Source organism: Empidonax traillii, unplaced genomic scaffold, assembly GCF_003031625.1.
Source record: "Empidonax traillii isolate 1590-97213 ecotype Southwest subspecies unplaced genomic scaffold, ASM303162v1 scaffold7:size3022706, whole genome shotgun sequence".
NCBI classification, from domain to species: Eukaryota; Metazoa; Chordata; class Aves; order Passeriformes; family Tyrannidae; genus Empidonax; species Empidonax traillii.
In genome coordinates this window covers 1,896,746-1,968,834 of record NW_020955200.1, presented here as the reverse complement: position 1 = coordinate 1,968,834, position 72,089 = coordinate 1,896,746, and the positions used below count along the sequence as shown (strand labels likewise).

Here is a 72,089-nt window from a genome sequence, read left to right as displayed (position 1 = left end):
CACTGCATCTTCCTTTCAAAAAATGAGACATGTTCCATTCATAGCCTGATCATTATGATTTCTTATTATGCTAAAAAGTCTACTATGTTAGTAAGTCTACTAAAGAAGAGATAGTGGTAATTATTCACCATAGCAGTAGGCATTGCAAATACTTGCAGGTTTTGGTCATTATATGTACATGATCTGTAGAAATACAGATAAAATCTCAGTGTCCCAAAGTAAGAAGTGAGTTAAAAGGGAACCATGTTTAAAGGTATAATGCCATGCAAAGATGCTGACAAGTCTGAGCTCAGCTGAAAAGATTGTGGCCAACTTAGTACTTGGCATGGATGTCGCAGTAATAAAGTAAAATGGTTATTAAAAGCTACAGTGCATATGCACAGTGAGTGTGTTTCTGCTGACACAATCTGTCTTATTTTGAAGAAGCCAGAAATTTGATGGAAAGGACAAGTGAAAATCCATGCCAGAAAGGTACGCCATGATCAGCAAAGTCTTCCTACTTGGAATCCCCTGATTTGGTCCTGCCAGGAGGTTTTCATAATTGCTGCAGACAGCTTCACACAAAACATGAGTGTGAAAGCAGAAGCTATTCCTTTCTGCAGACATGTAGGGAAACATGGTACCCATCAGAAAGTAATAACATTTCTGTATGAAAGACGTTACTCAGGAAACACTGCAGAGTTCTTCTTTGAAATTATTTGTGCTTAAGAACTACCTGTGCTGGTTTTCTTTAAAAAGAGAAATTCCCAAATACCACAGAAGCAGAGAATTCTGTAAGCAGAAGTAGTGAAAGCACCTGTTTTTAAAGATAGCCATATAGTAAATTAGTTTTCAAGTGTTTGTATAAATGTAAATCACATATAGATCCTAATTCTGATCTCCACTTTATTCACGAAAACCAGGAGAAAGCCTTCCCAAGCAGTGGAGCTACATTTCATGAGGAGGTCCAATTTAAGATGAAAATACAAGTTTGATGTTGTCAAACAGCTGGTGACCATCATGCCTGTTGAAATCAGACCACAAACTCATTAAGGCAGGAACAGCTTCTTTGTTTGTGGCTGGTGTTTTACTTCTTAATTGCAAGTGTTATTACAAAATGAGAGCAGAAAGGAAAGCTCTTATTTTTGCTAATTCAAAACAGAACTACATCAGTTTTTTAGGGTTGGAAGCTGAATTTTGTCTTGCGTAAATAACGGAAACTCTATTACACCATGTCAAGCACTAGAAAGTCAAATCACGTTTGACTTTGCTGTAGTCACAAGCTCTGTTCAATACTAATATTTTACACAACCTCCTGCTTTTAGAAACAGAATTAGTAATTCATATTTCTCTACATAGAGTTCAATGAAGATTCAAAATGTCTTGATGAAAATAGAAAAGAAAAACACCAGCACTGGAAAAAAAAGTACTTCTGAAAATGTTGGCACAAGCAAAATTAACTATTCAGCTTACTGCAGCCTGCCTCATAACAACGTGTTTCCCTGGTTTTCTTTGTCATATTCTCCAAATATTATCAACCAAGTCTTCCCACTGATACTTCCTGTGTGCCAAAACAACACACTGAATTTTGCAGAGTGTAATAAAAGGCTAGAGAATAATACAACACTAATGCTTAATTAATTTCTTTAATAAATATATGGAGGAAAAGGAGAAAAAAACCAGGATCAGACACTGCTTTCAAGAAACGGCATTTAATGACTGAGCTGTAAAGACCCTTCTCATTGAAGGAAGAAAAAGACCTTCTCTTTTATATTCATGGCAATAGGCAAGAGTATTCAGTCACCTACAGATGCTGCAAGCTGAAAAGATGTATATCCTTGAAGACTATCTTGGAGAAAATGAGAAAATTTATTTTATTTTGTCCCCTCTTATTTGGTGCTAGAAATAGAAAGGTAGTCTCAATGGCAGCAAAGAGCTTTAGTCAGCCACTAGAACATCCAAACATGGTAATAAAGATAACAATTTTTTTTCTCTAGCATCCAGCGGAGGTAATACTAAGAACTTGGGTCATGACCCCATGCAGCGCTACACAATGGGGAAAGAGTGGCTGTAAAGCTGCCCAGCAGGAAAAGACTCAGGGATGCCAACTGAGAGCCAGATGGATATCAGCCATCAATGTGCCCAGGTGGTGAAGAAGGCCAAGGGTATCCATCTCATACCAGCAACAGTGTGGCCAACAGAACCAGGGCTATGACCATCCTCCTGTACTTGGCACTGGTGAGGTCACATCTTGAGTCTTGTGTCCAGTTCTGGGCCCCTAACAACAAGAAAGACATTGAGGCACTGCAGTGTGTCCAGAGAAGGGCAACAGAGCTGCTCAAGGGTCTGGAGGACAAATCTGATGAGGAGAGACTGAGAGAGCTAGGCTTGTTTAGCCTGGAGAAAAGGAGGCTTGGGGAAACCTCATCGCTCTCTACAACTACCTTGAAATTGCTGGAAGCGAGGTGCGTGTTAGTCTCTTCTCTGAGGTAATAAGCAGTAGGAAGAGAGGACATGGCCTCAAGTTGCACCAGGGAAAGTTTGGATCAGATATTACAAAAAAATTCTTCAGCAATAGGGTCACCAAGCAGTGGAACAGGCTGCCCAGGGAAGTGGCGGAATCACCGTCCTTGGAGGTATTTAAAAGATGTGCAGACATAGCGGCTGGGGACACAGTTTAGTGGCAGAGCTGGCAGTGGTAGGTTTACAGTTGGACTTAGGCCCAACCTAAAAGATGTTTTCCAACCTAAAAGATTTTATGATCGATCATATGATTCTAAAGAACAATAGAGGTCCTAACATAAGAACATGTCATTTTAAGCATCCTCTGAGGAATATGGCTAGGAATTGTCTTCAAGAAAGATCCAAAGGACAGTTAGAGAATAAATCCATAATGGTCATGAAAGGCATCCTACCTCAGCTCGTCTGGCACATCACAGCAGAGGATCAAGATTTCTACTTTCAGAATAGAAACAAACCAGTACTTTTTTAAATAAATTACTGAGTGAATTGGTTATTTTCTTCGCCTGATTGTGTTTTTCTTCTTAAATATGAGATTCAAATTTTCAAATATAATTTAAAACTCCCCATAACACTAGATTAAATATTCCCCTTTCTCTTGCAACAGTATGTAGATTCATGTTCAGAATACCACTTCACTTGTAGGCAAGATATCTGCTAGTTCACTGGGATGCAAATTTAAACCCACTTCTTGTTCCCATATACACCATTTAAGTTTTCTTTGTGACTTAAATATGCACATAACAGTCAATGCATCAATTCCTAGTCTCATCCAATCAGACATAAAAGTCGTCACTCACATGAAATCAAGGCAGGCAGAATAACACACAAGAGAAGCCTGGTCTTTTAGGCAGTAGCACTAACCTGCATGCAAAACAGCCTTGCACAATTTTTCCTTTGTGTTTCAACTGCTTTCTGTATAGCTGGGACAGCTGTTTCTGCCACTGCTTATCTTAAGGGCAAAGTTTTGTTGGTACAAAGAATCTCTGCCCTCTTCCACTTTCACCATTTCCAACTGTGGACTTCCAGCCACTCCATCGTATTCATCTGGTTCCTTGGCAAACTCCCCTTCCCCTTAGAAGTGGTGTCCCAAAGACCAAGTTCTGATTTGCATTTGCAAGCATTCCTGTGTTAAAAGAAGTCTCAGGGTGTTCACAAGTGAGGGCAACTTGCATTTGGAATCAATGACTACACAGCTTCAGACAGATTTAACTTCCTGTGTGTTAAAAGCCCTTGAAGTTAACCTCAGAACAATTATCAGCATTTGTAACAGTGATTTCTGACATGCCACTGGAGATTGCTTCATAATCAGAAAGAATAGAAACACTAAAGTAAAAGTTCTGCCCGAAAAGGAGTAGACTAAACTAGACAGATCATTAATACTAACTGAAAAGACATCCAGATTTGTGATTTGCTTTTTTCATAAAAGCAGTATCATCAAACAAATTGAGAAAGCTCATATTTCTTCAATTAACTGTTCAAACAGTTTTTGTCTCTTTGTATTCCTAAGGTGATCTGTCAGCACCATCAGGTTAATCTCCCATACAGACAGGGCATGTGGGGATAGGTGGAGATCTCATCCTGTTCCAGAGAACTTTTAGTGGAAAATTGTGCACAAAACCCAAAGACGTAGTGTGCACCCCGGCATGCAGTATCACTGAAACATCATGCCACTGATGCATTTTGCCTCTCCTAGCACAGGGCATGAGGGCATGCACCAGCTTCCTAGTACTGTGCATCGTGAAAGAAACCATACATGGTGCAATGTGTTTTTGTGCTGCCTCTTTGTAAACATCCCCATATTGAAACACCTAGCCAGATCTGCCCAAGTTTCTCTTGCCCCATCTCAGAGCACACCATGCACAGAGCACATGTGCATCCCGAGTGATGAACCATAGGAAAAAGTCCTTCAGCAAGGCAGACATTACAATAAGCTGTCTACTTATTCCCACGTATTCTCCCATGGTAAAGGAGATTATGTCAAACAAATTCAGCGACGAGCTTTTGTTTCTCCCGCATTAGCCCACTCTATAACTAGGTCCCTAAGTGGCTTTTTTTCTTCTTGATGCTCAAGTTTCCACACAAAAACTAGAATTTGGGGCCACTAGGCTGTTATCTTCAAGGTTGGGAGCCATATGCCTTTCTTCTTGGGTGGCTCCCACAGTTGGATACTATAATCAGAATCAATTATGGATTTATTTCTTACAAAGAACAGCCACTTCTCATGGTTTACTCTGCTTCTTTGGACAGTGATTGAGACAATTCAGATTCCTGTGTCCCAAACAGAAGATGAATTCTGTTAATAAACAAGAGAAGATTTAGCAGACAGGATTTATTGGAAAAAATTCTTCCTGCATATGGTAGGTTGCAACGCGGGCCAAATATATCATTATGAAGTTACTACTAGGCCATGAGAAACTCTCTGAAAATACTAGGGCAATTTCTTTGAAAATTTTCTGTAACATTTGAAGGTAACACTTAATGTTAGACAAAAGAATTATGTAAATGAACCAAAGAAGGAAGAGGGAGCAAACCCTAGCTTTTCCACACATAAAGCTTTGCCTGTGCAACAAATGGAGATGCAGGCTCCTACAGCCCATACCAGAAGATGCAGCTTCATCAAACACTGCTTTGCTGAAGTCACACAGCCTTCCCTATGAAACAGCCCCATGTGACCATCAAGTGCTGAGAAAGTGGAGCTGACAGTGCACTAGCATCAGCTGGGAAGGGAGACATTCTGTGGGCCCATGGCCCAGCAGAGAGAGGAGTTTCTCCTGCTGAGTTTCTTAAACAAGACCTGAATTATCAATATGCACAAAAGTACAGGTCCATGCTGAAGAACCCTTGGCTGTAAGAACACCTCAGCCATGTAAATAATGGCTCCAACAAAACAAGGGCAGCCTGGCTACATCATTTCTCTCTTTTTCTACTTAGATGCAGATCTCATTGGCTCTGCTCTATTTTACATGCCACTGAGGGTACAATGCCATTGTAACTGCAGTATGCCTTCCTGCAGCCCATGCTGCTGCACTGCAGCCCAGCCTGTGCCCATGCAAAAGCCTGCAAAGCTCTCTGTGCATGGAGCAGCAGATAATGGTGTTTCCTAAGCCAGCATCTCGAGAGACCATCAGGGCCCAGCTGAGCCAGCAGTCATGGTACTCACCAGGAGAGATTCCAGCCCTACCATACTAATTGACATAGCTGTTTAGAATATCAGATATCAGTATTTTGAAAGTTTTATTTGTCGTTCTTGCCAGATGTCAAAGGAATTATTAACCTAGATGCTAGTGGTATCTGAGATGCCTGCAGAGGTTACGGTGACCCATGTAAAAAGTCTGAGTTCACATTCCTTTGGTCTAGGACTTCAGATTAGTCCTATTAGGAGATAATTTGTACATTTAGGAAGTGTTTATGTGTTTCTAATTGTACTTGAAGGTCCAGCTAATAAGACCATATCTATAAGACCTTGAAAAGGTCATGCATGACCCAGTAAAACGTCAGAACAATGAAAAGGCCTTTACAGACATACCACACTTTAGGCTAAAGAAATATGTTTAAGGCTTTTTACTTTGTTCTAATTTCCCCAGCGAATTGAAAACTATTCTTCAGTTGTTTTAGAAAGAGGTCACTGAAGTAAAAAGCACTTTCCTTCAACTCCTCTTGAACTAGGGGGAAAAGAAATGAGGAAACAAAAGATCTTTCACTACTGGTATGATTTGGTCTGCACTTTTACTACTGTGCAACAGAAATGTGACTTGATAACTCCAGTATATCCCTTTGAGAGAAAGGGCTTCCTATTTTAAAGCACAATTCTTTCTAGAGTGAAAACTAACTAACAGGATGGGGATTTGTTATACTCAAGATTCCCATTGCAAAAACTCTATTCACAAAGAATGTTTTGCTATCTACTCAGCTCATAAACCTTCATGGGTGCTCTGTTTAGTGTGCCGTTGCCACAAGTATTTTATTTGCAGTTATTGTTGAAATGTGAAACATGTCCAGTAGAACAGAATAGAGTGGGGAGAATGGACACAGAGATTACTTTGAGACTTTCTCTCTGCCTATATCTCTTCTGGAAGAGCTGTTCCTACATGAGTCATTTGTGTAACCAGGGCTCAGGGACGTACAGGGATAAAAGTCCCTCTCTGCTAATTGCAAAGAGTAAGGAACAGAGTACAAGACACAATAACAGTTCTAGCCTGAAACATGTTTATGTTATCTTAGCTATATTTAGATTGGTTAAAATGCCATTACTATTTCCTAGTTTAATTGGAATTGTTCCATCTGCTTATGTTCATTAGCATAAAAGAGCAAAATAAATGTCAAGACAGATTAGGAGTACTTGTTCCTACAGCTTAAATAAATAACCTGTCATATTTTCAGTGTGGTTTGTTTTGTTTTTTTTTTTTTTAGTGAGACCTACAGCTAGGATGTTGTGGAAAAGGTTCTCAGTCACATGGTGTGATTCTTGGGGCTGTCCTCTGCAGGGCCAGGAGCTGGACTTCGATGATCCTAGTGGGTTCCTTCCAATTCAGGAATCTTCTATGATTAATTCTATGAATATTTACTTGTAACATTTTTTCCACTCTTCTAACTTGAAAAAAAAAATAGTAAAATACATAACATATAGGCCTGAAATGAGAATTTGGCCCTGCTTCTTAAATCAAATTCCTCCTTCACATGAGAATAAATTGGATAAAATAGTAACATCTTAACAGTGTTTTCATCACTTGTGTATAGGAAGAGACAGTTAAATTTTAGTTAATGCTTCCAATTTTAGCAATCAACTTCCTTTTTGCACTTACTTGGTCCCTTTTAAAAATTCTCCTCCTCTCTTAAACACCTCCCACTTCAATAACTATGCTCTTTGGACTTTTTCTGAGCTGAAGCACAAAATTTCTTTGATTTCATTTGGAGTCACTGAAAATTTACAGACAACAGTAAGCTGTCTCTCATGTTTTTGCTTTTAAATCTATGCAAGTTTGGTGCAGGGGAAGAAGGAAAGCAAAAAGAGTGAGCAAGGTCAGCAGAAGTACTGAAAAATTAAAATTGTGACAGTAGTAAATTTTAATTTTTTTTTGAGTGTCCAAATGATAGTTGAAATTAATTTTCCTTTTGCAATTTCTTCATCATCAAAAAAAAAAGTCAAGTCACAGTCATTATTTTTCTCACAGCAATAGCCAAAATCAACACCACCACCCTATTCTGAGGTGCATGGGAAAGCAATATCTTGGAGAAAGAAACAAGCATCATTAGAACAATGTGTACTGTAGTGGGTTGACCCTGGCCGGATGCCAGGTACCCACTAAAGCTATCCTCTCACTCTCCCCTCTGCAACTGGACAGAGGAGAGAAAAAAGAAACAGCTAAGGATTCATGAGTGGAGATAACAGCTGGGAGAGGTCACTTACTGATTAACTTCACAGGCAAAATAGACTCAAAGTGGGGATAGTACTTATATTTATTAATAACAGGATAAGAGCCAAAGAGTAAGAAATAAAACACTCTTAAAAACACCTTCCCCCCACCCCTCCTTCCTTCCATGTTCTCCCTCCTCTCCCCAGCGGTGCAGCGGGATGGGGAATGGGGGTTGCAGTTGTTTTTTCTACCGCTGCTTAGGAAAGGAAGTCCTTAATGGACCTCTCCGGAGTTAGTCCACCCCTTGGGCAGCAGGGGTGGGTCTACTCTTCCCGTGGGTCACTCCTCCATGGGGTGCAGTCCTTCATGAATGAGCTGTACCAACGTGGGTCCCCCACAGGGGCCACAAGTCCTACCCAGGAAAAACCTGCTCCAGCGTGGGGTTCCCTCTCCACAGCCTGCAGGTCTCCTGCAGGACCCTGCTCCATCTTGGGCCTCTAACGGTGTCACAGTCTCTTTCATGCATCCACCTGCTCCAGCGTGGGCTCCTCCTTGGGCTGCAGGGGGGCCTTTGCACCCCAATGGGTGCACTCCCTGTAGCCCCCCGGGCTACCAAAACCCACCCACAGAAATCTACTACATGTACTTTGCATGAAATGTCTCAATGTCTGTGATGAGCACACTAGTGTAGATGCACATAGGAGACAACCCCTGCAAGCACTGATTTATTTGGTATAGCAGACCTCCCTGAAAAATATCACAATATGAAAGAGTATTTTTGGTTTTGTTGGTTGTTTTTTTTTGTTGTTGTGGGTTTTTTGTGTGTGTGTTTGTTTGGTTGGTTTGTTTTGTGAGGTTTTTTTTAGATTGTGGGAGGCTTAGCATGGTTATCACCAGATGTTTGTGTTTTTATATGTCCAAGGTAGAACAGAACAGTATGTATTGCAACACACTAAAACCCCCCTAAATTTGAGTTGTACTGGCATGAACAACTGCAAAAAATTACACTGTCTGTTCCTTAGGAATATATGTATACACCCTTCAGCAGGTAATGTTCTTAGGCTCCTCCAGTGGAGCAGGAGGCCTAATGTAAGAATGTCCTGCTGTGCCCCTGGTTTTATCCATCAAATTCACATGGCATCTGCTGCCTGACAGAGAAGTCTAGAAATTCTGATTCTTCCAATTTTGCTCCATAGACTTTGACTTATGGACAGGCAGAGTAGAGTAGAAGACATGGACCTGAACATGCACATGTGGGTCTCTCACACACTCATAACTATCCTGTTACCAGCTTTGTATTCTCCATTCATCACCAAAAGTCCTCTTTGCCACCCTACTCTGTCCCCCACTCAACTAAAATACAAGGTTTTCTCACCTAAGAGTAGGGTCAAAGATTCTTATCAGACAGTGCAGATACTCTTGGTGCAGGACCTGGCATTTTAATTTGTTTAATTTCTTCCCATTAATCACAGCCCAATGCTCCAATCTATCCAGATGTCTCTGCAAGGCCTCTTGTCCCTCAAAAAAGTCAAAAGCACCCCCCAGTTTAGTAACATCAGCAAATTTGCTAATGGTGCCTTCCACTCCTACATCCAGATTGTTGATAAATACATTGAACAGAGCTGGCCCTAGGGCTGAACCCTGAGGAACAGCACTGGTGGCCCAGCACTTGGTGTGTTTGATTCATCACAATGAATGTTAGTTCTGCTCCTAGGATGCTCCAACAGGATTAGGAGCATCTTAAGTGCCTGTCATGTACTTGACATACACAATAGGCATGATGCAGAGTCAGTTTTACACTTAAAACACTTTATCTTTTTCTATACTGTTTGCAAAGCAGACTTAGACCAGCTTAAAACCTGACAAAGTTATCAGAGAAACAGGATAAAGCTCTGGAAATACAGTCTTTACCATGTGAGTCTAATGCAAATATAACACAACAAGAACCATTTACGAAAATAAGAAAGGCTTATAACATAAGCCTCCGAAGGAGCCTCTGCAGATTTGAGTCCAGATGTAGCTTTGCTTCCATGTCCAATACAACTCTTGTTTTCTATTTTCTCCTATTTCTGGATCCACCTCCAAATAAAAATGAAAAAAGGAAAGTATAATTCTTATCTGTAGGCAAGAGTTTTTCCAGGTATGCCCATAGCAAATACATGACAGTTAACATTCTTTGGTTTCCTTAGATAGTAATTTCTTCTGAAGAAGCACCTAGAGGTATACATCTGTTCAATATCTCTCCATGTTAGCTTACCAAAACTTAGTTTCTTCTACAACTACAGGAAACTACTATTCTGCAACTAATATAGAGGAATAGTTGCAAACTTGTTATAAATGCTTTATTTAGACTCCAGGAATTGTCAACAGAAGCTATTTACACATCTCTTGTTGATATAAGAAAATTAATGTATAGTTCAAAGTTCTGCTCATTCACAGAAACAGCAAAAGAAATGTGCAAGTCAGTAAGGATGAAGTAAAAGGTGTTCCATCTATTATTTTGTGGGTTGTTGGTTCTTCTTTCTCAGTAACAAGCTGTTTTAGTTATAGATCTAGCTCTAAGACACAGTAAATACTATGTGAAAGATATACTTCCATGCACAATATATATTCCATTCACAGATTTACTAAATATGACTACCACTCTGACTAATTCAACTGTAAGAAAAACCAAACAAATTAATACAAATAAAATGTTCAAAATTAAATGTTACTATGGGTTTTTCTAGGTTCATAAACAATGGAAGAAAATAAGTATTACACGGAATATTTTTCATGGTAACTGGACAGACAAAACACAGGAGGACGAAAGACTAAAAGTCTTTCACCCTAAGTGTTATGTTGCTTTTATGGAAACCTAATCCAATTAAGGTTCCATGCTTGGAACAGCTCCGGTGATTTGGCACAATCACATTGAGAGGTCTCAGTGTTTCACTTAAGTGCATTGCTGCATGATGGCTTCATATACAAAGTACTGCACAGTACTGAAAGAAAAAGAAGAAAAGAACACTCAGACTGCTTTTACATCTTCAGATATGTAAATAATAAGGTTAGGTTCTACCTTATTCAATGGCAGAATCATTTATCTTCCTTCAGGTTTCGCATGCAGGAAAAGAAACCAAATAATGTTTATATGAAATAAATATATTAAAAAGTATTTATATAAAAATCCCCCAATAAAACCTATAATTTGTAACTCAGTTTTAGGAATGGGGTCTATGGCTACTTTAATTCCATAGAACTGAGCTTAAGCCATCTGCATATTAAAAACTAAAAACACTGAGAAAATACCTTCCTAAAATGTCCTGAGAAGATTCTATTTGCTGGTTGCAAGACGAAAAAGATTTTACTGTTTATCACCTTGACTCAACACTTAGGAATCTCCATTTGGTTCTGAGATGAGACAGTGGAAAAAAAAAAAAAAAAAAGGCAAAATTATCTGGCCTTGGTAACACAGCTGGTTCCACAGTGTTATACTGACTAGAGCTCTAAAGCAAAACAACAACAACAACAACAACAACAAAAACCCACAACAAAAACAACAAACCAACAAAAACCAAAAGCCAAAAAAAAACCACTGAGAGATTAAAAGAAGCAAAAGCAAGCAAGAAGAGTACGTAGTTTCCAAAAAGAAATGCATTTTGAAAATTCTTTCCTAATAAGCCAAGAATTGTGGCTGTCTGGAGCTGGAGAAACATAACAAGTCATGTTCTTGCCAGCTTTTACAGCTGGGGTAGTGCATGCTCCAGACTCAGGGGTATGCATTTAGGTAATGGTCCACTTAGGTAACAGTGACAAGTTTTGTATTTTCTATAGTTTTCTGAAGTTTTTTAATGATCCTGACAAATTTGACCACCTTTTTGTTAAAAAGAACCTGAAACTTTGACAGTAGTCAAATAAGAACAAATTTTATGTTTGCAGATCATCAGCTAATATAAATCATTGTATCTCTGGTGGCTTCAATGAAATTACTTGCAAGGTATTTGAAGATACTCTACCATATCAAGATGTCCTAATATTTTTAAGACATAGTTGTCAATACTGTCATCAGATATACATTCCTCAGATTTAACTTGATGGTCTAAATATAACTGTCAAAGGAATCTTAAACCTGCTTTTGTTAATCTCTTTGCTTCTAACACGTATTTACCACTCTCCATTTAATCAGAACAAACTGCTTTACCCAATAGTATGCAACAGCCTGCAGGTTTTCAGCCCTATCAGCTCTTTTTTAAGTCCTGTATTTTAAGTGTATTTCCAAAAGATTCCTGAAAACTATTCTCCAACATTTGTCTTCTGAAAAATCTCAAAACCGGAGGACAAATAAGACATAGTTTTTAATTCACTCAAGGTTTCAACTGCCCTGGGATCCACTGGTCACTCATGTCTTCATTCACATGGGAAACAATGTAATCACGCTCACTGCAGCATGTGTTTCCCTACATAAAATATCTTTGAATAAGACTTGTACATACTAGTCCTGATTTTAATTTCTGTTTCCCAGTCAAAAAGACAATGTAGTTGATGAGCTGTGGAAACAGGCTGCCCATGCAAAATTTACCACAAACACTCAAAGTCCTAAGGGACTGTGGGTCCTATGCTGTTCTTTTTCTCTAGCTCAATGTCAGATTTATTATCCACTTCTACTTACTTGGAAATCAATCACTACACAAAATTGATTGAACAGAATTAAGCTAAGATTTCTATGCTTGTGGGAAAGCAGGTGGCGATGAGTCTGTTTCATTAACTATAGACTTTTGGGACATACACTGATTTGTTACTACAACAAAATCTCCCATTTCTAACTCATATTAGGATGGTGATAAACTACAAATTTATTTTTTGAGAGTTGTCTGTATACCCTCATTTATAAGAGGCAAATTAGCAGGACAATCTCTTGGAAAGGGGTGTGCATTTTTAGAACCCAAATATAGAGTTCTTTGGAAGGGAAATCATATTTGGATGCAACATCAAGATAAATTTAAGCAATGATACTAACTAGTTATTTTCATCTAGATTTCTTTAAGTATGTACTACTGAGGGGTGACACAGAGGTGGGAAAGGAAAGAAAGAGTAAGAACAAAGTAAAATATGACAGGTAAGACACCAATATGGCATCAGGTATAATAACTGTTCAGTGTATGCACCTGATCAATGCAAAAAAAGGAGTTCAACACAAAAGCCTACCAAAATTGAGTAAGTTGATGTTGGTATTTTAGAGTGAGAACCATCTAAATGACTCATTTAGCAAGAGATGTACACATATTAAATAAAAGGTCATTACCTTACAGTGGTACCTTAAACCTTACATTACCTACATAAGTGATACCACAAAGCTATCAGTCTTGAGGGTAAACAGCACTAACACAAACAGTGCCTCTGCACTGCAGAGCAGACTATCATGGTACAATCTTTAAAATGCTATTTTTGGATTTGGGGAGTAGAATAAAATGTCAGAAAATGATCTTAAAGTATAACTAATTACTTCTCAGGAGTTTGGATGTGTGCATATTTTTCATCAAAAGTTAAAAGGATTCAGAATGTAAAATGCCCCAAAACAGGTTAGAAATCCTTGGTTTCTTTCCAGGAGTTAAACAGTCTTCATCTTTTTGGGTTCTTTATTTCAGAGTCATTACAGCACTAGCAGGTTTACAGACAGTAACATTTATTTTTATTATAGCTATATTTTATTTTTATTAAAGATATATTTTTATACTGTCACAGTAGTATATATTACATGTTTTTTTTTGCATTTAGACTGGCATAAGTTTTTGCCAGTATGTGTGTATAGTCATACTTAAGTATTACATTGTGCAACCAACAGATTTGCAAAAAGCACGCTGACTGGTGTTCACCTAAATAACAATGGTTTCAAGGCAAAGAAAAAAAAAACAACCCACATCTTTATTTGTAAAATGCAATACAGAGTACTACTAAGTCAGTGGTCTCTGCTAAGAGTTCTGGGCCAGAACACCTGATTGCTAACACCCAGTTGTGAAGGTCAGCTATACCTGCAGCAAAAGATCAAAGAAGGACAGAACAAAGGAGTAAAATACATAGAAAGGCTCTCCCTGGGCAAGCTACACCACGTCCTCTAGCATATGACTTTTTCATTTAAACAGCCTTTCTTCATTTTACCTATGTTTTTCTAGCATAAGCATCTAAGTTTGGAAGTCAAGATTTTTTTACTGCTTTTTTTTCCAGTCCTGGAAGGGAAATGTAACCTACTAACAACGAAGAGCAGAATAAAAATCAGTTCTGATCCACACTGGTTGAAGTTTGTTACAATCTTCCCAAACTTTTTCTTCTGCTGTGGATATCTTACACCATACAGATGTGTAATGTTCTTTAACTGACATAATAAAAATTAAAATAATATTTTAAAGTGATCTGTATGACAGCCTGAGAAAATGGCTGGGAGTCTAAAACACATTCTGTCAGTTTCCTGAAAATCAATCACTATTAGTTTGAGATTCCAGACCTACTGCATTCCATTCAGTACGAAGAAATGTTTAAATAGTACACAATTAATGACAGAAAACTGATATGAATTACACAGTTTTAAAGGAATTTGTTAGAGGTTGACATTATTTCCTACATTCAGGGAAGGTTGTTGCTGAAGACTTAATAATATGTGTCTGTCACAAAATATAGCTTCTCCTGCCTTCCACAGCCAAAAAGGGTACAAAAATCCACAAAACAAATTAAGAAGTGCCGTCTTCAGCATGCGTTATCTCATAATTATTTAGGTTTTTTTTGTTTTTCAGCAATCCTTCTTTCCACATGATATATACAGGAAACTTTAAGCTTAAAATACATAGACTAATTTTTAATCATATTTATATCATATAGTGCCATACATATTTTCAGGCCTTATACCATTCTCATCCACATCAGGCCCCCTCCATCAGCACGTCTTTAGGTCACCGGTTAAAGGCCTGTGTTTATCAGGGGAAAATTCAAAACATCAAGTCCTTCAAACATTTTATTGAAGTGGCTTTTTCAGTTCATCATGCACTCATAGTTTCTACAAGAAATGATAATTTCAGAGGTCCAGTTCAGAGTTCTGTGACACACATAGAGATAAATGCTCATTATGCTACCAGTGTGCCTTTGTGGGGGAAAAAAAAAAAAAAAAAAAAAAAAAAAAGGGTGCCAGCAGCAGCATCCTGGGCTACATTAGGAGGATGTTGCCAGCAGGAGAAGGGATGTGATCCTGCCCCTCCTCTGCACTGCTGAGGCCATACTGGAGTGCTGGGCCCAGTTCTGGGCTCCCCAGTACACAAGAGACATGGATATACCAGAGCAAGCCTAGGAAAGGGCTGCAGAGATGATGAAGGGACTAGAGCATTTCTCCTCTGAGGAAAGTCTGAGAGAGCTGGGACAGTTCACCCTGGAGAATCAAAGGCTCGAGATGGGGGGTCACCTTATTGAGGTGTAGAAATACCCGGAGGGAGAGCACACAGAGGATGGAGCCAGACTCTTTCCAGATGTGCCTGGTGACAAGGCCAGAGGTGATGGGCACAAACTGAAACACAGGCGATTCCTTAGAAACATCAGGAGACACTTTTTCACTGTGAGGGTGAACGAGCACTTGCACAGATCTTTTTTCCCTCTGGATGGTTCTAGAATGTGCAGCAGTACCACAACAGCCCCTAAAATGCCCAGTCCTTTGTCATTCCTTGCACCTTTCTCACCTTCTCACATTAGTGTGGCTGCTCTGAGCTGTTTCTGGGCCAACCCTCCACAGCAATGTGTGGCCTTTTACACAGGGCGCTTTTCTTTCCTGATGACTCAGCTCAATAATACATACCAAATTCAATTGGTACTTCAAGCGAAGACCATCAGGGAACAGGGGCAGACTCGGGCCCACTCAGTATGGGATCCATCACTGTTAACTAATTATTCCCGAACAAACATACAACGTTTGGCAGTCCACAGACAAAAAACCATCACAGAGTGAGTGTGGCTGAGGGGGGAGCCGGGACCCCTCCCAAGCTTCGGAGGGTATCAACAAAGCAACGGCTGAGTGCTGAAGGCAATGGAACCAGTGGGGGATGGAAGTTGGCACTGGTGGAAAAATGAGGTCTCCCTTCACCCCACCAAAAGTGGGGTAGAAGTGCCTAATGCTCCCCACCCCACCTGGACAGGCCCCCCCATCGTGGCTACAGCGGGATGGGGTTTCCCTTAATCAATTCAGCCAGTGTCCGTTTCAATAGGACAGTCACCAAGGCCTGAGCTAGACAAACAATGAAACCTGATGCTTATCTTAGCCCAGCAAAGGCTCTTAATATAGAAAATTCACACACATACAAAAAAATTAAAAAGTGAAGCTATAACGATCCATTATTAGACAAGCCTACAATCAAAGCTACTTGGAGCACAAAAACACTCAGCACGTGATTTTAATATAGGAAAAGCTCTGAGCAGTACGTTTTTACGTCTCTGTGGTTTTTTAGAAGTAGAATTCAAACATCAGTCCGTATTGTAAATTCACAGGCAGCATCCTAGACAGTATTCTCACCAAGAGGAGTCAGCCATGGCATTTTCTTGGCACAACCACAGAGAACGAATCCATCTATCCATTTGCAGCCAGAGCTGCAATTCAAGGTAGGTCACGTCGTTAAAAGCACCAGGGATAAGGTGCTATTTCGCCCCCTACTGTCCTGGGGCAGGCTCCGGAATCCGTACCAGTGGCGATCCTGTAAATCGTCCCTGTCTTCACGTCCAAGCATTTCCCAGCAGGTACAGTTTCATTATTAAAAAGGTTTCTGATAGAACTGTACCAGCGTTTGACCCTTAATTCACTCAGCTAAGGAGATCCACAAGGTAAATTAGAAGAAAAAAAACAAGAAAGAGTCTCAGGATGCTGTTATCTTCAAAACTGCAGCCCAGCCAACTACAGTTTCTTGGAGAAAGATTCCTATGTGAATACTCTTCTTTGCCATAACTGCACATTATTTCTCTCCATACTATATCCTATGAGTAGAGAGGTCTGCTTAGCCCGCATAGCGTTCTGAAATTATATGGGGGAGCATCCTCAGGTTATCTACAGAAATTAGTGTTGTAACGCCAGTCCCCAGTCCAGAAGTGGATACTACATATCTATACATACTATATACAATACTACAATGGTGAAAAAAAATAAGATCATGAGAATTGAAAAAGCAGCAAATCCTGGCTCCTAGTTCCAGGATATGTGCTCTACATGACTTTCAACTAGAAGAATATGAACCTGAACAAAACAAAACCAAAGTACTTTGTGAAAACAAGAAATAAGGCATGTATGTAGAAAAATATAGCAACTTATAGGTTAAAGAGGCATTCACAAACACCTAAAATTATTATCTCAGGAAACATACACAGAAAAAACAACGTAAGAAAGCACTATTACCTTCCAACAGTCACTGTAATATAACAAAATTTAACTAATAGAAATGCAAGAGGCTGTATGAAACACATCTCAGTTTTAAGGCTGGTTTATACAAAAAATCTAGCAAAAAACTGTGAACTTCAGCAGGTAAGAACACATTCAGTGTTTCTATATTGGACATCCACCTTTTTGGGTTTTTATAGGTATTATGACATATGACTGAGCACTTTTCTCCAGACATTTTTTTTTTCCCTGAAGGAGAACATACAGAAGTGTCCACCAGGCCTTCTCGGGGGGAGAAGGATTGGAGGCAACAATGAAGCAGATGATGACATTGCAAGCCTTCAAATAAGAGACAATTCAGTCACGCACAGTTAATACCTTGTGAAACAACTTGTTTCGGAATAACGTTTTAATTTCCCGACGACAACCAAACGCAGGAGTCATGATTCAGAACTGCAATCGCCTCTCCGCATGCAGCCTGAAAGATAAGCGCTCCCATCTCTCTTCGGAGTCGAGGAAGGCTATACACACCTGCTTGTCGTTAACGATACGTGTTTTAGCGCCTATCGTGACTGTTGCGATAATGAACGCCCGAGCTGCCCAAATCACGTGCGCAACGCCCCTGCCCGTCCCTGCCCGCGTCCCGCCCCTGCCCGTCCCTACCCCTGCCCGTCCCTGCCCCTGCCCGCGTCCCGCCCCTGCCCGTCCCTGCCCGCGTCCCGCCCTTGCCCACCCCGTCCCGCCCCTGCCCGCGCCCCGCCCGGCGCGCCCCGCGGCTGGCGCTGCCCCGGAAGCGCTCGGCGGCCGCCGGGGCCTGCGGGAACATGGCCGAGTCTCCGGAGGAGGTGGCGGTGCTGGTGCAGCGGGTCGTGAAGGACATTCGCAACGCCTTCCAGCGCAACCCGCACATGTGAGTGCGGCCGGCGCCGGGCCGGGCGGGCGGAAGGGAGGGAGGGAGGCAGCGCGGCCCGCCCTCCGCGCCGTGCTCGCCCCGCGGGCGTGCGGGGTGCGGGTCCCGCCGGGGCGGGGCGGGGCGGATGCCGGGGCCAGGGCCGGTTGCCGGGCCCAAGGTCACGCCGTGAGCGGCCGCGGGAACCCGCCGGGTTTTCTCCGAGCTGCCGTGGCAGCTGAGCCTGTCGGGGCAGGGCGCGGTGCCCCGCATTATCCCGTGCGCTGCTGCCGCCTCGGCTGCCCCGGTAGCGCCGCGGACCGGCCCCGGGAACCTGGGCCCCTGAGCGCCGCGCCCGCGGGAATCCATAGCCCGGCGGCGAGAACCTCTTCATCGGTGAAAGGGACCGAGTCACGGACACCAGCGGCGCCTCCGGAATGTGGGAGCGATGACTACTGTATTTTCAAAGAAAAGTTCTGAAGTGAACTTTCCTCGCTCTTGACGTTTGGCGGGGTTAAACTCATCGCAGCGTCGGGGTGGGGCTGAGCCTTGCGGGCGGGTGGGTCAGCCTTGCTGAGCCCCGCGGGACGCACCTAGGTCTCTGTGTGCGCCTGGGGCAGAGCATCGGCGCCGGCGGGAACGAAACTCGGGATTGAAGCTCACTGAATTGCACCCTTACACGAACAGTGCAGTGTGTGAATGCCACCCTCAAATCTGTATCTGTTGATAGAGGTGCCAGTGTGTTGTTTTGAAGGAGGCAGAATGACTGTGAAAACACAAACTGCATTTATGGCTCTCTTGTGAGAATCAGATTTATTCAACAATCTGTGGGGCAGATGGTCTGTGTTTTATTTTCAGTTCTACTGTTGACCAGCTTTGACACCCTGTTTCAAGTACCTCCTTATTTCTTTTTCCCTCACAGCTTTTGTTTTAAGACACCAGTGGTTTAGGGAAGCATCTTTCTATCTATTTATGCGAGCTCCATGTTGGTTATGGCAAATGAGGTACCACATAATGAATAACACCTTCATAACTTAGCTGAGGTGTATTTGTGTCTTGGGAACACTGCAGTCTCTGAGGTAGTGGCCTATTAATCTGTTCCAGAAAATGGTAGGCTAAGCAATTACGTAGGAAATTTTATAGAATCACAGAATTAGGATAGGAAATTTTATGGCACTTAATTTATCCCTTTGCTTAAAAGAGAGAATTAGAATAAATACCGCCATGTTTCTGTAAATGTAGTAAGCAACTTGGGTGGGTGTTCAGGTTTTAAAATGCAACATATGGATGCTGTTTAAAAAAAGACTGTGTTTTGCCTTGAGCTTCATTTTTAGCATATGAGGCATAATGTGCTGTAAACGGCCAATATTTATGAATGAATGCTCTGATTCTCCTAAGTTCCCACTCCTTCACCAAAATTGTTTATTGGTAGCAAATGGAGTTTTTAAAGGATATGCTGTGGTTGCAGTTTTCTGTCATAGGTGTAATCCAAGAGATGAAAGTAGGCTGCAAGAGTTGTGCGCACTGACTGATGCACTGTGTCATGCTTCAGGTGGGAAAACACAAGCTACTGCAAGTTTAACCCCCAAAGTAGAAAAAGTGGCAGTTCTGTCTGCTAGATTTCTTAACTGGTTGATGCTACTTGAAATGGGACCACGCAAGCCAGTGCAGGCTGTGGGCCCTTTGCTATGCTGCTTCTCTACCTCTGGAGCACCAATTTTCACGTAGTTCACACAATACTTGGAGTTGAAAGGGACCCATAAGGATCATGGAGTCCATCTCTGAAGTGTATGGCCCATACAGAGCTCAAACACGCAACCCACATGCTCTAACCAGCTGAGCTAATCTAAGCTGCAGCTCTGCCGGCTGGATGTTTTCATGTATATATTTACATATATTCATTTTGTCCTCCTGCTGATGGCCAATGCAGTTGTAACCAGCTGTAGTCCCTAAAGGTGTCCTCTGGAATTCAGCATGTCACAGATCCAGGCTTGAATTCATTTACACGGAATCTGCCTAGCTTCACTGAAAATAAAGAATCTGCCACATGCATGATGTTCCTATTCACTTAGCATACTTTTGTCCCCTACTCACCTCTTCTCCAGTATTTATTGACCCTTGGTTTTGACTGTGCACCTTCCCACTTCACATCTCTCAGAATGGATGTGTTGTTTTGGCAGGTTCATAGTTTTGTAAGTTTTAAAATAGGATCAGCACTGAAAAGCATGTAAAAATACAGTTTTAACTAAGTAGAATTTAGGATTTATGTTCCTCTTTTTTTTTTTTTTTTTTTTGCTTTAAATGAAATTTGCAACAAGACTGTGTGCTTTTTAAGATTAGCTTACTTCTAATATACAGCGCAGAATTTTTTTGTCTTTTCTCTCTGATAGCTCCATTTTCCTCAGGTGGATAACTGTGTTAGCATGCTAGTTTTCAATTTTCTAAGGCTTCTTTAGAATTTACTGAGAGATATTTTTACCCAGTCTTCCAACCACAGGTCTTGGTAAACTCATGTATGGGAGCTATCCTACTGGAACTGAACAGATCACCAGAAATGAAGAGATCAATACATACTTTTTCTTTGAACTTTGCTGTTCTTTTATATGTAAAGTGAAGCAGAAATAGATGTGCTTGTCAAAAAAGTACATTAATTTGTTGGGCATAACTGAAAAGATGAACTCTTAGATGGTAGTCCAGCATTTGTGTACAAAACCTCTTTGTCAAGAATTGTCATCTCACGAAATGCCTCCTTCCCTAGTGGTACTGTGGTATTATGGTTTTGTGAAAGGGTTTAAAAAGTTGGCTTTAAAAGTTGAAAGTAGGTTGGCTAGGGTTTCTTTTGGGGAGGGCCACTTGAATGACTGAGTCAACAGACTGGGACTCTTGAAGCAGGTCCTGCAATGGTTTGTCAGTACTGTTGTGCCACATCTAAGGTCTGGATTGTGCAGCTACAGATGTCATTTTGCACATCGCTGATCTTAGCTAGGGTTGAAGAAGCATAGTAATGTCTGCAGACTTGATGACAAATCACCTAAAATCTTCCACCAATCTTCCATCTAAGTTCTGACTGCTTCCACAGTGTATTTTAGGAATGTGCTCTTATGTGGTATCCTGAGATAATGCATGAAATTTTTGGAATGTGACTGTGGTGCTTGCTTTGAGGAAAATAAATGTGAAAGTACCAAATAACTCCTGAACTTCAAGAAATAATATGAGAAAACTGGGAAATTTAGGGAGAGAAATTGAACCTTACCTTAGATGGTGCTTCTGATAGTACAAATACCAATGAACAGCACCTCTCAATTGGTGTCACCTTCAGTACTGTGAGCAAATTGCACCTGTCACTTCATCTAAATGCATCCTCCATCCTGCAAAGAGTTTGGGCAGTCCTGTCGTGTGAACAGGCACAACTTCTGTCATGTGGCCAGGGCCAGTTTACTTGGTCAGTTGCTTCATTTTGCAAGCACTAATTCAGCAGTGTCTGCATGTGAGTCTTGTTACAGAAGCTTTCCTTGGGTACATGACTGGAGCAGAGGCATTTTCGAATAGTGTCTCCTCGGCTGGCAGACCTGCCCTGTGACTTGCTCCTTCCAGAGACCTGAGGGACCTTCAGGAGCAGAAATAGATGGTGGCTTGAATGAATTTTGTTGTGTGTGAGATAGGCACCCCACCTCAGATAAATCTGCTTTACTGGTATTTTGCATTGTGAATTCTTTTGCTTCTCAGGAACTGAAGGCAATGTGAGGAAAGATATTAAACTATTAATGGGCATCCAAAGGTGGCCAGCGAAAGTGGTGAAGGGCCTTGAGGGGAGCCGTATGAGGAGCGGCTGAAGTCACATGGCGTGTTCAGCCTGGAGGAAACAGAGGGGAGACCTCATTGCAGTCTACATCTTCCTCATGAGGGGAAGAGGAGGGGCAGGAACTGATCTCTTCTCTGTGTTGACCGGTGACAGGACCCAAGGGAATGGCCTGAAGTTGCGTCAGGAAAGGTTTAGGTTGGACATTAGCGAAAGGTTCTTCACCCAGAGGATGGCTGGGCAGTGGAACAGTCTCCCCAGAGAAGTGGTCACAACACCAAGCCTGACAGAGCTCAAGAGGTGTTGGAACAATGCTCTCAGGCACATGGTGTGACTCTTGGGGATGGTCATGTGCAGCGCTAAGGGTTGGACTTGATTATCGTTGTGGGTTCCTTCCAACTCAGCATATTCTGTGATTCTGAACCACATGAATCATCAAGAACAATAACATAGTGTTGGAGACAAGATTCCTACCAAATGACAAATCCTGGTTTGCATCTTAGCAAAAACTGAGTAGTTACCAGATAAACCATTTTTTGTGTTGTACTGTGTCTTAGTGAATTTCACTATGCAGTGCTTAAGTCCTGTTGTGGTTTTGACTGGCTGAGTGCATTCTGGAGTTGGGGTGTCTCAGGCTGACTTGTCAGTTTTGTGCAAACCCTACCTATCTGTCATTTTGACATGTTCAAAGCAGTGTTGTGAAACAGCTCACCTGAGTCAGACTTTTTGTGTTTGGTAGAAAGTGAAGGTGTGGATGTATGCTTTGGGGTTTTTTCTCTCCTTACTTTATACTGTTTTTCTCTCCTGCTTTGGTGTAGTGTTTGTAAGTTACAGTTGGTAAATTCTTAAAGTAATTCACAGAGTTAATGAATAAAGCTGTGGGTGACTGTATCTTCATTGCATTTGGGCATTTTTGGGTCGTTATATGCAAGGCCAGGTAGTTTGGCTTGCTGAATTTAACATTCGTAAAAGAAAAGATCCAGTAGTGAGTACAAATTTCAAGTTATTGAGATACCATGTTGAAATAAGTAGATTGGAATATCATTTTAGGTTTAATCTGACTATCTTCATGAAGAGCTTAACTTGTGTTAGGTGGAGCAGCACAGATTAGGGTATTGGTTTGATAGCCATTGCTTGTTGTTGATGAGGTAGGAGAATGTTTTTTTCTTCCCTCTGTCCTCAGATGACCAGAGAAGGTTAAGGGACCTGGGTGTGTGTTTGTTGACAGAACTACATGCTTTGCAAGTATCTTACCTTAAGTTCACCTCACTTGTGTTCTTTATGGCTTCTGATGTTGTGATGTATGGAAAATTAAATCTGTTTTCTGAATAAGCAAATACATTCTTAAACAAACGCATTGTGTCACTGTGATTACTGTATGAGTAATCCAGTAAGGACACAAAACTAAATCAGTACATTCAAAGTGCCCAGTGACAAAATTCATTTAAGATAATTGAGCTGAGGTTGAGGGGTTGACACTCGAAGTGTATCTGTAGATCTTGTATTGAGAAGACTTAAGATGGAGAATTCACTTTTTATCCTTTTTGTCCTGCCTGAGATCTGAGGATTTCTCTCTTTAGCAACAAATTTTTCCACTGAACAGGAGTTGGTGGAGAAATTATGCGTAATGGAAAGTATAAAATAACATTGCTTTCCGTCCAAACAAGTGTGAATGCTTGACAACCTGAATGGTTTTTTTAAGAAGCTGTTAAAACTGCTATTTCAACATCGCTGCATGTTAGAGAAACGTGGAAAAAGTAAAATATGGTGTGGCTCATTGAAACTAAATGGCTGAGTCTCTTCTGCTCTGTTTGCTGGCACAAGTGTTTGTCACTGTTTTTTTAAAGGCCGGACTAAGGTCCCTCATACAGAGTTGCTGTTTTACTCAGACTGGCCTCTGTGTCTCAAATCTTCCCCCTGTTGATCACGCTGCCTTGCAAAGAACAATGAAAAATGGGACATGAGGAAGCAAGCATATTGCTGTCTATATGATTTTTTTCTGTGTGATCTTTTTGTTTAGAGCACCTGGTCATGCTGCTGCAGGGCACACCTGGGTAGCTTTGGGTAGTGAGGTGCCTGTACAAGTTAGCATGTTTTGTTTCTCTTTCAGTAGCAGTTGTTACATCTCCATTGCATGTTTATTAAAAATACAGGAGTTCTTATGTTAATTCAGCTGAGTTAAACTGCTTAGGTGATAATCTAAAAATACAGAAAAAAAGGGGCCTTCCTCATTTAGGGTCTTTGGGAAAATGGAATAAAACTTTTCCCATAATGGATTTCAGCAAAAGTGAGGAAAAAAGATGATGGACTGATTGGGTGGGAAGCATTGCCAGCATGCTCCATTGAGAAAAAGAATTGTTATCTATGGGAAATAAGTTTAATTATGTTTCTTTCTGTTTTTTAAGAGATGAAATTGGATTAATACCCTGCCCTGAAGCCAGGTATAACCGGAGCCCTATTGTCCTGGTAGAAAACAAGCTTGGTGTGGAGAGCTGGTGCGTCAAGTTTCTTTTGCCATATGTCCACAATAAACTTCTCCTCTACAGACAAAGAAAACAGTGGCTGAACAAAGATGGTAAGTTACCCAGTTGGAGAATACTATATTATGTGGTTCTTAGTGCGCATTTTTTATGTATCATAAAATCATTTAATTTGGAAAAGACCCCTAAGGTGATCAAGTCCAGCCATAAACTTAACACTGTTAAGTCCACCACTAAATCACGTTCCTAAGTGTTTACATATCTTCTAAAATACCTCCTGGGATGATGACTGCCATTTCCTTAGCCAGCCTGTTCTAATGTTTGATAACACTTTCAGTGAAGAAATTTTTCCTCTTGTCCAACCTAAACCTCTCCTGGTGCACCCGGAGACCATTTTTCACTTGTCTTATCTCTAGTTGCCTGGGAGAAGAGGCTGACCCCCACCTGGCTACAACCTGCTTTTACGTAGTTGTAGAGAAGCGATAAGGTTCCCCTGAGCCTCCTTTTCTGCAGGCTAAACACCTCCAGCTCCCTCAGCTCTTCTTTATAAGACTTGGGCTACAGACCCTTCACCAGCTCCAGTTGCTTTCTCTGGACTCGCTCCAGCTCCTCAGTGTGTCAGTGCCCTGGTCCTTCTGGACATGCTGTTGTGATCCAAGCCAGGGTGCCATTGGTTGTCTTGGCCACTCGACCATGCTGCTGGCTCATGTTCAGCCAGTCTGAGCCAACACCCCCATGTCCTTTTCCACTGTTCCCCAAGCCTATAGACTGGGAGTTGTAGTGACCCCAGGGCATGACCCATTAGAACCTCATACAGTTGCCCTCAGCCCATGTCCAGCCTGTCCAGATCCCTCTGCCAGAGCCTCCTTACCCTCCAGCAGATCAGCAGTCCCATCCAACGTGGTGTAATCTGCAGACAGACTGAGAGTGCACTCAATTGCCTTTTCCAGGTCACTTACCCTTCATAATGCCAGTTCAACCTGTTATAGAAGGAATGATTATTACTTAGGAGAAGAGCAGGCTTTGGGTTGTGCATCTTGCCAACTTGAATGAGTTGAAAATATAAATCCTTTCTCTCTTACCCAAGCTGGAAATGTGAGAGAGAGACAACTTACTTCAGTGAGTTATTTATGCAAGTAATGTTAATTGATACATATGGAATTTTCTCCTGCTTTCCTGGGTCCGAAGGAAAACTGTGGTGATACATATATCTGAAGTAACAAACAAGTGTAGTGTGTTTCAGATATAGGAGTATCAGAAATCATTAGTCTATATGTCTTGGTAATTGTAAAGTTTTATTTCCTTTCTCATCTCTTTGGTTTGATTTGTTTTTTAGTTTGTTATGACTTGCATGAAAAATTCTTTAGTATATGTTGTTTAAAAAATTCAAAATAAATATTTATAAATAGGTGTGACATAGGAGATATTTGACTGCTTACGGCATGTCCAGTTCAAAGTAAGAATGAAAATGAGTAACTTGTTTATGAAATGAAATTTTCTTTATTTTTGCAGTCTCTTTTAAATAGCAATTGGAATAAAGAACGTTCTTATTCTAGGCTTATCTCAGTGTCTTATTTCTGATGTTCATTCTTCTTAAACCTTCTTTCTAGTATCTTCTACCTGCTATGGTAGTTTTCACATTTTTGTTTCTCAGAGGGGTATTTTTTATGTTGAAGAGCACCCTGTGACCTCCTGAAGAGTTCAGATCTTTAATATCTCACATGCAGCTGGTTTTCAGTTTGGGACTGTTATCATATTTTATTTCTTTTCTGTTTGCACGTAACTAATCTATCTATAACGCAATGGTTGAGTCCATTGTGTGCTAAAATATGGGGGACTGTCTTCCCCTTTTGAAGCATACCAAACAGCCCCTATCCACTGGGTTGTGTTGTTTGCAGCTATAGAAAAGGCAGTCTCCCTAGTTGCTTTATGAAGTAGTGAGTTAAAGAATTACGTTTAAATAGTGGGATAGTAGACATTTGATGCAGACTGGCATGTAGTCATCATGTTGGCGATGTGTTTTACCGTCTCAAACAGATAGGCTTTGAGAGTAGGTCTGTGTAGATTTGAAAAAATGTGTGGTCAGTAACATCCCTCTCTTGATATAACTGGCATTTGCTTTTCTCTAGTATTTTGTTACTATACTCTGTTTCACTTCAAGTGGATGAAGCCAGCTGTGCACTTATCCTCATTAAATTGTGGAGTAAGGGACAGTCAGATGGTGTAGTTGAGTCTGTAAATGTGCACTTGAGCTTCTTTTGCATTCAGGGATGATATAGAGAAAGAAGACTGAGGTCTTTAGTGAGCCTTTGAATGGATGAATAAATGAATGAAGGGCAATATTGCCTACTTTTTTTACCTGAAGGTGGGGGTCTAGATTATGAAACACTGTAGTTCCTTTTTACAAACACATGGATATATAATGCAAGCATTTTGAAGAGTAACATTGAATAACAGAAAAGGTTGATAATGTATTATAATTTTTTTTAAAAAAGGCTTTAATATAGGGAATATAATTAATATTGAGTCTGGCACCTAGCCAGATACAAACTTTGGCATTTAAAAAGTTGAACGTACTAGCGCAGCCAGTCTTAGCAACACCAGTGATTGTCACTGGCAGTGTTTTTTACAGGGCTGAGATAGGAATTTGTGATGTTTATTGTGATCATGCTGCAGATGTCCTGTGGGGATACTTCATTTTTGGTCTCAGTTGTTATGGTGAAGTCTTCCCTTGGAAGTTTTCACACAGATAGAAACTTGTTGTTTCAAGCCAAAGTACACACACTGAGATTTGTGTCACATTTTTGGGTGTCTGATGGCCCCTGATAGCCATTACCTAAAGGGCAGCTGGGTGCTGGTGGGCTGCCACCCTGCTCCAGTCACACCTGTGCAGGCACTCTGTGGTGGTGACACTGTTGCACCTGCTGGTTCTGCTGGGATGGTGGATGCACCGATTGCTTGAGGAATGTCTCAGATGAAACCTTGCAGAACTCTTCCTCTCTAAATGCAGATCTTAAAACTGTGTGGGTGAATACTGCAGTAGCATGAATTTTAGATTACTGCCTGTATTTTGCAACTTTTGAGTTTGTTTTGAAAAGGAAACTCCATTCTCGTTTGTCTCTTCTGTTACAAAAGTCAGTTTCAAATGTGTGAGAAGAGGTGATCTACAGCATTTTCATGTCTGCTGAGGCTTTGTGTCACCAATGTCAAACACAAATGATCAGGACCCTCATGTTAATAACATGTTTGTAAAGGAGTTTAGTATGTCTTACAGTAATTGAGTTTCACATTTGGTAGGAAGTTTTACCAGAAACTGAACTGCAGTGGTGGAGGGAATAAAGGTGAAAGACTTTCCCAGGTGGCCTCAGAGAATTATCTATGAAGTGTCATAAGCAGGTATACCCTATCAAGAGATGTTACTTTTTTCTCTGACGTATCAGGAATTTTGCTCCAATTTCCTTTTTGTAGACACAAGGGCATGCTTGCATTTTGCAGGTAGTTGTTTTCTTTTGAATCTAGTGAAGGAATAGATTTGTTTATTACTGCTTTAAAACTCAATTGTACATTCTGTTGATGTTTGTAATAAACAGTGATTGCGAATGTAGTGTCTTGTTACCTCTTCTGTTTTGTTCAAATCATTGTAAGCCATTTAAAGTAGAACAGAGGAGAAAAACAGGGTGCTGATTCAAGTGTCTGCTTTCAGATGTGGTGTCTGATATTTTCTTGGGCTGGATCCTGGAAGAAGAAAGTGCTTCATAGTCATTCACTGATGGGTTACTGTCACAGATGTTTAATTTGGTTACAATTTCTTTTGGGTGCTTGGAATCCACAACCATTACTGCTCCTTCTCTTACTACAGTTTCAGTTTAGAAATCCTAACTTTACAATATGTTTTTATCCTTTCGCTGGTATTTTTAAGATTTATGGAGGCATACTATTTATATTATCTCAAGATAGTTTTCTGAGATTACTGCAAACTGCTTCCAGAATGTCTAAAAACCTGGATACAGCCATATTTAAAAAGTAAGATAAAGCCATATTTTTTTTTATTTCTCCTTTTGCTGCTGGGGAGACTTTAATGTACAAAAGGGCATGTTCATTGTGAGCACCTGTAATGCCATACTTTGCCTAAAATATATCCAGTGGAAAGTACTTTTAAATCGTAAATAAAAGATGTTGGGTTTTTTTACTGACAGAGAGGAAAATAGCTGGCAATCACTATCATTGTGTGCCAGATTTGACATAAAGCTTTTCACTGAAAAGTGGCTCAGAAGTTACTAAATTGTGTCATTTGACATCTCTGGCTCAGAATCCACATTTCATGAGTCTTCTTTTTACAGAAAGCATCAAAGAACATTGACATGAAAATACTGAGTATTACTTTGAGATTTTCCTTTTGTCTCCATCTTTCCTTTGATAATGTTCAGTGAACCTCTGTAATGGGAAAATGGCAAAATGGTAGGCAGCTTCTGTTTAAGTTGAAGGTAAAATTGAAATAATAGTCAGCAAAACACTTAGTAGATGTTTAATTTTACATATGTGAGGAATCCTGTTTTTTTTGACTTAGGATATTCAGCTGCATGAAATTAAATAAGTGTTGAAATACTTTGCTGGTTCATGGATTGGATAAGCCAAAGGAAAATATTTGTACTTCAGGCAGCAAATGAGGAAGAAGCTTTGCGCGTATGAGAAATTCATTCCTTGGCAACAAAGAGGCATTTAAAAAGAAATCTTTCATTAAAGGAAAAAAAAATCTTAAATAAAACCCATGAAGATAGAAAGTTAGTTCCTTGAGACAGTTTTCAAAATACCACAGCTTAGTGTAAAATCAACAGTATGCTGAAGAATTCTACACCACACCCCACATCAACCCTCTTCATTGAATGATGGTGTTGTGTGGTACTTGTAAGGAAGAACATCATGGGAAACACAAAATTACTTTGTCGACATAAATGATCAATCAATCATACAGTTATACACAAAGTTATTCCACTTTTTGACCCTCTTCAATATTAACTTTTGTTTCAAACATACAAGAATGTCCCTCTTCATTTTGCATTAATATATGTTCCAGTACTGTTGCATTTCATCACTGACTTTTTCACATTTCATTTTATGGTCACATTAACTACATTAACCAGAGACCTGGTTCCATGAGATACCATCTTTTTTTTCCCTTCAAGTAGTGAAGTGCCTCTTATCTGCTGGAAGTCACCTGAAGTACAATCATTTTAGTATGTTAAATGCAGGTTGATTAGGAGAGAATGTAGCCAAACTTTATGGACAGTAAAAGCCTGGATAGTAACATTCAGTTTTGAACTTCTTGGTCACTTGAAAAATTACCATGTAAATGTAAGACTTGTGATTTTAGGACAGGTTGACTGATGTGATGCTGTGCCTTCATACAGTAGAGGTTAATGACAGTCCTTGGTATCTCAGGCTTGAGTGGAGACACCTGATGAATCCCCACTGTTTCCCTGACGGGACCCAAAACTGCTGGAATGGTGCAGTAGAGTGCAAAGGGAAAGGAAGGACTAGGTTACAACGAAATTAGTCTTCCATCCTCAACAACTGTATACCTCAATCTTGTTTTTATGAAATTGTTAAAAATAAGTGTAATGTGTAAATCTACAGTATGTAGTGCTTAAATGCAGGGTGGAAAACATGGTTAATTTTTTGCTTGGATTTTTTTAGTGGATTAGACTTAAGACCTCAGTCTGAAGCACTTCATAATGTCTTTAAAGTTTTTTTTCTGCAGTTTCACAGTTTTTCTGTGCAGTTTAATAGTGGAGTAATGTTGTAATCCTAATTCATGATTATGGTGTTTAATTTTTCTAGTTACAGGTTTTTTATAGTGTGTGTATTTTTTGTAACAATATGGTATATGGCAGTCATCTGCAGCTCAGACTTGTACTGAAATAGTAGGGTATATTTTTAGTTGTACTATCGTATTTAAATTCTTTGGATTTTCTTTGAAGATTCTCTTTTTCTGATATATACAGTGTGTGTGCAGTTTAAATTGCTGAATACACAAGGATTCTATATAATGATTTTTTCCCTTGCTGACGGAACACTCAATTCATTATTTTAAATAATAAAAAGGGAAGATATGGCAGGTTTTACTCCCTCTTAAATTAAACTATAATTCCTTCTGGAGCAAGACAGCAATATTTTATGGAGATGGTCATCCGTAGGTACAGCAGCCCGTAGCAGAGAGGCTTAGAGGAATGACAGGGATTAAAGGAAGTGCGGGGGGAACACTGCTGTGTGTGAATCATTACTAGTCATGGTGCCTCTTGTTCTGTCGTTTTAGAGCTGATAGATATCACGTGTACCCTGCTGCTGCTGAACCCCGACTTCACCACTGCCTGGAATGTGAGGTATGTTGCACTCAGGGAATGACATCAGAAAGACCCGGGCCTTATATGAGTCATCTGTAAGCTTTGTTTTAAGTGGTAATTAGTGACACAGCAAGAGCTTGTCAGCTGAGGCGTTCAGAAGGAATGTTAAGAGTCTTTTCTATCCTGTATATTGCAGATAGTTTGGGACTGCCTTTTTTTTTTTTTTTCCGGTAGTGCAGACCAAAGATTACACTGCTGCATATGAGGGCACATATTTGCTCCACATTTTCAGAGTAAGTCCCACTGAACTTTCACTCCTCCGTCCTTCTGTCGGGTAACGAGGGACATTTCTAACCTTTAGATGGGCATATCTTTTTTGCTGAATCACACAGTGCCCAACTGATGTCTCCTGAGTATCTTCACTGTTTTTATTTTACTCCCGTTCTGAGTCCTTTTGAGATTCTGGTTCAGTTTGCTGCCATACCAATGCAGCCTGTCAGAGCTGAATAGAGCTCAGTAGATACACTGCAAGAGGAGGGGAGAGGGTGTCTGCCCTTTATTTCAGACACGTTCCCTCTGCTTCCTGCTCCTTTCTTGTACCTACTGGGTTTAGTATAGCTTCACCCTAGGTCATGCTGCAGAACTTCTCCAGGAGTCATTATGGAGGAAAAGCAGGAATTTACCTCCTTGCTCTTCAGGAGGTGTGAACAACAGTTCTTTACAACCCTGTAATTTTATAATTTTTCTGTCAATCTCAGAATTGGAAGAATATTCTCTTTCTGCTGCCTAGGTAAGACTGAAGACAGTCTTAAAGGTATAGTTTCAAAACTGTAGGAGGACTGACAGAAGATTATGATAGTCTCTAAGAGGGCTCTCATAAAAATAAGACCTGTGTAGTTAAGGTGCATTATTGTAGTTGGTGCATTAACAAAATGACCTAGAAAGATAATGGCTGCATTTAGCTGTCAGCCCTAGATATGATGAATTGAGCTTTTTCATTTCTCTTTCTTGCTGATGTAGTTCTGAAGGATTCTGCTGTGATCTGTATCTTTCTAGCCTCTCAGGTCTAAGAAAGGGGGGTGAATGTGATCACAAAGGGCTTACTGTCATGTATAGCTTGAGTAGCTTTCAAGTGATAAAAAGGAATTAGGAGCATGTATAATACTAGAGCTATTACAGTAATGTAATCTTACGGTACTTATAACTGATTTCAAGTTTTTGTTTTAGGTTTTATGGAAATTTTTTTTGTTGCATGTGCGTTCATCCTTATCAGTCTGGCTCTTGTTCTGCCTGACAGCTGAAAGAGTTAGCTTTTAAGTGCATGAGAGGAGTAGTTCAAAGTTGTAAGTGTAATTAAAAGTAGTAAATGGAATTAAAAATGTTAATATGGAATACAGATAGAATGTATATGAGGATTGTTTTCTCTTTTATGATGGTTTACTAAAATATATTACTACAGAAAGTGACATCACTCCCCAAATTCTGGACCTGTGACCTCGCTGGCGCTCTGTGTTTGAAGGTCTGTTTAGCATCCAGGGAGAGGCTGTTATACAAGCCAGGCAGTATCTGTGGAGTTATCAGTGAGCCTGCTCTAGCCAAGGAACTGCTTTGCTGAATCTGACCCTGCATTGTTTCAGGCTGCAGCTGGGAGTTTGCTCTTTTGAAGGGTAGGCGCTTTTGTTATGTTGACATAACATTTCAGCTTCTCTGTGAAATTCCTGCTTCAGCAAATTACCAGTCAAGCTAGCCAGATGTGTGACATATACAGTCACAGAGTGGAGGACACACTGTGTTCTGCACAGATTCTGGAGATAAATCCTTATCCTGAGCTAGTATGAGCTAAGACCTAATTGTGTCAAATTTGCACTCTGCTTGCAGAACATGATGGATCTTTTATGGGATGATTGGTTTCATCTTGCTTAGAGGATGTTTGTCCTACCAAATTCATTCAACCAAGTCAGAAGACTGAAGTGGCATTGTGGAGGGCAAATGAGCATTTCAGCTCAGCTGACAATCACAGAAAGTTGTATCTGGTTAATGAAGCAAAGGAGAACCTATAACTTTAAACATGCTATCTGCTAGGAAGGAGTAGATTGTCTGTTTTGAAGCTATTCTAAACAATTGTAATGTGCCTACTACGTACCACATAGGCTTGTGTTTTATTTATTTATTGAAGTTAGAAGTAAGTTGGAAGCTGCAGAAATGCAGGTAGAGACTATAACCTAAACTATGAGAACTGAGCTAGGTGTAATTATGTGGTATAGAAAGACATGCTAAAGAATAGGAGACATATTGCTTCTTAGAACTGAGAGGAAAACCCCTTTTGTACTGAATGGGCTACAAGATATCTCCAATTGTTAATCATAGTTTCAGTTATTCTGTGTTTTTAGAAGTTCAGAAATCTTACAAGTTAAAATTACCAAAATTTTTATGTGATTGTAAAGGAATTGTCATAATTGCTTTTGTTCTTGCTGTTATACTTCCTGTCATGTACAACTGGTCAAAAGTCAAAAGATATTAGGTAACAAGACACTCTAAAAAGTCAGTGTTTTTACTATGAAATATCAATGGCTTCAAAGGTGTCACATAAGGCAGGTTAAAATTTCAGGTTATCTTTTGTGGAAGCTACAATCTGTAACACTGAAAAATTATCTATGACCCACCTGGCAAGAAAGTGAACTAGAAATTACATACCCCAAGTTGGATGTTAGCTGAAAGAGCCCTGAAGAGATTTATGTAGGGTGTATATGATACTTGTGATTTCAGTCCTTGTGAATGAGGGAATCTCTCATATGAAAATCTTTGAAGATAAAACCAGCTTTTCTAGCACAACAGTGAAACGGAATCTTGTCTGTACTGTTTGTCAACTTTGCAAAAGAGGAAATTTACCTTAAAAGTATATAAGTGTGAGCCTATTTATTTACAGTTAATGCTTTAAAATAGAAAGAGCAATTTCTTCACTGAGAGTTAAGATTTGGGAAGGTAGGTGGCCTGATAATCTAAATATGGGTTAAATATGTACATGCATTCAAGTACCAGACTGATCTAAGCCGCGTTTTCGTTGTCTGTGTGGTAAGTTGTTTTTACCAAAATGTCACCTTTTGCAATGCAATAACGGGGCAATTGCTCCACCTGCTCTAGTGTTGACATTCCCTGAATCTTTCTCTTGCGTGCTTTCCAAAAGTCAGTGCATTGGCACAGAACGGTCTGGTCAGTCTGCCACTTCTGGCTGGTATACCTGGAGAACCAGCTAAAACATCCAGTCTGAAGCATGCTGGAACTTGGTTCAGATAAAAACAGATGTCCCAGTAGCTATGTTTCTGATCTCTGCAGGCTGTTCTCTGCAGTCAGTAGACTTCACTAGCTGTCAGAAGCAAAACTTCATTAAGGATTTATACATTTCACCACTTTTCTTCAATTGTAAATAATATTTGCTCACTGCTAGAGTTGCAACCGTTAGCTTCTGACCCTGGGTATACAGTTCAATTAAAGCAACACAAAGCCAAAGTACCAGATGGAGTCAGTTTCTTACTGAAAACTATCAAAACAGACAGAAAAGGATATAAGTACTCATAGGAAAGAAATATGTCAACTTGTTTATGCTACTCAGGCCATAACTTTAGGACCACATTATATGTTCTATGTAAGACTGCAGAGAAGTTTTACATTCTTACTAGTTAGCTGATCTTTTCTGTCTCCCTGGGTTTTTTTGGTCAGAAAGTTGATCACCTGCTCCTTACTTACTAGTGTCCCTCTTGCTGAACCTGATATCGTCCCTAATGTTATGATGAATCATAAATTATAAAATAAAACCAAACCAAACTCAAATGCATGCCAACATTTCTTCTGCTTCTTGCACTCTCAGTGATATTCTTATGACTTCTGTAGGTTTGGGAAATGTGTGTTTTCTTTCTGCAGATGGTAACTTTGTAACTTACTGTATCTTCAAAGCTGCTACCCACTAGATTGGAGAATAGGATATGAAGACTTGTGTCCTTGGAGGAACCAGTGTCCTTGGAGGAACCATGGGGTGATGCCTACAAACATGGTCAGGACAGGCAATAAGAGTTGTAAGGCTAGAAGGAGGAGGGTGAGGACAGGGAATTCTGTGCAAAGAAGAAGGATTTTGTGAGAAGGCCAAGTACGGACTTTCATTTTGCTCTGTGTTGGAGGTCCTCTGGGAAGGGTTATGTTGGATGAAAATTGTTTTGTCAGGGCAAATTCTTTTTTTTTTTTTTTTTTTATTTTGCTTAAACCAAAAATTGTTTTACACTTAAGTAAACTCAGTAATTTCAGCCTTTTTATTAAGTTTGAAAAATATTCTATGCACAGAGAATATTTTCCCCTTCTTTCTAAATTAAGGGGACCTTGATACTGCATCTTGAGCAGCATTTAAAAACTGAAAGTAAGTGTTAGGGAGTGCTCTGTGTAACAGTATTTTTAGATGTACATAATGAACAGTATTTTTAGATGTACATAATGATCTTAGGGCTTAATTTCAAGAAGAAATGTTTATTCTTATATATAACCCTACTGGCTGCTGACTCTGATTTCTGGGTAGGTTTGAGAACCAATGGGTTGTACATGTTCAGATTAAGATAAGGTTCTTCAATCTGGATTTATTTTATTGGGCCTGATGAATAGTGTGCATGTATGTATAGCACAGTGGAACAGCTGAATCCACCAGAGGGTTTTTAAACTCTTGCAGTTTGACAGTGAAGTTCAGTTCTGATACAAAGGAAATGCCATGCCATTTGTTACTGGAATTTGTGTTCTGTTTCCAGGTTACCACTTTTATTCATACAGATTTATTTTATCTTTTGTAGGAAAGAATTAATACTGTCTGGCACTTTAAATCCACTAAAAGATTTGCATCTTGGAAAACTGGCGTTAACCAAGTTTCCAAAGAGTCCAGAAACATGGATTCATAGGTTTGTTTCCCCTGCCTTTTATTGACTCCTTAAAACCATTTTTCCTAGGATTTTTTTTTTCCCGTTCCTGGGTTAAGAAGAGCCATAGGTGAAGGAAGACGTCTAGCAATATAGCTGAATCTTTGATACAGTCATTGTGGAATACTGTGCTTTGGCTTTTGAAGCTACCTGCCTGTATTTTACCCTTAGAACTGGAATCATATACACTTTTTTGCTGCATACTTTTCTAATAAACTTGGGGTGGGAGGAATAAGTTTTCCTAAAGGTTTGTCATGTCTTGCAGCACCTAAAATCTCAGCCTGAAAATTCCGATGCCATCAATAGTAAGTATTTTAGCACTGTAGGTTTCTCCCTCTTTCCCTCCACCTTACTACTATATTGTGGTCTACAGGCATTCCAGAAAGAGAAGAATCTGTAACAGCTAATCTTTATTACCGAAGCTGAGTTCTTTTCCATTTCAGTACTGGTCTATTTGGTTTGGTGAATTTATTTTTACCACTTCTAATGTAAGCAGAGTTATTAAACCACCACTAATAAGTACTGTAATAACAGATCACACATTTGGATAAGATAGCTCCATAATTACATAAATGCACAAAGCTTATTATCTCAATCATGGCTGAGCATTCTTAAAATGCCTGTAGCCCAGCCAAGTGAAGTACTGATCCACTGCTCAACTTCATTTTAAAACAAAATAAATTTTGGTATAAGTGTGATCTTCATTCATTCTGCCAATAAAAGGATAACTCATCCTTTTATAGACACCTTAAAGAGAGTTGAAGGTAACAGGTTAGGAAGCAGTTTGCAATGTATGCATTTAACATGTCCAACATTAGGACAACTGTAAAGTTGATACCATATTAGGGGACTCATACTCTATAAAAAACCTAAATAAAAGCTCCATCTTACTGACTATGTGAGAATTTTTGGAAGGGGAGCTTGTTGGTAAGCTCTTCTTTGTGAGTGCATGAGCTTAAAATTCTCAGAGTTAATTAGAATGTAATACATGAAATATTCCTTCGTGTTTCTTTCTCAGTACTACTGATATAGTGGCAACAACAATCAATTTCTGTGGCACTGATTTTTAATTTTGTCGTTCAACTACTCCTCATCATCTTCATGCTACTGACTCGTGCTGCTTGATGGCTTTAAAGCAAAAGTGTATAGTGATAATAGGAAAAAATCTTAGAGTTTGTCATAGTTTAACCTTTTGTATATGATAACAAACACTGGAAAAATAGGGGGTTTTTTTGCATTTAAATAGTTCTGAACCTGGTGTCATTCATGATTTTATGAAGAACAATAAGTTTTTATGAAATTAGTCAGAATGTTAGGTTCTTTTTATTTATTTGTGTCTTAGAAATAGTAAAGAATTCTGTCTATAACTTCCATGCAATCTTGTATTATGAGTATTTTAATAGTGTCATAATTTGTTGTTCTTATTCGCTTGCATAAGAAAAATATATTTCAGTATGATTGTACAAATATTTGGTTTGTATTTGGATATGCTGACCATGTTTGATATATGTTAGAAAATAAGATGTGCAAAAATTTTTTTTATGCATCAGTATAATGATTATTCTTGGGTTTTCTTTTCCCCATGTTACCGAAACCCAAGACAGAAGTGCAAAAAAATAGAATGGGACTATTAATAAAATTCAATAAAACGTATTATTTTTTCTTTAACATGACAAGTACACTCACTAAACATATAAAAATACCAGTTATTAATTTTGCCAGATGACCTGCTATATGTTTTGGGTGGTTCAGATAGATCTTGTACTTATGCAGTCAGTACATCTATTGATTGTGCAGTAGTCACTTAATAATCCTTTGTTCATTTGCAGTAATTCCAGGAACCATAATAGTAAAAGGAACATGCAAAAGTGACAGTGATTCCAAATTAATTAGAGGCAATTTATCTTAAAAACTTCCAAAATAATACCATGATATTCAGCAGTTTGTGAAAATACATTTTAAATTTTCAGAAGTTCTGATCGCCTTTATAGAAAGTAGTTCACATTTCATTTTATATTTTTTAAGGTTGCAGCCACAGAGAGCATAAAGTCTATATTTTTTCACTCTGTCCTCTATCTATAATTTATCAGAATTCCCTATGAAACATCCTCATTTTAAGAAACTGAAGTAATCATAGGCTTGAAATAATTTGTCTTTTTATTATTTTACTCAGAAGTCAATGTTAATGAAATGATACACGTTTTTTCTTAAAGGAGTGACTGTCTGCTCATTTAGTTTTTGTGCCTGGACAATATTCCAGTTTCCCATTTCTTGCAAATCTGTGGGTTGAAGTGAAAAAATCCTAAAAGATGATGTTTGGATCAAAGACATTTTTAATATTTTTAATAATATTTCATTATTTCATGTATGACTGGCAAAACAGAATTCACTCTTTAAGAAAAATGAATTTTTATTTTTATTTTAGTTATTGATGTCTTTTAACTAGGAGTGACAGTTTTTTGAAAGTTGCAATTAATTGATCTTGGAATCATTGTGAGCCAGTACAAGACAGAAATACCTCTGCGTAGCAGACAACAGGATGTCCAGCTTTCCAAAGCGTTCAGCTTGGGGACGTTGGAATTCTGTTGGCGTATGCTGTTCTGTGGAAAATTACACATCTGTGGTCTGGTTTTGTAGGACCCTTTTGAGTAGGGGCTGTCGATGCATGGCTTATGCAGTATTGAGGTTGCCTGTAAAAATACTACTAAAATACTACTAAAAGTCAGTCCAGAGTAAATAAAAAAAAAAAAAATTAGACTTTTGTACTTAGTCACATGAAATCAAATATGTATCAATTAAAAAATTTGTTTTGCTTATATCTATAACTCTACAAACTGTAAGCATTTTGCACTTTGTTACTGCTGATAGTGTACAGAAATTAATTTGACTTACTGTGTGCAGTACTGTCAGATATAAAAGATATTGACAAAATAGAGTTAATTTTTTGTTGAATGACTTTTTTCTATCTCTTGATGAATACTTCATGTTAGTGCTGTGCAAGACTTTGAAAGAGGAGCTCATGAGAAATCCCATGTGCACAGTGTGCATTTTTTGGTAAATTTCCGTTTCCTTCTGGGTTTTTTTCTGTATGCTGTAAGTAGCCATGACAACTTAGAGTGAGCAAACTGATGCAGCTAGAGTTAAATATGTTGGGAGGTGATCATAATGTCATAGTTTCAGTATGGGGAGCATTCAAATGGTTATGTTCACTGCTTATTCTTATCTAGCTAGAGTGTAGTTCAGATTATTGAGGTATTGGAAGAATTGATTTATGTAAATGAAACCCCTTTTTTTTCCTCTTAAAATTGCTCTCTCACCATTAACACCTCACATTGTTTAACCAGACGATGGGTGCTGCAACAACTAATGCAGGAAAACTCCGTGCCAAGTCTTGCGACTAAAGGAAACCTGGGAGCAGCACCTGTGGAGAGAATTCACCGACTAGTGCAGGAGGAAATGAACGTCTGCTCTGAAGCTGCTGGGAGATATCCAAGCAACTACAATGCCTGGTCACATCGCATCTGGGTTCTGCAGCATTTGGCAAAGCTGACTGTCAAGGTATAATACAATAGCGAATCAAGTCTTTAATTTTCTTGTCCAGAAAAATAAATACTGTTTTGCTAAGCAGAAGATGGAAATATGTTCATAAGACACAAAGTAATTTTTCTTGTAGACATCCCCAGCAAGGCCTTGGCTGTTTCTTAGATGACTGGGTCTCTGGAGGTACTTGTCTTCTGCGCAAGTGGACATTGCCATATTTATCTGGTTATCCTTTCATCCCCAGGTGCAGTTCCTTATCATTTCCCCGGTGCCCCAGAGCAGGGAGGAAGTTTTGAGGTATTTATGGTTGGATAAGCACTAAAACAAGCAAACACAGGGTCAGGGAGGGTGTAGGAGGGAGTGCAGACCCAGAGGTTGAGGCAAAGGTCACTGAGCATGTATGTCCAATTCTGGAGGAGGATGCCAGTTCCATGGTACTCAGCTCACCTCTGAAGGTAGAAGACAGCCCTTTGTGAGAGGCTGTCAAGAGTGGAGAGGGAGGTATTTTCATTCTCTTTGCTTCACAGAACAATAGCAAAGAGCTTGTTCTATTCAGTGTGAAAATGGAGAAAACTGGCTTGGTAAGAAAGAACCTCTGTTGGAATTCAGATGTTAGCTGGCTTTTTGGTTTACTTCCAGTTCTTTGAAGCATCTTCCACTGTTACTCTGAGGTTCCTAGGTGAGAGGCTTTGGTTTTCTGTAGATCCAAAGACGTTTTAATGATAATCTTCTGTATTAATTTTTTAAAGAGGTTTTCTAGTTCAGGTGAGGAGTGATCCTTGAATCATTTTGTTCCCTTTGTACAGGAAGTTAAAATGCAATTTAGTAATTAAGATGTTCCCATGTAATTTTGCAGCTTATAAATATGTTATTTTATAACTAATATCAGTAGTTTGGTGTATTACCTCTGCCTTCTCTATTTATTCCTAACCATTTTGGAATTCTCAAACCACAGCTTATTTCTTATCATAAGTAGTTTGGGGTTTTCTCCACATCAGCCTGTGGGAAGGTTTCTGAGAAACCTACCTTTTCAGAGTGTGAAAGGAGTAATAATTTCTTTTCTGCAGGGATGCAGAAACAGTGGTGGTAAGTTCCTTCTTTATACTGGTTGGTAACTGTCCCTGCTTTTTGTTTCAGATTCTCCTTGATGAACTTTCATCCACTAAATATTGGGTATCCATGCACGTCTCGGACCATAGTGGATTTCATTATCGCCAGTTCTTACTCAATTCCTTGATAGGCAGAACTGTGACTGACAGTAACGTACTGGTAAATGAACAAAACCCTAACCTCCAGAAGGAGGAGGAGAGTGCAGGGACAGAAGCTGCTTGTGCCGAGGAGCAGAGTGTGGATCTTCCCCGCCGTTTAGAGGAAGAGATGGAGCTCTGCACGGAACTGATTGATAATTACCCAGGACATGAAACCTTGTGGTGTCATAGGTAAGAGGACTCGGTCAAAAGAGTTTCCTTCTGATTTGAGGATTGTTCTTTGCTTGATATTTCCAAACAAATTGTTGTTCTGATTTTTAAAAGTATCAGTCAACAAAAATTTTTAAGCTACCATGTCTTAAGCCTTTGGAAAACATTCAAGAGTGTAATCAGAACTTTTGCATGGAAAAATTGATTTAAGTATCTTGTAGATTAAGGTTCTGCTTATCACTGTAGTTTGAGCAAGAGACAGAAGATATTATTAGGAGCATCCTCACACTTCAAATGTTTAAAGGACAAAAGATGAGCAAAAGGTAGACAGAAGATATAGTGGCTGCACCTCTGCTTTACTAGCTGTCTGCTTACCTGACTAGGTAACAGCAAATTTGCCAGAGTGACATTGAGCTCTTTTCGTGAGCAGTGACAGCAGATTTTGTCTGTGAGGGAATCTGGTGGGATGGCAAGTGAATTGAAGCAGTTCAGCAGCAACAGCAGGTTATTTTCAGTGCATGACTTTTTTCTTCTTTTTTCTTTCCTTTTCCTTTGAAGAAGGTGTGTGTTCTACCTTCAGCAGCACCTAAGCAACAAATTTCCTCTTCTGAGTGCAGTGGTATCATCTGCGGACAGCACTGATGAGACTCTGAATAATTCCCACCACAGTCCTGCAACAAGTCACATGGCTCAAGCTATGGATGTTGATGGTTTGAATGAATCCAGCAGCAAACAAGGTTATACACAAGAAACAAAACGTCTGAAGCGTGCTCCTATGCAGGACTCTCTTGGTCCAGAAATGGAATACCAGTTCATTGATAAAGTATTATCAACTTGTAGGGATGTGGACCAAGCCAGGTTTGCTACTGCTTATAGGAAATGGTTAGTTACATTTTTAGGTCAGTGAAGGAAGTGTTTAAAGCTTTCAGGGTTCTTTTCTTAGTGCAATATTCTCTTTTCAGACACAAATGCATGTCTTGGTTGCAAGTGTTAGCCAGCCCTGTGTTTCTCTCTCTTTTGATGGTCAGTCCTAAAGTACAAATTCAGAGTAGAAGTCTGTCACTTTCCTAAAGAACTGGCATACCTTTGTATTTAACAAATGCAGTTTGTTCCTTAATCTTTTTAAGAAATCACTCTGTCAGCTTCCTACCATGACATTTTCTTACTTTTTACTTCTGTGTTAACTCTGAATCATTAGACTTTCCTAAAAAAACAAAAGAGGTAAAAGAAGAAAAGTCTGAAATGCTTGCAAAACAGTGTCTGAAAAAAGGATGGGAAAATCTGTCAGTAACAGCTAAACCTGTTTCCAGGTTATTCCTTTTTACTATGTGGCATCATGCTAACACCTTATTGGATCCAAACTGTATTCGGTGTGTGCTATTATTTTTGTTTTAGCAACCTTTGGTAGAACACCAGACTGAAGTGTTTCTTTCTGAAGGCTCCAGTAACAATACTGGAGCCATCATGCCTTTTACTGTTCTAACTGGGGTTTTGTTCGCTTATCTGTTGTCATGTTAGCTTGATGGGGAAATCTATGAAGTGGTAATCCTGACACAAGAAAACGTGACAGAAAATAGTTCAAACACACCTTCACACACTTAGTCAGAGCTGTATTTGGAAATACTGTTCTTAAAATAGACTACCTTCACTTCTTATTTGGTGTTTATTTATTTTCATCTCAACAATCCAGAATTTAATCTCAACAATCCAGAATTAATCACACTTGATAATGTTTCTGAATGTATTATCTTCACTACAGGATCTCAGCCTCCTAAATCACACTTTGGTGATTGTACTTTACCAAGACTGTACAAGGCCAATATTTGATGGAGTAAAAAGTAACTTTTCTGACTGGTTGTTGAGACTATACAGTTACAAAAAAAAAAAAAAAAAGTGACAGCAGGAAGGAGCTCTCTCTTCCCTTTTGTTCTTTGAGCTTCAGTCTTTGGGGTTTCTTTATCTTCTTTTCTTTAAGAGCTCTTCTCCAACCATACATCTCTGTTTACATAACTGTAAATTTGAAGGGAATTTGAAACTAAATTTGAGTTGTGTATTTTGTCATTTCCTTAGAACTTGTCTGTATAAGGGATTTTTTACACTAGTAGAATTATGCTAATCCAAAGACCCCGGGGGAAACATTCTACAGCTGTAGAAGTCTGTACAATGACAACATGGCCTCTTTTAAAATCAGTCTATTCACTGGGGGGATTAAATTTTCAAGTTAGTATATATCTCCTGGCCAAAATGCGTCTTGACTGTGATAAATTTCAAGATGCTGTTTCTGTTGTGCAGAGAGAGAAACAATGAGGGAGGAAAAACACAGGTAACCTGCTCAAAAGGTATCATTTCAAATGAAAAAAAAAAAAAGGCACTTAAAATATGAAATTCCAGCACTTCTGAATAGTTTGATGAATGGGGTTTACTCTTGCATTTCAGAATGCAAACAGACCACCTGTAATCTTTGAGAAGCTAAAAAGGCGTTTCTAAATGTATACACTTAACTGTTCTGTTTACAGTACCTAGATAAGACTGATCTAGGCTTGAGCATCTCCATGTCGAAGTTTTGTCTCAGAGGGCATCCACACTTGCCTCTCTGTAGCTAGGGATGTTTGGTCATTTGTTTTGAAGTGCTCTGGGATACTATCTTGGTTGATGGTTGTAGTTGCAGAAGAACATAATTGTTTTCTGAAGGAGGTGTGGGAATGGGTTGAGAGGATAATTTTGTCATAAGATGTTTACTCTGTGCTCACTAATAAATGGGTAGGTTCAGGTATAAATGGAGTCTGAACTTTAAGAACTTAACTTGAGCATGAACTTTAAGGTATCTCAGAGGACCTCATATTTCTTGAGTATGGATGATACGTTAAAGTATCTATGATAGCCTGGGTCAGCTTGATGAGCAATATCCCACTCATTAACAGTATCCCATTAATTACAAGTGAAAACCTGGAAAGTGTGAAATTAAGTATTAAGGATGACATTCTTGGTCCTAGGCTACTTAGTAACATAGTCGTGTATTCTTTTTGCCTTGGCAAAAATTATCTATTCACGAGAAAAATACTAGTGGTAGGAGCAGCCTCAGAAGTGGGAACACGATAAGAAATATTTCTTGAACTGTGGAAAGGAACAGATGCTCTCTTCTTGCACTGGAATGATTGAGGCTTTTAGAGGAAAATACTAACATTAGAATCTGACTTGAAACCTATTGTATAGTTCTTCCTGACTATAATCTAGACTCTTAGCTTTCTTAGAGCTGTACTGTGGAAGTTCTGTGCTACTGAATTTGACAATCTTTCCACCATAAACATTTAAACAGGTGCTCTCATAATACATGTGTAAGTTCCTATTCATGTCAGCACGAGGTATGCATACTCATAGGAAGACAGGACTTGGTCTTATGTAACTGAACAGAGTTGCATTGAATTTTAATACTTGGAAAAAGTCCTGAGTACTCTGATTAGAGATGGTGCTGATATTTTTATTACTTTTGCAAAACACTGATGGCTGTAGTATAACTCTAAAGAGAGGATTTTTAAAGTTTGCACCTGATGGAAATAATTCTCTACACTTTTTTTTTTTTTTTAATCCAGTAAGAATAGTTACATTTACAAATGTTTGCAGACCAGACTTTGCCACACAGAAAACTAAACAGTAACTAACAGTAAAATTGAAACAAATCATAATTTTTTGCTTTGAAAGAAATGCAAATAATAAACTGTTGAATTTAAGCTTTAATTTTCTCATGGTAGCAATATAAATTATATGAAAGGAGAAAATAATATATAAATTCTTCAAGCTGTCAATGTCCTGAAGCCTCATACATGAAATAATTTAGGAGATACTTGTAACAAATTGCATTAAGCTCAGAACTGATCTTTGCAACATACCTATCTGGCCATTCCATGGTACTGCAGAGTTCCATTTGGGCACTGCTTGAAAAAAAAGAGAAGTGGCTTCAGGCTATTGGTAGTTAACCCATATAAAGCTTACTGAGTATGCTTTCTTCAAGTAAGGTGTATCAGCTGTTTCGTGTTTTGGAGATCAGAGACTAAAAATGTAGTCAGTGAACAATCTTGGGGAGAAAATGTCCAACAAAAGCTGCAGAATGCAAGGCTCTCACTCTCTGAAGTTCTCTCAAGCATAAAATCAAACTTTGCACATCTGTAAACATCTTCATGTAATGTTCAGCATCTTTCCTGATTTTGTCTTATGCTGTAGTATGTGTCATTTGAGTTGATGCGGACTGTTTTTGTTCACTGGATTAGTCTTTGTAGAAATTTGTGTGCACTAGAAACAAAGCGGTTTGAGGAACAAATGTAATTTAAAACTGCAGAGATTGGAATAGAAGGAGTCGCATTTTTAAGGGGTTGAATTCTGAGCTGCTAAATACATTAACTGTTATTTCAATGATGTTTGGTTTGTCTTCTGTGTTAAAGTCACTGGAGAAAGACATGCAACATGAAAGATAGCTACAATAACAAACCTGTAGGGTGTTATTGGAATGCATTGCTATAGCTACACTGAATAATATTTGTTAATCTACTCAGTCTGCATATTTGTGTTTTATTGACTTCTTATGTATTTATACAACAAAATTCATATGTCATTTAAATAGGGGATAAGGTAAACTGTTGGTTTATACTATTTGAATTATTACCTTATATGTACTTTGCTTTAGGACAAATAAGCAAAGTGGTAATATAGATAGAAAGCTTAGATTTTTGTCTTACAATCAAAATTTCTGGCATTTCCAATTTTGTGTTAGTTAGTGCTGCTTAATTAGAATGTGTAGCTAGACTTTATGGATGGGGTGAGGTTTTTTTCCTAAATAGATAATTAATGAATTTTTAGAACAGTACTGTATAATACTGATTAATAGAAATAAAGGTTTTGGAAAGGTTTGTGTGCATAGCCAGACTCAACAAGCGTACTCTTTCAGAATAACATACAATACAATGAGCAAAATGTGACTACCAGAGATATAATTTAAGTTGTGAGTCTTTAGAGATTTATTATTTAATTTTTGGACAGTGTTTTTTGCTTAGTTTTTTTTTTCCTTCTGTGAGGAAAGAATGCTGTTTGGGCTTTTTTTTTTCAATCTAGTAGGACATGAACCATTGCACTTATGATATGGGGGAAAACACCCACAACTGCTGAATTGTATCTTGGAGAGCAGTTTTGGAAAAAGCAGTGAAGTGAAACATAGATGTGACTTCTAAATGCATCTTTGTCTTGTACTCATTTGGTGAGGTATTTACAATTAGATCTTACTGTTTCATCAGTGTCAGATACAAAGGAAGGGGTGTAACTCACCTCTTCTCAGATGCACTTAACGTTCATATTAGTTTCAAAGGAAGTTCAGTGTCCCTGTCTAAGATAATTTTCCTTCTGTTTTTCCCCATATGCTCAGAAATATGTTTTCTTCTCAACTTTTTCCCTGTTCTTCCAAGCAGCAAAGAAGAATGTAGCAAAGCATTGGTGAGGTGGCCTAATTTTGTGTTTATATAACTCTGACTACCTCCCAAGAAGTACTTTGTCTGATGTCCTAAAGTGGAGTTCATCAGGCTCAGTTTTTTCAGAACCTCATGCTAGGCCTATATTCTCTTTCAGATGTGAAAAGCAAAAGCTTTTTGAAGCCATCTAGTTTCCCAGGGAGAGTTTGAAGGAGAAAAGAAAAAAAGTTGGAAAACCTAGAATTAGCATAAATTTTCATTAGTCTTTTCCTCTGAAGAAGCAAAGTATTGCTAAAAGATGAAGGAAATACATGCTTCCAGGGAATTAATTGTATTACTCTTTTGAATTACAGACCTGACACTTCCTAGTGGCTTTTAGTTAGTGTGTAATTTTACTTCTCAGGGCATAGTCTATTGTAGTGAATTAGAGTACATTTTTACTGTTTATGTGTTGTTTTTTTTTTTTTTGTCTAGCATAGTATTTTATATCTACCCAGTGATTTGCAGTAGAGCTTACCATTTTCTCTGCATCATGTTGTTATTCTCTATCTTAAACTGCTGTTGCAGCCTTGCAGGGAGCTCCTGACAACTGCTGGATTTCCTTTCTGAGTTCCCTAGTACTATTCAGTAGAATAGTCAGTATCTCAAAGATGTATGTTGAAATGGTGGAGAAGCATTTAGCAGTATCTGTGTTGATGCACCATACATCTTAGTTTTAATATTCTATAATCTTTTGTTAGGAATATGAATGCTAGAACTGCAAAAACTTTTTTAATAGCTGCCAGACTCTTATGTACAGCAGAGTTATTCTGACAAGCAGAACTCTTAACTGAAGTCTAGTTTGTTAAACATCTTTATCTGCACCATCTGGAACCTGCTGTAAATCCTTTTGTATAAACAGAGGTGGGAAGACCCCACAATGAGGTGTGTGTTTTGTTCATGGGACATTTTCTGAACAGAATATAACTATGATGAAACAAAAAACTTTTCTTGGATGAGGTACACATGTATGTTCATTGTGAGTAAAGTTATGAAATTGGTACATCATTAATACAGTAAGATTTCCTGAATGCTGCTTATAACGAATAGATAAAGGCATTGGGCTTTTTTCTTAACAGAGTATTTATTACCTGTTATTTAAAAAAGTATTGTAAATGATACAAGGTACCGGAATTTGTTTTTAGAAGGCAAAATATATTTATACCTACTGTGTTCATTCCCTTTTGTAGCAGTTTTTCTTTTTTGAAACGGATGCATTTAAAACTGGGTAGTCATCTTGAAAAGTATGCTTGAGAATGTCCTCTTTACTTTCATATAATCAAAATAATAGATGTCTTAAGTAGTTGTAGGTAGTATTAAGATCCAAGCTTGTGACAGCACTACAGTGTTCAAGTGAGCCGTTCAACACTAGTTTTGTAATACTGTCATGTTCATCAAAGTACTATTCTATTTAGGAAAATGCTTATTTTATCAAGATTTTTGCAAAAATATTTAACTCTCACAACTTTCTTATTAAGGGGATATACACCTAGTTTTAAACATAAAATTTTGCAATATTTTTTCTATGAAAAATTCTCAGATGCACAGTTGTAGATTTCCAAGACAAATTAGAGAAATGGTAAATTTTGTAGCAGAAAGAATAAAATTATGACAAGACAATAAGACACTGGAAAGTAATCTGCTAAATGACCAGTGTTCTACAGGATAGTGAATGTAAAACATTAACTTTGTTTTTCACTGGTCTTACTTTGCCATAGGATGAATTCCTGTCAGATGGGGATTGTTTTCTTTCTTTTATAATCAGTAGAGAGCTTATTTGTGAATAAATTATCTATATTTATTCTCCCACAGTAAAGTGTGCATGTATGTGTGAATGAATGGATGGTGGAACTGTATTTATGTCCTGTGAAAACTGCAAAAATCTCCCACATTTGGCTATTTTATACAGCAGTGGTGACCTGCAACCAGACTCTTCTGTGAAGGATCTGTTTTAAGTCTGAATCTAACAGGATCAGTGCCAGGCTGTATGCTGAAAGCAACGAGATCTCTTACTTTCCCTCTCTGTCTTACTCTGCCTAATTTTCATGATACTTGGACAAATGTGTGCACACACCAAACAAATCATTAGTGGTGGTGTAGGAAGTGTGTGAGACTGTGAAAGGGTTTGTAAGGTCGTGCAATCTGGGATGACTGGGGAATGCTCAGCCAGTGACCTCCCTGGGGGGAAACCGTCCAGGAGTTCTCCAGGAAGGAAATTAATAGGCCAGTTTTGGATGAAGTGCTCTAGCATCACAGGAGGCTGAGAAAACTATGTCAGATACAAACTAGCAACTTGAATTCGTATTTGAATACAAACAAGTAGTCTTTTTTGGTACTAAATTTTCAGTATTTTTCTCATGTTCTTTTTATAAAAATAAATCACATAAAAAATATTTTCAAAATTACTCTTCATTTTGAATGCCTTCCAATTTTGAATTACTGGATTTGAGAGATTTCCTTTAAGGGATTGATTTTATTGGAAAATAAAGCACCTTTCTTCTCTCCTCCTAGGCAATGTGATTCATTCCAAAATATGGTTCATTCTAAAATGAGCACCTAAAATCACAGGGCATAACTGAAGGTATTGCTTGTCATCCTAAATGCAAAGTTTAAAAAAGGAAGGACATGCTTTACTTTTACATTTTTTTTCCCTCTTATTACGTGCTAGGTAGAAGGAGTATGTAAGGAAGCCCTGAGTCGATAAGTACAATCTTTTACTTAATTTGGATGTCCATTAAATCAGAAAGCTTAAAGCAAGTAATAAACCTTCCAGTTTATTTTGTAGGATCTGGTTATTAGTTTGGTTTTAATCTGAATGCTTTATTTTTACATCTGTTAGTGTGAGTTACGAGACTCTCACTAACTTCATTGACTTAGTATCAGGCCATGCTGTGGTGGGGGTGTCAGCCACTACCTGATAGCCAGGACATATTTAGTGTGATGAATTTTAAGTGACTTCTTTGTCTTTCACAAATTCTCATATTAATGACTTCAGTGAAAAAAAGAACAGGTAGGGTAGTGTAAGCTCATTAGCACTGTGGAAAAGAAGCTGTTAAGGCTATGGAATGTTTTAGGTTTAAAAGGGCAGCTAGAGAAAAATTAAGGGTACTACAGGGTATCATGGCAGAAAGTTTGAGTTGTTTAGTCTGGAGAAGAGAAGGCTTAGAGGTGACCTCATCACTCTCTTCAACTACCTGAAGGGAGGTTATAGCCAGGTGGGGGTTGGTCTCTTCTCCCAGGCAACCAACAATAGGACAAGGGGACATGGGCTCAAGCTCTGCCAGGGGAGGTTTAGGTTAGATGTTAGGAAGAAATTCTTTACAGAGAGGGTAATCAGGCATTGGAACGGCCTACCCAGAGAGGTGGTGGATTCACCATCCCTGGAGGATTTTAAGCAGAGATTGGATGTGGCCCTTAGTGCCATGATATAGTAATTGGAGTTGGATCAGGGGTTGGACTTGATGATCTTGGAGGTCTTTTCCAACCCAATCTATTCTATGATTCTATGATTCTACGATATGCCTGTGTAACACTTCGGTTTTGGAAGTCTTGGATATCAGTAGCATATAGATCAATGCCCGAGGTTTATGCAAATACTTAGGGATGACTGGTAATATTTTAAGTGGCATGTGATAACTGATGCAATATTGAAGGGGAAAAGTCTTAATAAATAGTGGATGACCTAAGCATTGCTGTTCTCCAAGTGTGCTGTCTACATTATGGTCAACAGTAAACTGCACATTTGTCACCCTTTCGTCCCACAAATGTTTATAATTAGGTAACAGCTAATTTACCTTTTAAAATATATCTACGTAGTGTTTATTTGAGATGTTCTACAATCATTTGTTGTTATCTAGTACTAGATAATTCTCACGACACCTTTAGTCCATCTTCATTGGAACCTAGCCAAGTATAAATGGTTATAAATGGTTATAACCAAGTATAAATGGTCATAAATGGTTATAAATCTAGTTTTGCTGTGAAGGGAAGTTGAAATTCCACCATATAAAACATGCATTTTCCTGATGTTTATTTAGAAACATAGAAGGGCATCCTAGCACTGCTTTCTTGTTGTGCACACTGAGTTTTACCTTCTTTATCTCAAATATTTTGTATTGCATGTTAATTAATTTTTTCATATCCTAGTAGTACAAAATTAATTACAAAATAACAAAAGAGCACCCTTACAGTTCTAACTATTCTATGCAGATGTCTTCCAAAATTTACAGGTACAATTTTAGTGGTGGTGGTTGGTAAATAGATTTTTTTCACATATTTATCAGCAGACTTGTTTTTATATGTATCAGTGACAAAATGGACTAAGCACCACTGTAAGTTATTGTATTTCTGTAGAAAATGGAAAAATAGTGTAAAATTGTTTTTGTTAAATGTTGGCAGTTTATAAATAAACTTTTCATCTCCTAAAAACCCTCTGTTTTCTGACAATATATTTGACTCCAGTTTCTTCGTTTACCAACTGCTATCCTTCCTAATTATTGATAATCACTTTTCAGTAATAAGCTGCCTTTTTTAAAAGCTAGAATCAAGTGGAGTAGCTTACGCCAATTTTTCCAAGTTCCATACAATTTTTGTGCAGATATAATTGAAGGGAAGACATTTCACAGTTCTTAAAAGCTGGTAATTGTCCTCTTATGTTAAAAAAATTTATTTTGTTTGATTATATTAAGGATAGATGTAATATGGAAGCATGGTACTTTGATTCCAGTTGACTGCCTTTAGAACATAAATTTTGCTGTAAAAATTTTATGACACTACATGAAGGAGAATCCTCAGGTAACCCCTAGTCAGAACTGGATGAAAAGATACTTGAGGTATGCTCACTATTTTTGTAAAATTTCTAATTATGCAAATACTTACACATTAACAACTGGATCCATAGGATTGATGTTTTAAATCTTCACTTAAGCTCCTGAAATAGTATTCTACTTCATATATAGTTCTGTGATTTTGTTTATGAAAAGTTGTTCATTTTTTGTCAAAACTGACTTACACATTAAGATCTCTTTTATGGACTTGAGTTAATGCTGCAGTAAATTTGCTTCCAGTCTGTGTATATCGGGGCAATCAGTAGCTCTATAAAGATCTTTCATTCCAGGCTGTTATCCAAATAATTCTGAGATTTGTTTAAATAATGTATTAAGTTAATAAATATTAATAGAATATTGAACTATCAGAGTGTGTGGTTGGGGTTGGGTTTTTATTATTTAAGCAGTGACATTGGGATATTTTAGTATAACAGCATATGTAAAAACTCTTTAAGTAAAGTTAGAGAGTTTTCTATTTTATATCTTTTCCAGGATGTGACTAGAATTGTAGGTCCCATAGTAGTTCTCAAGTTCACGTAAGTGTTTCTTGTCTTATCATCTTGGTATCTTGTTCAGATGTACACGCAAAGAAATGAAAAATATTTTTGCATGGTCATTATCTTTTACTTGCACTTCATAATAATTATTTTCTCTCTGATATAGTCCTACAAGTCTTCCACTGTACTCTAGTTCCAATAAATGTAAATCTTCCCCAGCTACTATTAAGCAAATGAACCTCTAGAACTTCTTTGCTGGCTGCTGGAAGGCAGTGGTGGCATTGTCTGGTTTTCCAGAAGCCTGGAATACCTGGCTGTTAACTCTGTAGTCTGTTTGGGGTTACTGTGCCTTTGAAAAGCTAGCCACAGATTCACCACTTCCTTTGTGGCTGAATGCTTGAAGCACCTTTGCAAACTACTTTTCTGCAGTATCTAGTAAAGATGTGAAAAAAGAAAAGTTGAAGTGTTGTGTCAGGAAGTATCAGTAGGGAGAGGTAAGTTCATGGGGCACAGAGTGAAAAAAAAGCACGACAGAAGCAGTTTGGCTGATTCATCCTACTACCTGCATGAGCTGTGTCTGACATGCAGACATGCTGACAAGCTAGGAAAGCAGTTTCTAGGGGAAGATGACAGTCTTTGGAGAGCAAGTGTTTTTTGAATTTTGAAGTGGAATGTTCAGAAGAGAAGTGGGAAGTTTTCTGTATAATATGAGACAGTTCAGGGGTTTTTATCTCTAATATATTCTCAACTCTGGGATACCCTGTAGTATCAGGGGTTTTGGTTTTTTTTGTGTGTATGTGTTTGTTTTGGTTTGGTTTTTTTATTGGGGGGGGTGTTCCTTCGTTTTGTGTTTGTTTGTTTTGTGTTTTTTTTTTTTTTTTTGCCAAAGTGCACCTTCCTGGTGTCTTCAAGCTCAAAAGATCAGGGGGATAACAATGACTTTTAGCAGCATGGAGTTTCAAAGGTCTTGCTTTCTTTCCCCTTATAAGCTATTGTGTTAAACAAAAGTATTAATCTGCCTGGCACCTGTATCTGACTGGGAAAAGTGAAATAATTGAAGTTGCATTTAGTGGTTTCCATGGCAATCGGTGATTACTAAGTGGAGTCAAACAGAAGACAGGAAGAGAACGATCAGGCAGGTCATTTTCATTATCCACTATGGAGCTTAAAGCTTACATCTTTAAACACATACAGGCATGAAGCAAAGTGAAACTATAAGGTATCCCAGTTTTATACTCTCACTTTAGGTTAGCATGTCTGTGTATGCATGTTTAGTGGTGTGGGAGACAACTGTTTTTAGCCAGGGAGATTTAGCAGCACTGCAAACATCAGTGGAACTGTGAAAATTTAGTAGCCACTTTGGCTTCACTACTGAAGTCGTGGCTTCACTAAAGGACAATATGGCATTTTCTGATGAAAAGGGAAATGGGAATCTTCCTCTCCATGCGTAACTGCTGTCTTTACATGGTACTGTCTAACTGTGTTTTGTGAGTGACTGGCCCCTTTTGTACCTATTGCTGTCTTTCCACTGTCTACCACTACCTCCCCATCCCCAGTCCTGCACATCCTTCACCAGTCTGTACAGCTACACCAGCCCATTTGTATATCCTGGACCCTCAGGTTTGCATCCTCATCAGTTGTAACTTTCCAGTTTGCCTGTGGCTTCTTAATAACCCATTCATTAGTGTGACTGCTGAGGTCTGTTTCTTGCCTTTGCCTCTGTTAGTTCATCTGTTGGGTTTATGTCTCTGTGTTCTTGTTTGTGCCTTCCCCTTCACTTGTTAACACCTTTTTGGTATTGGAATACCAGATACCCATAAAGGAGCAGAGACTCTCTCCTTTTACATACCCTTGCACAAACTGGTTTGCCTGCTTTCAGGAAAGCTGAAAACCTTGCTTCCCTGTAGGTTTTTTTATACCATGTCATCTTTATTCTTTATTTTCTAAAGCCTTTGAAGTTTCACTGGAAATATAAAAGCTTTCAGAAAGTCTTTAATAGATTTATGGATTCCTACAATCCCACGAAACACAGCCTGTTCAGTTTGACTGAACAGTGCTTGACTTGAATTAATACAGAAATAAAGATTTGCTTCCCCAGCTGCTCATGAGATTTGAGCAGTGGTTGCAGTTTTCCCTGTAAGATAGGGCAACCACAAAAACAAGCAGAAAACTGAAACTGCTGCTTGAGTTGAGGAATTGGAGAGGAGAGTGGGTGGCAGAGGTTAGGAGTAGTTTTTTATGGACTATAATGATGATGGAAAGGGAACAACATGAAATATAAATAGATAAATTCCCTTTCTGTCTTGAAATGTTTCAAGTTTTCTCCATCAGCTATAGGTCTGCAAATGAGGAAGAGAACATACTAATGAACATATTACTGAAGTGGGTGCCACTGGGTTAAAAATAGGGATGCATATTTAAGTGTGTATTGATACGTGGCAGGTCAAAGCTGACTGCACTGAGTCATATTTAGGAACATGAAAATGACCTGGGAAAATGTCAGTTCTTTGCTATCCCTGCTAGCAGAACTAACCCCTGCAAACTTACCAGCTTCGGGGTTAAACTATCAAGATTACCTGTAGGAAGTAGCACTGTAATAACCTGTTTGATGGCTCTGGACCTTAAGGAAAGAGAGGGGAAGCTGCATATCTCCATCCCTCTCTGATTAGAGGCTTCCATAAGGAAAGCAGAAATACAAAGCATATTTTTCTTAAAATCTGGAGGGCAGAGGAGGGGGTGAGGAGAAACCTTCTGAATGTACACAGAAAGTAATATTGACTTACCACCCCAAAGGAGAGTAATCGCACAGCGCAGGAGACCTGCTTTACCACTGCATGAAATGGGCAGATGGACCTGCTTGTCAGGAAACCTCAAGCCTCATATGTCCCTTTTGTAAGGGATAAAAGCTACGTTATGCTTCTAGGAGTTTGGCTACATCAGTGAAGATGAGCCTTCCTACATCTCCCGCTATGGTAATTAGTTTGCAAGATATTATCATACTTCTTTTTATTTATTTTCTCCATTTATTTTTTTCTGAATCAGTGACTATGTTTTTTTGTTTGTTTTCTTTAGTGCTTAAGGTTTGACAGGAAGAATAAGGATATATCCATAAATTAACATTAACATACAGTTAAATATGGTAAGCAGTATTCTGTGGCACGAAATAGGATATTTTTTTCATTTCAATGAATCTGTAGAAAAAGGACAGGATTTTATCTGTGATTTTGTATTTAACACCTGACTTCTATGACTTTCATTCTGAAGAATTTAAGTCATGCATGTGTTGTGAAAGGGCTTGTTAATTTTACTGAAACAGATGATTAATGACCAAAGGGAATGAAAAAGGGAAAGGAAACCGAGCTCCTTCTAGTTATTTATCTTCAGAGTGCTGTCATTTAATAGTTAGTGTTTTGATAATCAACACTGATCAACATTGCTGTGGCTAGCATCTCTGTTCTCAGAAAATGCACAATCTGTTTACTTCACATTGGAATGAATGGTATTTCAATATTGATATTTCATACATAGGATTTGATTTTAAAAATAATAATAATAAGTTTAATAATAGGTTTAATAATAAGTTTAATTGACAAGTGTATGGGTTAAATTTACTGCGGGAGGAATGCTGGAAAGAATTATGGTGATTGTAGTTCCCGGGAACCCTGCTGAGCATGCTCACTAGACATGCTTGGACATGATTGGTTGGGAAAGTCACATGCCGTGACGTGTCACTGAATTGAGTGTGTGAGAACTTGTTTTTCTCAATAAATTTGAGTTGGTGGTTTGATTTCAAGGTGCTTGGTCTGTGCAGTCAGTGCTGCAGACAAGTTTAATAATAGGTAAGTTTGATAATAATGTATGAAGTTTAACAATTGAAAACAAAACAATGGTAAATAAGAATAATTATAATAAAAATGGAAAGGAAAAAAAAAATAAGTGATGCACAATTCAACTGCTCACCACCTGCTGACTGATGCCAGATCCCCTTTCCTGAACTCAGATGGGCCCCCCTTCCAGGTAACTCCTCCAGTTTATATACTGGGCATGATGTTCTGTGGTGTGGAATATCCCTCTGGCCAGTTTGGATCAACTGTCCTGGCTATGCTCTTCCCAGTTTCTTTTCTGTACCTTCTCACTGCCAGAGTATGAGGCACAAAAAAATGCTGTCAACTGTATTCTCGTTCTGAATGCGCATCACTGCACCAGCTACTGAGAGGAAATTAATTGTATCCCAGCTGAAACCAGGACATTCCCTCAGCCCCCTCACCAGCATGGCAGTACAAGAAGTAGAGAGGGCCTTGGTGCTGTGCATACACTGCTGAGCAATAAGAAAAACTTCTCTGTATTATCAAGTTAGGTTTTGACACAAATCAGGCAAATCAAACACAGCCCCCAGTCACTAATTTACTAAATCTGTTCAAGCTCAGCAACTGCAGGATTGAGATGTTGAGATTTCCTGGTGGCACACTTTAATTCTTTTCCCACAACTGTTTCATGTGGGTTTTTTTGAAGTCCACAGAGAAGGCACTGGCAGATTTTACTTCATTTTTTCAATGGGAGAGCATGCCCATAGTATCAGTGCCACTGTTCCTCTGAGAGGAGTCAATGCGATCATTTGTTGTGATGATCTGTTTATGGACTAATTTGGGTGCAGCAATACTAGAGCAGAACTAGTTGTAAGTATAACCTCTCCAAACATGCATCATGCAGACACTGTCTCCTCTGCACAGACTGTTCCACTCTGCAGATTGTTCCTACTAAGCTGCAGCACTGGATTCACAGACAGACTGTGTAGATCAGTAGGAGGTTTCATTCTCCTGTGCCTTGCTCACAGCACACAAGACAGAGTAAAACCATCCACAGTGGAGAGGCATCCAGTCCACTTGGAGAGCAGCAGCAGCACTGCCTGACCTGCTTGCTGCTTTACATACTCTGTCGTGGGTGCTAAAATGGAAGTATCCCAGCTCTGTCAGATTGAAGGGATTTGTATTCTATTTGCAAAGCTTTTGTATCTGCAGAGGACCTTTCAGTTGTTCAACCACAAACTGTACTCAGGTCACATCCTCTCTCCATAAGCTGCTACGTCTGTAGGTACTGTGAATATTGTTATCTCCAGGCTCATCAGTTCATCGTGATCTCCTTTCTGTGTGAGCTTGTTCTTTCTAACTAAAAACAATCAGGAAAAATAGAATTTACTACTAACCCCACCTCTGTGGACCACTGAAAACCCATGGCATTTGTCTATAAGCTCTATTGTACACCTGGCTAGAGCAATTCAAAGCAAATCAGACCCAAAGGAGACCTTCTGTGGGTCTGCTCCATCCCATCAGGACTTTCAGGATCTGCAAGTGACCTCTTGAGGTGTCAGGTGAATTTCAGCCTTTGAGCTCAGGGTGGAACTGGACATCACATCTCCACATCTCACAGTATCACTAATACATTGTCTTCTCTCTTAGTCTTTCCTTCTTCAAGGAAACTTGGCTTTAGGAATAATGAGAACAGGCAAGTCAGTGTATCTACTGATTTTTGAAGTTTATTCAATATTGCAGATGCACACACTGAATTTTAGCTTCCATAAGTCCAGGCTCAACCTAACGGAAGTTCAGCACAGTCCCACAGCTCCCTTCCAACCCACAGTCCCCTTCTCATTCTGCCAGTCATTGAAATCTTTCGTATCTGATGTTTTGAGCTCCTTGCTCAGTTGCACAATTGGGCTGGGCTGAATGGAGGATGGGGCAAATGTTCAGGGGGTTTCAAAGCCAAAGCAAGAAATCTAAGCCCCTCTGGAACAGGGACAGTTCTGCCACTGGGGCTGAGTCAGAGGACCTCAGGGCTCTCTGTGGTGGCTTTGGCAGTTTGTCTGTTTTGCCAAGAGACCCCCCAGGAGCTCCTGAGGAGGAGTTGACACTGAGTGTGGTGATGATGCCCAGAACCCACTGAGCAAGGAGGTGGAGATGAAGGCTGTGGCTTGTTGTCCAGGTGATGTGGTTCTGGTGGCTGTGACATCACAGAGGATGGGTCACAATGGGAGCCATCTAAGGACAACACTGGGCAGCCCCACTGCAGTTGCACTTGGGCGATTGGTGAGTGTGCATGCAGGGGAAAGGCTGGAAAGGCTGGGGGATGGAACAGATGCCCAGGGGGCTTTCCAACACTGAGCTAGAGCCAAACCCCTCAGATCAGGACAAAGTTCTGTCACTGGGGCTGGGGACAGAGAGGCTCAGGGCTCAAAATAGTGGCAGTGCCCAGAGGATTTAGGGATGTGCTGGGTGCCCCTGACTCCATGGGATAGGATGCTGCAGCTTGTCAGGGATGGGGCTTCTGGAGACTGCTCAGGTGTCTCTAGGCCTTTCACAGGACACAGCCCACCCACAGCCCACCCACACCATCAGTGTTCCTTTGGCTGCCCACTTTGTGAGGAGAGCCCCGGGGAGCTTTGACCCGGTGGCTTTGTCTTTGGGGTGATGTTGCAAAGAAGCGGCTGAGCCTGGGGCTTGGGGATGAAGGCTGGGGTCTTGTTGGCCAAGTGATGTGGCTCTGGTGGCTGTGACCTGTGAGGACAGGTCACAAAGGACACCATCAGGCAGCTCCTGCCCCACTTACCCAGTGTCATGCTCCTTCTCACCCCTACCTGCTGAGTAAACTTTTCTCCCACCTCTCACAGGCCATGGATTCATCAATTGTCCTCTTCCTGGCTGTGCTGGCTCTTCTCCCTGAGCAGACACACGATCACCAGATTGATGTGGTCACAGCCCAGCGGATGAAGGAGCGTGAGGAATTTCTGCATCATCAGATGACACGGCTGTGGGAGGATGTTGAGCGGATCAGGACCTTGGAAGAAGACTCCCTCCTTTTCCTGTTGCAGCACTGGCTCTTTTGGGCAGTTGCAGTAGCTGAGCTCGCTGTGCTCTGCTGGCTGGCCTGGCAAATGAAGGTTGCCTCTCACAGCTGCCGTGAGCAGGATAGCTCTAGCAGTGAGAAGCAGGAGGAAGACAAGGACGAGGAGGAAGCAGACCTCAGTGAAGCACACAGATTTATGCTCAGGCCCACCCTGTCACCAACACAGGAAGTGCCCGACCTGTGCAGGAATCTGAAGCATCTCGTCCATGATCTCCTGTTTATCAGCCGAGAGTTTTCCCAGAGGACTTCCATGCCAGAGATGTACCCAGGCATTGGGGTGGACGGCTCTCTTGAATCCTGGAGTGTTAACCCCCAGTATCGAATCTTTTACCAGCTGGTTGTGGTCCTGCGGCCACCCTGTGGGCACTCCTTCATCGTGGAGCGAGACGCCACGCAGCCAGAGAGGTGCTCTGATATACATGTGAAGCTGGAGTGCACGTGCTCAAGTGAGCACAGGATGGAATACAACTTGTGTTTTCTCCATCCCGCTGACAAACGGCTACCACTGGATCAGAGGTCACCTCTCCTACGCACCCTCTGCATAGGGTCCTACTTAAATGTGGAGAAAACCGCCCGCTGGGCACAGAATTTGCTGAAAACAGCTTGGTGGCGTTTGCCTCAGTGGCCCCGCCGCCATCTATGGGTGATGCACTCCTCCTGGACCTGCAGGTTCCTCGTGATCAGCCCCTCTGAGAGGCAAACCTGCACAGAGATGTATTTTGTAGTGCAGCAAGGCAGCCCAGGCAACTACCTGGTCCTGCAGTAGGCAGTGGTCAGCTTTCCCACTCTGCTGCTTTAGGCTACTCTGTATAGTCAGTTTAGGGGTGCATCTACTGCATGTATTCACCACAGAGCCACCTGCTCTGCCCCCTTCCCTTCCCCGCTACCCTGGTGGAATGGGGATGAGACTCCAAAGTAAAACTTTAGTTAAGTTTAATAGTAATAAGTTTAGTTATAGGTTTATAATATTAGGAATAAGTAGAATGTTCTCACAAAGTGTGTAGTAGTCACAGTTAGCTTAGTTAGAAGGGGATAGAAAAGTTATTAGTTGTGTAGTTATCCAGTATAAGATAGGCAGCAAAGGGTAAATATGCAGTAACCTCCACTTTGAAAATATTGGGGACCCTCAAAGCCCCTAATGGGCATGTAATGGGGCAAATTCAGTAGGCATCTCGGGACGTCTGTAACCCCAGAGTATCTCAACTTTGAAGAAACAGGGAGAGACTTGCATTTCGGGCAAAGAGGATTATAGAGGCTGCAACCTCTGAAGTGAGAGACCTAATTGGGGATTGTCCAATGAAGTCTCCCTTTTATTTGAATAAAAGTTTGACTTTAGCTCCTCTGTGTCTTGTCTATCTTTGAGGCTCTTAATAACTGCATTATTTTTTGGAATAAAAGCAAAGTAAAATACAACAATAGTGGTAATAATAAAATGATAATAAAAATGGAAAGGAAAAACCCCATACAAATACAAGTAGAAACCCCATACAAATATAATTGCTCACCATCTGCTGACTGATGCCAGACCCCTTTCCTGAACCCAGTGAGCGTACTCATCTACGTACTTTGATCACAGATGAAATTTCCTCACCAAAGCAACCAAAATTCTATTTCTCTAGCAAAAGCTGTAAGGCTGCCTTTCACCTTAACTCAATTCATATGCTAATGCCAGAACCTTTCTCAACTTGCTGTCCACTGACACCCTTCAATCATTTGTACTGCCCACTCTTTTCACCTCTCCAAATGACAGTCATTCTTAAACCTGACCCAGCAATCGTACTTGGCAAGACAAAAGGTGTTAGTGCATGGAATACATCTTCTTTTAAGTCCACTAGACTTTGCATCTCATTTGTTGCTACCGTCTACCTTATAGTGACTAAGTTTTGTGCATAGCTCCCCACTAAGTGAGCTTTTCCAAATGGAGGGTGTAAAAGGATATTTCTATACTAAACATAACAGACACATCTAAGCTTGATCTAAACAAGCCCACCTCCTGGGCTCATTTACTTTAACAAGGAGGATGCTCCATTTTCATTATATTACTATGCTTCATCACCTGAAGAAACAGACTTCAGATATAATAATAGCTCTTATTACTTAAATAAAAGTGTAAACACAAGTCTAAGTTGGCCACTGTTTTCATTTCATCTATTCCTGTTGTGTTTTCAGAGAACGTGAAGGTTATTTCAATTTTCCACAAGGCTTTATTATCCAATTCTATTCATCATTAAACCCCACAAATATCCCTGACTTCTATGGCAGCAGCTCCTGTGTTGGCTCTGCTAAATATTGTTTCTTTCAATTCCTTCATATTTCAGTAAAAACTCCTGAATTTTTTTATTCTTATATTTCCTCCTGTGGCCTGAACTCAGGCCACTGCCTGGATGACTTTCTCACTGATTTGGAGTAAGTTAGGTTGGGTTGGGATTTTGCTTTGTTTTTTCATGTATTCACTAAGCTTTGGACAAGACACTGACCCCCCCTAGACTTATATTACATTTCTCCGGCATTTTCATCAGCAAGGCAAGTTATGAGACTGACACATCAAAAGAGATCATATACAATTAGAGGCCATTTAAAATTTAAAAAAAAAAAAAATAGTTTCACTAGTACTTCTCTATCAACAGTGTTTAAAGGAGCACTTCCAATCCTGCCAGGCAGTGTGGTGAGGCTCATGGTCTAAAGAGTTGCAAGGTGTTCAGACAGTAGGTGGGATATCATATGATATGTTTTTTGCATGTGATAGCTACCCATGTGACATCTAAGTGCTTCAAAGAACAAATAATAAAAGATCACACTTGATATCTGTCACAAGCTTCACCTGGAACAAAGAAGAATTGCAGCATGTTCTGAAAATCCCCATGTGCAAGTGATCTGCGGGATTCAGTAGACTGCTAGCAGGAAGAAGTTTGTACTGCTGAGGTATCCTTCACTGGGAGTATCTCCTTTTGCTCTCTCTTGGACTGTTTGGGGTTAACAGTAGAAGTGCCACAGCTGAGGTTCTTTCCACTTTCTGAAATCCAAAACCATGACGGAGAGTAGTGCCAAGTCATTAATTTAAAAACTGAAATTACAGGCAGCAGGCTCTATGTCCTGGTTCTGGCCATGATAGGGTTGATTTTTGCAGTACCAGAAGGGGCATGACCAGGACCCAGAGGTTATCCTATACTACCTCGTGCTATAAGCAGGGGGCAGGAAGAAAGGGTCCATTCCAGTTGGGTGGCAGCAAGTGAGGGGCCAGGGTTAGTGTTGTGTTGACCTGGGGAGCACTCGCTTGTGAACTGCTCATCTCTCTTGCACACTCTGTTATTAATAGTGTTGCTGTTACTGTTCATTTCATTGCTGTTTCCAGGAAATTGTATTTCAACCCATGATCTTTTGTGCTTCCACTTCTTCACTCCAGCCACTCGCAGGGACAGGAGGAGATAGAGTGAGCAAGCTGTGCACAGTTTGGAGTGTTTCAGTGGGAATACTTAATTGGGGAATACCATTCCTAAACCATGACACTATAGATACAAAAATGGAGCTGAGCCTAATTCTAGCTTGGTTTTGCCAAGCAGTTGGTCTATGGCACTGCATGCAGTTCCAGAAGTACTTGACTCCAGAACAAGCCCACCAGTGAGTGCACCATTTGGCTTGCTGATGAAATGACAAAAAATCCCACTCTGAAAAAAATCTAAGCACTTCATTAGTTAGAGTTGCTTGGGTTTTTTCACGTTCTGTAGAGCAAGCACACTTACTGTTCTGCTCCCTGCAAGCATCTTTGACAAGGGGCATCACCTACCTCACCAACAGATGGAACAGGCACTAATCTTGCCAAGTCCTATGCTTCTTTCAACCTGCCAAACCACATACCACTGCTGCCACCTCCAAATCTGGCTTTAAACTCACTTACCTCCTTCTGCCTGAGACAGCTCTGAAACTGCTCTATAATGGAGAGATGAACTGCAGATGAAGCAAAATCACACAGTCCAGTATGTCTCTTTTAACGTTTTCCCCCTATGAAGATGAATCTGGATTTGCTGAATATTTAGTACATGGTCCTTCAGACAAATAAGTGCTTCAAAGCATAACTAGTGATACACTGACCCCTCAGATTACAAAAGGGACAGTCTGTTTTTACAGGCTGTAGGTGATTAGGATACAATAATTGCAACCCAACAGAAGTGAAGTTTTCTATTCTAATATAAGGGATGCCTGCTCCAAATTTTGGCCAATGAAGTGGCCAATGGGAATCATCAGAAAAAAAAAATTGCGGAACTCTCCATTAAACTTTCTGGGAGCAATGACTAATGTTTGAAACAGTCTAGAAGACTTTAATTGGTGTTAAATTTCAATTAATTGGAGACTGTCTTGCTTGTGTGTCATAAGATTGGGTGCAGGCACAGTGAAATTTTACTAGACTGAGCTAGTAAAGAAAAATCATAGAATATGCCAAGTTGGAAGGAACCCACAAGGATCATCGAGTTCAACCCTTAGCCCTGCACAAAACCCTCCCCAAGAGTCACACCACGTACCTGAGGGTATTGTACAAATGCTTCTTGAATTCTGTCAGTCTTGGTGCTGTGACTACTTCTCTGGGGATGCTGTTTCACTACCCGGCCCAACCACCCTCTAGGTGAAAAGTATTTTTCTAATATCCAACCTAGACCTTCCCTGACGCAACTTCGCTCAGGTTCTGGTCACCACAGAGAAGAGATCAGTGCCTGCCTCTCCTCTTCCCCACACAAGGAAGCTGAAGACTGCAATGAGGTCTCCCCTCAGTCTCCTCCAGGCTGAACACACCAAGTGCCCTCAGTCACTCCTCATGTGGCTTCCCCTCAAAACCCTTCACCATCTTCATTGCCCTCCTTTGGACACTCTCTAAAACCTTAATATATTTCTTATATTGTGGCACCCAAAAACTGCACAAAATATTCAAGGTAAGGCTGCCCCAGTGAAGATCAGAGACAATCACCTTCCTCAAATGATGTTTTGCCTTATTCTCCCTAGGACACAGTTGGCCCTCCTGGCTGCCAGGGCACTGCTGACTCATATTCAACTTTCCATCAAGAAGGACCCCCAGGTCCCTTTCCTAGCATTCCTTTCCAGTGTCTCATTCCCCACCTGTACGTACTTTTAGGGTTGCCCCATACCAGGTGCAGAATCGACACTTTATCTTGTTGAACTTCATATAGTTGGTGATTGCCCAGTCCTCTAATTTGATAAGATGGTTGAGTTTGGAAGATTTTTATTCATAGAACTACCTTCCATTATTTCAGTGATCCAATATCAGAATTTGAAAACATTTCTATTTCTGAAACCCACCTAATTCAGTAGTTAAAAACACATCTGAAAAAGCCTCTCTTCTAGCAACAGGTAGTGCACACACCACTAGAGTCAGAGATTAATGCTTTTTGACATATGAAAGCTGTAATCCCAAGCTTTCAGACAGTAAAAAGCATTCAGTTCTATCCCTTGTGGGTCTTGAGCTATCTGACCTTAAAAATGCCATAACTGAACTGTTTGTTTCAGCCTGCAAGAGCTGTTCTGCTTTTTGTCCAGGGCTGAAAATAACAAGTCACACACAACTAGGATCATTGCAAGTCCAGTTCCTGAAAACGCATACAAGATGACTAGATTAGTAGACTAATATAGGAAAAAAAAGTGTCTGAACTGCCACAGCCAAGGCTTTTATCTAGGCTGATGGGTATATAAATAGAGGCAGAATGTAGGCATGCTGAATCCAATTAATGTACTCTACAGAGCATAGGGTTTTTTTCCTGAAACAGGAAAGCATCAGTATAACTTCTTTGCCTTTGAAACATCCAGGCCCAGCCAACAAGGTGTTCATATGAAACCTGGGCGAGGTCCTTCCCTGAGAGAGATCCTTTGCTGATGCTCACACAGCAGCTTGTGCCAAATGTTCCAAATGGGAAGAAAGGCCTGTTTACATTTTTCTCTGAGGTAAGTATGTCTTTGTTGCTGGGGGTGTGCCAAGCCTCAAAAGCCACACATGGAATGACACAAATACTTCTCTTTAAACTGAAATACAGAAAAAACTCCCTATATAAATGAAAAAAATTGGTTCAGTGTAAATAGAATTTTTTATTGAGCAAGTGTGCCTGAATATGCCAGAAGCTGGCTGATAGGTGTTTGTTACAGATTACCACAGCAACTTAAAAAACTGCCACCCTCACAAGGTTATAATTTAATATCTAGCAGACTGTATTGATTCATCTGCAACGTTACTTAATTTTATAAATATTACAGACTAGTCTTGCAGCTTCTCATACTAGTTTTTCAGTCAGTTTTAATTTAACATATTTAAAATTAACTAAGTAGTGATGATCAGGTTGAAAACAAGTAAGAGCCTGAAGGTCAGTGCTAATGCAGCATTAGCAATACTAATACTGTTGCATTAGCAGCAGCATCTCTTAAGGTTCACAGACAACTTATGTGCTAGAAGACCTGTCTTCATGAGGTGTGAAACAAACGAGGTAAGGTGGAATTCTGGGAGGAAAATGCATTTAAGGCACGGAACTTTTGTTGGATATAATTTAAGAGTTACTGAGACTGCTTTTAATAATCTTTTGATACGGTAAGACTGTAACAGAATAAGGTAAGTCGGGAGGGACCTCTAGAGGTCATCTGGGCAAACCTCCCCATACAGGGCAAATTAAGATCACATTTAGGCCTAAGTGCTTCATTATTTTGAGAGGGAGATCAGGGAGAAGGAACGTAATTACAAGTGAAGGGTTTTATCTAATGTAACTCTTCAAGAATCTGTAGTTTTGAAAATCTGTCGTGCACATTCCATATACCTTAAGTTCTGGTAACCTAGGGCCATACCAGGGCCATAAACACAGGCCATAGAAAAGAAGAAGAGAACAGAGTTCTTCTCTGAGTTTTCTTATTTTTTTCTACAAATTTTATCAGGTTGGAAGATTTCTCCAGGAATATGATAGAAAAATGTTGATGAATAGAAACTATTAGCACAGGAGGGAAAGAAATGAAGTATTGCAACGTATTAATGACAGAGGACTGGATTTTGGTAGCAATTGTCTAAGGAATAAGTCTCTTGTGCTTTTTTCAATTCTTCCTTCTTTTCAGTGTTTTTGTCATACTCTCATTTTCAAAGTCTTCAGAATACTGTGGCATTTTGGCTTGGATTTAAAGATGCAGACGTGCATACAGGGTGACTGAACCATATAAAACCAGGGAAATAGTTGCTACCCTATTATCAAGAACTAAAGTGTTTTTCCACTGGAAGGGGAAAACCAGAATTTTATTCCAAACTAACACCAAGTTATCATAGTAATTAGTTAGAAGCCTTTATGTGTCTATTTGTTATGACAGTTTGCAGTGGGGTTTGCCTGAACACAGAAGTTTATCAGGATATCTGAAGAGATAAATTCACAATACTGTCAAAATGTACCAACTTAGGTTACCAATACTACAATTTTGCATTGGTTGTTAGGCATTTTAAACCCCCCCCCTTTTTTTTTTTAATAAGAAACTGATTAGATAACAATTTGTGAAAAAAAAAAAAGGTATATTTCTTCTGATAGTTTATTTTGGTTATGACTGTCCAGCCATGTTGTTTTAAATACCATAAAATGCAAGACACTATATTGAGGAATTTAGTGTTTTGTTTGCACGTGTGGAGTTACTGTGGCAGTTACACATAGAAGCCTGAAGAAGACACAATAGGTGTTACAGCCGGGGCTGTAGATGCAAATGTATGTGAACACGGCAGTAAGCGGGGGGAAGGGGCACTGGTAAGCCCTTTATTGCGAGGCAGTAAATCTCCCTGGAGGGCGTGCACGGTCAGGGGCCGCGGGGAGGAGAGGCTGCTCCCGCTCCCGCTCCCGCAGCTCGCCCGGCACTATCGGGACTACGCCCGCTCCCGCCGAAGCGGCGGGGGCAGGAGGGAAGCGGGAGGGAGGAGGGCAGCGGCAGCGGCACCGGCACCGGCAGCGGCGCGGGCGGTCCCGCTGACGCGAGGGGGCGGTGCGGCGGGAGGGGCCGGCCCGGGCCGTGCTGGCGGCGGCGGCCGGGGGAGGAGGAAGATGGTGGCCGCGGGAGGAGCCGCTGGCTGCCGGGCTTTCCGCCCTGCGCTGCACGGCCGCCCCCGTCGGAGCCGCCCTGCCTGCTGAGGAGGCGGCGCGGACCCGCTCCAGGTGCGGAGGGAACGCGGCCGGGAGGGGGTCCGGGAGCGGGTCCGGCCGCATTCCCCCCGCGGCGCTGGGTGTCGGGGAGGCAGCGGGCCCGGGGGTGGGTGCCCAGCCCTGTCCGCCTGGCGGCCCCTCTCGGCGGCGGGGGCTGCGGGGGCTGGGGCCGTCCCTGTGCCCTGGCTGGGCGTGCGGCATCTCCAGGCGAGCGCGGCCATGAGCGCCTCCATCCCAGCCTCCGGCGGAGCATTGCGTGCTCTCCCTCGTTTTATCTCTTCCATCATTTTACGTGGGATGTGCGTGGAATAATGCTGCATGGAGCCGTGCGTACCCCAATGCACTGGTTTGCTGGTTTTTATTTTTTCAGTCTGTTTATTTACACCCCCCGCCCCTTCCCCCGCACCTTTTCTGTGGTGAAAAAAGATAAACGAAGGGGGGAATGTGGGGATTTTGTATCCGCCTATCGAGTGGTCGCCGTCGCAGCAGAACTGTCGCAGCAGCCCTTTCCACCGAGAGATGCTGCCGGGATTGGCCTCGACGAGGTTTGCGCCTCGTCCCGGTTTGCAACAGGGAACCCAGCGGGGCCTGGATCTCCCCATCCTCTCCATGGGGCGTGCTCTCCATCCCTGGGCTGAGGGGAAGGTGACATCTGCTACCATCACGTTCTGGTTTCAGGAAAGGAAAGGCGTCTTGATCTTTTCTTCCCGGAAAAGCAGTTTGATAACAATGATTGCCTGAATCACAGTCGTGCTCGGTGTAGCCGAATGTGCCTACATCTACCTTCTGTAAGGATCAGTGTTAACAGGAGCAGTTTACCAAGACTTGTCCTATTGCTGTCATAAACCTGTGCCTTGTAAGAGGGTTGGAACCATGGGCCTAGGCTGGAAAACTGCAACATCCTTTTGCTTTCCCCTGATGTAGGTTTTTGGGCTATGGAATTGCAGGTTGCTTTAGAGAGTGCATTGCAGAGCTGGCTGTTTTCATAGCTGCTGAGGAACTAGAAGCCAGATATGTTGCCTGACTCTGCATTTATTAAGAGTGAGCTAATGTGGGTGTAGGGCAGATCAGGCATGTAGCATTTTTCTTGTCTTTGACGTGTGTCGTGTTACACTAGCTGATAAGAGAACATCCAGGTGTCTGCAGGTTTGTGTCTACTCTGCAGCTGTGGCCCATGGGGTCCTAACCAACTTGCCCTTGCAAAATATCCCAGTCACAGTACTCCAGGTTCTGCTGCATTGCTGTTAAATCTGGACCAGCTGCACCTGCCTTTGCAGCCTATGTCAGAAACAAGCACGTGATGCCTGTGCTTCCCAAACACTGACAGTGACATAGAATGTGTTTATTCTCCTATGTGCTATCAAAGCAAAAGTGAGATGTATGCTTACCTTTTTCTCTAATCTGTGGGGAGAAGGGGCAGGGTAGACTGCCCAGAAGTGCAGTTCAGGAGTGAAGGAAAACAGCCATTGTTGAATTAGGGGCATTTGTGCCTATTTATACTGAAAAATGAAGTGTTCAGTGAGTGATAATGGAATATCACAGGAAACTGCAAAACCAGTACATTTAGTGTTTTAATGTACCTTGGATGGATGTTGTGGGTGTATAATGAGTGAAATGTAAAACTGAGTGAAGGATAGCTTGCCCTCCTGAGACTGAGATATCTGTGAGCTTTCAGGCCAAACAGATTTTTACAAAATTAATGGTGGCTCAGATTTGGCTGTGTACTACGAATGATGTAATTCATTGCTCTAAATTTTCTTGGACATTTGTGATTGTAGCTTGAAAGATACTTTTATCTTACGATAATGCATTATCCTCACTGAAAATAGCAATTTTTCTGGCTACTATGCTGTTTTTTAACAGATGGAAAGCCAACCTTTTGGAAGGCTATCAAAATAAAGGTATTCACAGATTAGACCTTTAGTTACAAAATGTAAAAATGCTGTAAAGGGGATTTGATATATCTAGGTAGACAGAAAAGATAGTTTTGGCGTGTGAAGAGGGAGAGATGCCCAAAGCTTTTTAGTATAACCCTTTTTGGTTACTTAATATAAAATCCCTTTCACAATTCTCGAGTTGTAAATTTAATTCTCAGTCCTTTGTTTATGGTAAGTTTACAATTCCTTACATGTTTGAAAGAGTGTGAATGCATTCCCATTTTTTTACTTTGTTAGAACTGCCTTCATGTATTTAAAACATAGGAGCTAATGCTTTAGAAGAGATTTTGCCATGCTGGATGTGGTTTCATGGTATATACCAAAAGTGAAAATCTTGTAGTCCATCATCTTTTGGGGCAGGGAAACTGGGTGTGGATTTTTGAAGGTACAAATATCTTGATCTGAACATTTTGTTTGCTCTATAAGGATATAAGTCCTCGATAATCCTTTGGATTCAGGGACTGCTAATTTTAAGGCTAAGTCATCTAAATAGCAACACTAATCAGAAACCTGAATTCTTTGCATATGAGATTTGAATGGGTTTTAATTGGACCAGAAGTTGGCTTCTGACTTCTTTTATATAATTTTAAGCCACAGTCATATGCAATGCCTGCATTCTTTAGCTTAAAGAGCCTTCAGTATGAGGATTACATGCATCTTTGAAATGCAGTTAACATTTCTTTTTGTAAGCAGTGCTTAATGGCACTAGAACTGGCATAAAAGTCATAAAGGTACAAAGAAATGGAATCTCTCCTGTTCAGTTGCTTGTTTTGTATTTTTAACATGATAGCGTGGGTAGTCTCTTGCAGTGGTTTTAAGCTGTTTGGCTTTAAGTTCTGTCAGTGTGTGGTATTGTTTATGGCAAACAAAATCAGGAAAAGCTAATCTGAAATGCAGAAAAGGGGACTAGGAAAACATACACTACATTGGTTCTGTGACATTGCAGCATGTATGTGAGTTCAGGCTTAATATCCAAAACTAATGATCATGTTAGAAAAACAAATAAACAAACAAACTTCGAAGTCCTCACATAGACAAAATGAAGGAAAAATCAAGCAGAGGGCTAAAGCTTTTCACTTGCATCTCATGGCCTAGATACTTCGGACCAGATTCAGCATCTTCCCCTTGGCATGCACATTGTCTGTTATTGATCATAGCTGCTCTGGATTTATATGAGATTATGAGAATCAGTCCTTTTCTCTTATGTTCAAAAATAAAGATAATTAAAAGATATTCGAGGTGCTTCAGGTAGTTTAATATATGTCATCTATAGGCAGTACAGCTTGATTAATTAAAAGCTTAACTTTGAACAAGATCCTATTACCATAGATTCAAGTGAAGCCATAATGTGCCAGTAGTGCATTTTTAAATGTGTTTTTCTGGTTTTGTAGAAGGTGAAGATTCCTACTTAAAGAGAGAGCTATCACACAACCCACTGCTTGTATATTTCTAATAGAAGGCCTGTAATACATATTGCATCAGGGTTAAAGGTTCCTGAAAAACAGATTGATTGGTTTTGCTTCATAGTAATGATTGATTTGATAAGTCAGCTACTAAGAGCAGTGTGATAGCATTTTGCTGTTTCCACTGTATGCATTGGTATTCTTCTGAAAGGGCTTTGTGTTTATTGCTTTACTGAAGGGGCCTAGGGAAACATCTTCATTGGCTGCTTTCACGTATGCAGGCACATGATGATAATGCCTGTCCTAATTCTGAAGAAATAAATCCAGGAACAGCATAATGGGTACATGACAGATGCGGATGACAGAGGGCTTAGCTGAAGATACTCTAGGACCACAACAGCATGTTTGTCCACTAGACCTCTTTCTGCTGGAGACAGTCTATGTTGACAAGAGAGGAGGAATGGAAGTGCAGTTTTGTTTCTAAGGAGATCTGTTTCTATGGAGATGCTGCTAGGCAAGTGGCGTCTCACCTGGTCCATTGTGTTTCCTGTGGTGTTTTCTGTCTAACTGCAAATACTTACCAGGAGAAGTTTCCATCATCCAATAAGCCTCTGTAAGTAACTGTCTGTGGATAAGCCGGGGGGGGTTTTGTACATCATCAAGGAAACTAGTGAGGGAAATATATTAGTAGTGTTTAAATCAATAAATAGCCTAGGTGGGGTAAACCACACTGGGAGCTTCTCTTTTTCCCATTGCCTAGTGAAAGGAGGAGATGTTCTCTGATGTTTAGCCAATTAAAGCCAAAACTTTGGAGTGTTTAAATATATTTTTTTAGACATGTACCTTCCCCCTATGCTCTCCAGCCTGTTCTTGGACTTTATTGGGTCCCTCAAATCTTGTTCATAAGCCAGCAATTAAGCATTACTTGGTTCTTTCTTTCTCATGAGCACTTCAGTAAAAATTACTTTCCTTTAGAAGAAGACCACCTTGTCACCCATCTAAAAAAATGTGAGTGTAGGGACTGAGAGACTTCATTAAAAGTCTGAGTTAATGTGACAGCTGAGCAGCACATCCTGGGAATGTTGGCTGAATCCTTTTAGTGGTAATTTCTTTTTTCAACTAATTAAACTCTTCTATACCTTTGTGGCACCCTTTCTGTAGATCATGAGCATCTCTACTGAATTTAATTGTTAAACTTTCAATTCTAAAGGATGAGCGCAGGTCAGGAAAACACCAGGGCAGCAGACCCATGGAGTCTACAAAACTTGGGCATCTTGGCCAAGATCATTTGAGCAACTACATAACATAAAGTCACTGTTGCTTTATTTTTTCCTTTTTGGGGATGTATATCAGGGAAAGAACTGTCTTTCTGTTTATATATGATTATGGTATTGGTTCAGTATCTAGGAGATATCTGTTTGGTGCCCTACATTGATTTGGTTAAATAATTTTATTTCTCTGCGTTTTCACTTTTGTACATAAGATTTCTGATAATTTCTCTTGTGTTGGTCATTCGGAATGTTTTTTTTTAAAAGGAACATATTTTGCTCAAAACTTGGTGGGTATTTGGGTGGGCAAGAACTTATAGTCTGAGTAAAAGAAGGGTTCTTTTAAACAAAAGGAGGAGGAAAAAATAAGAACATAATGGAAGATTTAAAACATACATGAATATGTATATTTTTATTTTCCTAACATATGGTTAAGTTTATTTGTGGATTTTTAATTTTTTTTTTTTTTTTTATATTCTGATAATTGACTTGCAGTTCTTGACAAAAGACTGTTCTTGACTGTTACCATGAATTTATGTAGTGTCTGTTCTGACGGGACTTCGATATGTTTGAAATCTTGGTAAAATCTTTGAAATCTTTGGAAAAATCAAATATAACAACTTAAACTAAATAAATTTAAATTAGGAAAAACAGTTTTAAAAGGACAACCAAGAGTAATATCTGCAAAAGCTCCCACTGGAGCTGGGTGAGGAAGCACAAGGTAAAAGCTCTTTCTCTAGGACCTTCCCAGGCTGACATTAGCAGAATGCTTTAACTAACACTCTTCAAATCCAAAGAACCGGCAAAACCAGTAGGTTTTTTATATGTTGCTGTCTCCGGTTAACCTTAAGAGAGTGGGTACTGCCTTCACTGTTGGAAAAGGAAATGTTTACTATGATTTGTTTGTGGAGCTGAGGTGTTTTTCCTTCTCTTTTCTTAACAGCGTTCTCACACTAGCTTTTTTATGA

General features: G+C 39.9%; 3 protein-coding genes across 5 annotated transcripts in view; all 3 read left to right on the top strand.

The window, feature by feature from the left end:
* The first annotated feature begins 18,014 nt into the window (after nucleotides 1-18,014).
* On the top strand, nucleotides 18,015-42,346 carry PTAR1 (protein prenyltransferase alpha subunit repeat containing 1). The gene is made up of 7 exons (XM_027881796.1): nucleotides 18,015-18,142; nucleotides 24,326-24,495; nucleotides 30,714-30,780; nucleotides 35,568-35,672; nucleotides 39,035-39,248; nucleotides 40,368-40,669; nucleotides 41,207-42,346. The coding sequence occupies exons 1-7, from the start codon at nucleotides 18,057-18,059 to the stop codon at nucleotides 41,553-41,555; spliced, it is 1,293 nt and encodes a 430-aa protein (XP_027737597.1). The 5' UTR covers nucleotides 18,015-18,056; the 3' UTR covers nucleotides 41,556-42,346.
* Nucleotides 42,347-58,079: 15,733 nt separating this feature from the next.
* On the top strand, nucleotides 58,080-59,599 carry LOC114056520. The gene has a single exon (XM_027881782.1). It carries the CDS (start codon nucleotides 58,131-58,133, stop codon nucleotides 59,127-59,129), a length of 999 nt encoding a protein of 332 aa, XP_027737583.1. The 5' UTR covers nucleotides 58,080-58,130; the 3' UTR covers nucleotides 59,130-59,599.
* Nucleotides 59,600-66,414: 6,815 nt separating this feature from the next.
* The window catches only part of APBA1 (amyloid beta precursor protein binding family A member 1), an 84,297-nt gene continuing 78,622 nt past the window's right edge, over nucleotides 66,415-72,089 (top strand). For 2 of the 3 annotated variants that reach the window (XM_027881772.1, XM_027881754.1), the window contains exon 1: nucleotides 66,415-66,525. The gene's annotated coding sequence lies outside the window, so the exon portion shown is untranslated. The remainder of the gene's footprint in view (nucleotides 66,526-72,089) is intronic. The other variant, XM_027881764.1, reaches the window with a different exon arrangement.

Bases quoted from the DNA above. Each gene is read 5' to 3' on its own strand.
- LOC114056520 (XM_027881782.1), top strand. From the start codon at position 58,131: ATGGATTCATCAATTGTCCTCTTCCTGGCTGTGCTGGCTCTTCTCCCT.
- PTAR1 (XM_027881796.1), top strand. From the start codon at position 18,057: ATGGCCGAGTCTCCGGAGGAGGTGGCGGTGCTGGTGCAGCGGGTCGTG. The intron at 30,781-35,567 runs GTATGTTGCACT...TATCTTTTGTAG, and splicing joins ACCACTGCCTGGAATGTGAG to GAAAGAATTAATACTGTCTG. The intron at 39,249-40,367 runs GTATAATACAAT...TTTTTGTTTCAG, and splicing joins TGGCAAAGCTGACTGTCAAG to ATTCTCCTTGATGAACTTTC.